A 72,089-nucleotide genomic window follows, 5' to 3' on the forward strand; every position below is an offset into this window, starting at 1 on the left:
CCTTACCTCTTTCAGTGCAGCTAGTTTAATTCTGATGTTGCTAGGATATATAATCTTAGAGAACATAAACCCTACAAAGCCCTTACTGACAAGAGGATTAGAAGAGTCTGTCTACCAGAGGATTATGTATATGAAAGAAGAATAAAATCAAATATAAAATATTTCACTCCTGGCTAAAATTATGTAATTCTGTGGATGCAGAGATTAAATGGTCAGTTGTGCACCCCCAAACAATGATGCTCTGCTCCAGCTGTTCTCTCAAGACACACATCTGCAGAAATGCAGTGGTGATTTAGAGAATACCACAAACTTCTCTGTCATCTGATTAAATGTAGACAAATCCAAAGTAAACATAAGTACTCACTGCTTGACTTAGGTAACCTCATTTCCCATTTATTCAGTGTCAAGATTCCCTTGTTTTTAGAGAATGAGTCATTCCACTCTAACATGGGGTGGAAATTGTGCCATTGGAGAACCAGGTCAGAGAGGTCTAACTCCCTTTGCTGGAGACTCCACCCGCCCTTCCCAATCTGGCAAGGGTGGGGCAATGCAGTAGCTGTGCTTGCTTATGAGTCCCTACCTAACTGCATCAGCAGAGCAAATACACAGACACTCTGCCATACATATACACGTGTAGAGACATATGCTTATGTACACATATATAAACGCCCAAACCCCACTGTGTATATGTGTCTGTATATGTGTTTATGTGTATAAACTGCTCCTAGGCTGTTTTATTAATCAGATTCGGGTATCTCAAATTTTATGATAATTTCTCTAATATGCCATTAGAGAAAACTTGCCTATATCCATCAGGCCTTTTGCCTCTTTCTCAGTGCCATCTAACTGCTCAAACATTTAATTGTTGCATTTCAGCAGCCAGTCTTGGACTTGACATCTATGTATGGACCAATGTGACTCAAGTAACCAGGATCCAGCAGGAGTTCAAGTCTGTGCTGATTTTTCACTGGGGTAGAGGTAATTTTCTTCACAGTGGCTGGTATGAGGCTGCATTTTGGATTTGTGTGGAACACAGGGTTGATAATACAGAGATGTTTTTGTTATTGCTGAGCAGGGATTACACAGAGCCAAGGCCTTTTCTGCTTTTTGTACTGCTACGCTGGCAAGGAGGCTCAGGGTGCATGGGAGGAGACACAGCCAGGACAGGTGACCCAAACTGACCAAAGGGAAATTCCAGACTATATAGTATCATGCTCAGTATATAAAATGGGGGAAGAAGGAGGAAGAGGAGGACATTTGGAGTGATGGTGCTTGTCTTCCCAAGTACCCATTACACATGATGGGGTCTTGCTCTCCTGGAGATGGCTGAACACCTGCCTGCCCATGGGGAGCAATGGAACTAATTCTTTGCTTTGTTTTACTTTTGTATGCAGCTTTTGCTTTCCCCATTAAGTGGTCTTTATCTCAACCGATGAGTCCTCCAGCTTTTACCCTTCTGATCCCACTGATGAGGGAGTGAGCGAGTGGCTGTGTGGGGCTTAGCTGCTGGCTGGGGTTAAACCACAACCAGGTCACTGCTCAGTGGAGTGTGAATGCATGTGTACAGATATGTTCATACCAAAATGAATATGATTAAATTAATGGATTGCCACACTGGTTGGTCAAAACTATCTTATTTAATTCATGAAAGAGTCAAATAAATTGCTTGTAAACCTAACAGAAATACTGTGCATATCCCAGTCATGTGTTTAGCTTGGTCTTAACTCCAAGTTTCCTTCACAGCAAAACTCTCCCCTCTATGGCACCCCTAACATTTGGGGGAAAGTCAGAAAGTGATGTAAACCTTAGTGAAAGAGACCTGAAAATATGCTACAGATATTTGTGCCCAATGCTACACATGCTTGTGTCTAAAGCACCACTCACTGGTACTCAGCAAACCTTAGACAAGAGGGATCAAATAACTGGAAACACATCAGATTTGGTGACTGATCTATACTAATCTGTAGTTGTTTCTCTACTGTGCACTTTAGTGTCTGTAACTGTCTCTGCCCCAAAACAATGTGCTGTTTGATCTTGACCTTTTACCTAGACTTTGACATCCATCTTTTCCACTCACTGTCTTGACTGATATTCACCTCTTTATGTGACCTATGTGCCCTATCATTTGCTACCACACTGATGGCCACATGCTTGGGCATGGATTCCGTTCCATAATACCATGCATTCATTCTCTATGAATGTTCAGGATATTTCAGTATCTGAGATCTCAGATGGCATTTTCTTTTTAGCCTGTGCACAAAAAAACTCCCCAACCCCCCCCCCCAAACCAACAACAACAACAAAACAAAACCAAAACAAAACAGAACAAAACAAAACAAAACAAAACAAAAAAAAACCAAAAAAACCCCAAAAAACCAAAACACAAGCCAACCAAACAAAATCAACAACAAAAAACCCAAACCAAATTATAGACAACGAATTCCACTTCTTGTTTTCTTCTGAGCTTTGGTCTTATTTCTTAATTCAAGTTCTCAAGCTCGTTAATGTTGCACCTCTGGGAACTTACTGGTCATGCAACTCTCCACCTCCCTGCTCTTGCACTGCACACTTACAGCACAAGTCTCATTAATATTTGCAGCATTAAATACTGCGAGAACCTCACATAGTTTGGATTCTTTCCTTCACCATTTCCACAGAGCAAGCCCCCTCTCTTTAACAGGTCCCCAGTTCAGCTCTTCCTGAGGACCAGGTATTCTTCAGGACATCAGAGGGAGACACTGGGCTTGTGACAAGTTACAGCAAAGCCCAGTATGTTTTTGGGAAACTTGAACTCTAGTTGAGCTGGCCAAGCCAGAAAAACTTGGTGTGCTTCCTCACACCTAGTCCAAGCACACTCTTTATGTGCATCAGGCTTAGAAGCAAGCACTCACATGCAAAGGAGGGCTCGTATCAAGGTATCTACAAATCCTAGTTATCCCTGGCAGGCAATGCCAGGATGCTTACTAGAAAGACCATATCTTTCCCATCGCCATGTGACAGGCTACCAGGACACCAATAGGAGCAGCTAAGACAGAGAATTCCCAGAGCATCTGCACATCCTGGTCCATGTTAAGTGTTTGCCAAAGCTCAAGCTTTCTCCATCAGACCAAGCTGAAAATCTGTGCCTGGGTGCTACCAAGGTCCTTCTTGAGAATGAGAATAGTCTGAACTGAGTCTGTCCCCAGGGAAGATGGTTTTCCAAGATTTGCTGGAGAGTAATTTCCTATCAGAGTAACTGGAGTTTTGAGTCAGGACTGAACAGAAGACAGCTTATGAAATCCTGAGACAAAATGTTCTCTTTCAGATAGGCCAGGTGGAGATAAGATGTCTTTCAACACCTGAGAGGCCTCACTGTGTTTAGGACAAGTGAAAAACTGTCTGATGTTACTGCACAAACTGGCTTGAGGGTTGCTTGTTGTCATTCACGTAGCCCTGCTCAGCAAATCAGACTCATTTCAGTCTCATTAACAGATGTCCTTGAGGTGTTTGAGGCTGGTGCCTCAAGACAAAGAAAGAGGTCTGCAGATCAAAGTGCACCTTTGATCATCCAGGACATTATTTTTATGAGCTGGGCTAAACCACTGCAAATTCCATGGATTCAAATATAATGAATAGGTCAGAGAGCAATAGGTGGCATAACTTGACACTCAATTTCTAAATTCAGAGGTGGCTTTCTCAACTTGGTGGCTGCTGGGCAGTGTGATTTATGGCTTTGCCTGCAGGAGGTAACTCTACTGCTAATAGGAAGAGAGCTATTTGTTAAACAGAAGAGCTGGGTGTCTCTGTCCCTCAGTTTTTCTTCCCACATTGTGGCTTTTGCTGCCAGCATTATGTTTCAAATCATTACTTCAAAGCTTTATAGGAAGCTTTGTCTCTGTTTGAGGACCTATGAATCCAATACTGGGACAAGAACAATGTTTTGTGTTGGAGAGCAATGGGCTTTGCCCTGTATATAAAGTCCCTGACACACATAAGATAAGGTCCTCTGCAAGGGAGTTTGTGTGGATTGCTGGAGCTGGGAAAAGGCCATCAGGGAGGTTGCATAAAGGCAACTTTTCTTTGTCTTTCCAAAGCTGTTTTACATTTCAGACAATATAAGACGTGCACCATTTTATTTGAGTAACCTCACTGAATGAGCAGAACAGAAGGCACATGGGGGAGTAACATACTACTGATAGAACCGATCTGAATGCTGGGGTGGAACATACATTTTTCCAAACTCCTTTCCTTTTGCCCTAAAATGATACTGGTTTTTGTAAGAGGAAATGATTACAAAGTTCAGCTGTATAAGATGTGAAATACCTGCTAACACCCTCCAATGCTTCTAGCAGTTAGAGATATCTCTCATTAGACAGACATCTAGGCACACACCCTATGACCTGTTTGTGACATAATACTGTTGCTGAGCTGACTTAGTCTTTGTCAAGTGCTTTTTCTTGTGGATCTTGCCCATCTCTCATGGGGTCAGGAGCCCAAAGAGCTCAGCTGGCAACAAGTATGACCAGTGCTGGGTAGAAAAACTATCCTTTGTGTTCAGACAAATATATTAGCAAGATGTCACTGAACTGTAGTGGAGTATATTACTGCAAAAGCTTCAAAATATTTCATCGGTGCACTCCAAGATCATTGAGTCACGAGATCTGTCAGCACACAGAGATATAAAAGTTTTGTTCTGACTACTCACTGGGTTCTGTAAGTACCCATATTCAGTGTTCTGACTATGTATATTTTTAAATCACCCTGACAGATGCAAAGACTGGAGGCCCAGCTTTCAGCTATGTCTCAGCAACTGTAGATCAGTAAAAAGTATCTGAATAGTTGCCAAGACAGTTGTGTTTGCAGCGTGACTGCTGCTGGGAGTGACAGGGCTATAGAGGTATGATCTGCCACAGTTCTTCCACTTCGAGGCAAGTTGATAAGTTTGGCAGAAATCCAACAATGGCAAACATGGCTTGGAAAGGGTGGGAACCACTGACCCAGTTTTATGTTTGTCCAGATCATTACCCACAGGAAAAATTCACACTGAGAACAAGTTCTCTCTCTCTTTTTTTTTTTTTTTTTTAAGATTGCATTACTCTGGAAAACAATTTTAAAAAAAGAAAGTTGAGTGGAATGGGATTTCTTTTCCTGACAGTCTCATTGTTTTCCCTCTTCCTGCACTGCTAAATCACGTTGTGAGTCTTATCATGCTTTGGCTTTGTCGGGCTGGTCACATGTCAACATCAAGACAAAGTCATACTGAAAACTGCACAGCCCTCGCCTCTAGACAGACCTGTGCTTGCAGCAATGCCAACAACCCACAGACTCCACTAAAATATCTGCAGTAGTTACTTCTTGCCCCAGCAGTCCCAAGTATATTTCCTAAGTCAGGAATATCTTGCAAATATTCTCCTATGAAACACAGGTTTGTCTTTCAAGTAGCAAAGTAGAAGTAATTAGTGTTGCAAAACTTCCTTTGTGTCCCCAAATAAAGAAAAAAAAGAAGGATGTTTTAGTTATTACCACCAAGCCAATAAACGTGCTTCAGGGGTCATTAACTTCAAATCTGTTCTCTCGGAAAAAAGGTTAAGTGCAGCACTGTACCTTATCCTGAATCCCCTGCCAAGCTTTGTTTAGAAATAGCATTTTACTGACAACTTTTTTTTTCTCCCCTGTGAGAAAAACATGCTCACCCAGGGCAGAAGCTGACTGCATGCAGCACCTGGCTGCATAACAAGTGCCACCCTAGACTGCTTAAGCACATTAAAAGAGCCTCACTTCTCTTTTTATTTAAGGGTCTGGTCCAGCAGTGATAAGGGAGTTTAATCGCTGCAACCCAGGGAGCAGCACAGCACTGGAGGTGAGCAAACACTCCTGCCAGCCACTCTGAGGTCCCACATCAGCATCCGGTGGCTTTGGGTCACCCACATCCTGCCAAAGTGGTTCAACCAACTCCTGCTGCAACCTCTTTTCACGCTTTTGATGAGAAACTGCCATGAAAGGAAGCAGAGAGCAGGAATGAGGAGATTTCAGGGTCACCAGTCAGGACAGGGGAAGGGAGCCAAGGTGGGGCAAGACACTTGGGTGTCCATTTGGGGCATGGCTCACTAGCAGGGTGGATGAGTGCAGGTCTTTCATGGCACAGGTGGTCACCTCTGTCACCTCTTGTAAGCAAGCCATGACTACTATGGGATATTTTATGGGGTGATTTTCCTTTTAATTGTGGATGTGTCTTTCAAGTATTCATTTCAAATACCTCCAGTAGCCAATCAATTTACTGGGCTCGAGGGCACCATTTACTTTATTGTTATTGACAATAACATATTTTAAGATATTTTTATGTATCCTGCATGACTTGAAATCAGATTATACAATTCTCTTCAGAAAGACTGAAATTACTTTAGTTTGAAGCCTTACATAATTCAATTTTTAACAGGTTCACTTGTGAAAAATATTCAGCATTTTCCCTGCATCTGAAGTAGGAACAGCATCATGAGTTCTAAGGGATTTAAGACCATGAAAGAAGGAGGATTTAGACTATTTCTTAATAAAAGTCTCCTGAAACATGTTTAAGCTGCTGTGCTGAGAATCTCAGTATATAAGAAGTCTTAGGAAAAGATGTCATATCAAGCTTTCTATGAGATTGAAGTCACTGAGGAAAACTTAAAGTGCCCTGAAAGTCACTGGTTTTTTTCAGAGAAATCATTTTAGTCAGATGGAGACTAAAATGTGAACTAAAAATGTAAAACTCAAATGTGAAGTCGAGAATTTGGGTATGTGCCAAAAACCTTTTTTTTTGTTCAGTAAGAAGTGTTTTAGATAAAAACTGCACTTATTTCTGAGAAACAACAAATTCTGTTTTGTGACTTACCTGTCATGAATGCATGATGTAGTTAATTTTAGCACATGCATCATTAGGTCATTCAATTTTCATGTTATTATATTAAAAAAAATATTGTGACACATTGTGAAAGAAATGTTAAACTTTTGATAATATCCCTTTGTCAACTGCATCTAAGTGATCATTTAAGAATTTTAAAGTGCAAGTGAAAAATCATTATCTAACATGAAAATGATAAAGAAGGAATTTTGGTTATTTTTTTCCTTTTTTAAGAGCTAGAAAAGATATTTTAAATTCCTTTTAATGCAGGTCTATGAAATAACCATCATTAGAAGATATACCTAGATATTTTCATGTGGCTAAAGTTAGCAAAAGTGAGACCTCTCCTGCAATTATAAAATTGAGAAAATATCTGGAAGTGTTACTAAAATGCTTTTAGAATCAAATTGCTTTGTTTTAGATGAGAGGTTTGATCAGCTAGAAGAAAATATCTTCTTTTTTTCTGCTAAAGAGGCAACTTCCAAAGTTAACATCTTGCATTATCCAAAGCTATTGATGACACTGTGAGAGTTCAAATCACTTGAACTTAGTTAACTTTTTACACTTTCAGATATTCTTTGTGTAGTTTTAGCACCATCTTGAAAAGAATAAAAAACTATGATTAGTAACTCCCCTTTCATATCTGTGCAATAATGAACTACCATGGAAAACCATTTGACATTTTTTAGTTGAAAGCATAGATTAAAAAAATAAGATGTATTCAACCACATCTCCAACATTTTCTCAGTTGGAAAACAAACAAGAACTTGAAGACAACACAGAAAACTTTCAACTTACCAAAATGTATCATATCAGCTCCTGGCTAATCTTGGGAGCAAAACTGTTTAAGTTACAGTCAAGACAGAATGATCTGCATGTTTAACTATGGGTAATACTGCTGTGGCAGCAGCAGCAGCAGCAGGCACCTCTCTGTTAGCAACAAACCAAATAATTCAAAAATTTAATCCATTAATAATTCCTCTTGTGATCAGCTCTTCTTGCTCTTAGTCTTCCTTCTGGTAAAAAACACTTTATCTTCCCTATACACTATGCATATAGGAGCAATACCATGTACTGTGCCTAATTTAGCTCAATATTTATCCCCTAATAACTGTGTAGGATAAATTACCTTTAGATAATATAAGGAAACGTATGGAAGGTAATCTTAGATGTTCTTTCAAGTAAGCTAAAGCTTCAGTTGGACTCAATGATCTTAGAGGTTTTTTCCCAACCTTAATGATTCTATGATTGATTCTATCATTCCTTGAAATGCATTTAAACCTGACATTTTGACATTTGTACGTTGCTTAAAATTGCTCCTCTATGAAGACTGGAAAGAAACAGGACCCTTTGATTTTACAAACAATTCTTTAACATGAACATAAGTTAGAGCTACAACAAGAGAGTTTGGGGAAATGAAGAAGCATCCAGCAGAGATAACTCTAGGTAATTCATTCAGAAGTCCTCCTGGAAGAAGGAGTCTGCTAAGTTCTTTGTTCCCTTCTCCCAGGAGGTTACCTATCCAGGCCATGCTTTTGCTTCTTCAAATGATAGAACAGTGGGCATACCCACTTCAATTTTTTGTAGGGTTTTCCAATCTCAGTTCACCTGTAAAATCCTTACCCAAGGTTTGACCTGAACCCAGAGGGAAGCACTTGCTTTTCCGTGCTGAGGTTATCAGGGGGCTCTGTTCTTCCAATGACTGCTTTAGTATCACAGAGCCCCTGGTGCAGCACACTCAATCTCTCAGTGCTGAAGCTGGATAATTATTTTCAGGAGCCCTGCTGAGACCCCAGTCTTGACATCTCCAGGCCATGTTATAGAAAAGTATCTTGACACCATGGCTTAAAGCCCAACCCTGCACACTGTGCTCACAAGAGAAGCATATGAATGGAATTTGTTTTGGTCTCTTGCTAAATGAATGCTCACCAGGGATGTCTACAGCTACTCAGCTTCCCTCAGAGGTGCCAGGATGTCCTCTGATGGCTACAAGCACAGTGTGGGCTCCACCCAGATGTGCACCTCCAGCCAGATGTGTGCAGTCTGGAAAGGGGGCTTGGCAAACCCCAAGAGTGGAGATGTGAGACACTCGGAAATCACAAGTCATACAGTGGAAAGGGGCAGGAGGACTGGGCCCATTCTGTGAGCAAACCAGGCACTTGCCTGGGACAGACAGATTAGAGGAAAATGTTCTCAGTGCTGCAATGCAACTTGGCTATCTACCACATGGATTCCCACACAAAAAGGGACATTTTTGGTTCATCAGTTATGTGGACTTGTATGCAAGGGCTTGCTGTCCAAGCAGTGTGCTGCCTTCCCAGGACCATAGGATTAGCCCCATGAAGGGGCAAGGCCAGCCCTGTCTTTGGGCTAGACCCGTTGTGTGCAGACGCAAAGCAGCAGTGGGAAGAAAATGCTGGATTATACATAGCCAGCACTTAGGAAAGAAACCAACAACCTGTTATATAAGAAAGGAAAAGAAAATGGCAAAAAGAACAGGAAGCAATTTCTTATTGCAGGGACTCTTTCCTTCGAGTGGCAGTCCTGTCTTGAAGGCTGTGAGGAAGAGGACTCTGGATGTGCTTTCGGCCGCCCTGCATGGCTCTGCAGACCAGGTGATCTCACCAGGTCATTTTTATGATGATCTGTGGTCTGTCCTCAAGGTACATTTATGCAGTCGTGTTTCCTTCAGCAGAGTTATGACTACATAAACTGAGGGCTGAAATCAGCCCATCTGAAGTGAGTCAAAGCAGAAGAAACTCATTTCCCCTTTGGGCATGATGGTAAATAGGTCTGTCAACCTGATGTTTATGGTGGTGCTGTACAAGAAAAGCATTCCTCCACCTCATGTCTAATGACTGCCCATATGTTTATAAATACCCTTTTGCTTGGGCAGGTTAAATGCTCAGACCTAATAAAAGTCCACATTTCACTGATACTGTACCCACTTCCCCCTCATCTCATTTCATTTATAATAATGATATTTCTTGTTGTAATTCTGTTATGTCAGGATGTGGTCTTCCTTGTAATTTTTCTCAGTTTTCCTCATATGACGTGATCTATACATTACCAGCATGTTATGAAAATCAAAGGAGATGTAAATCCTTCTAATGCTGGCATGCCTACTTTAGTATTATAAGCTACCAGGAAAATACCTGAGCAAAAATGAGAATTAAAATGCACAGAAAATTCAGTTTCTGTTGGAGTCTTAAATCAGTCTAGATGCAGCTGACACCTTTCAAAGCCTTTTCTGTGGTTGTGGGTATTGATGTGAACTAGAACACTTATTGTCTTGCTTATTTGTGACTGTGCATTAATGCTGGTATAATCAGTGATATGCATAACCCTGGCACAAAACATACACAAGTTGAAAGATAAACAGCTTTTGTAAATTATAAACACCTCAAACGGAAATAATTTTATTATCAGCCATGATACTCAATTCTGTATTTCAGTCCAGCGAAAGGGCTGGAGAAGTTTCAATGCAAGCTATTTGAATAGACAGTGATTACATTACTCTAAATACAGAAATACTGAATTTTGTGCACTGAATGACTGGAGCTCTAGAAGCTGCTACTATTGTAAAACACAGTGACAAAATGTACAGAGCACTTAGGGGTTGCCTGGGGGAAACCTCATGATTACAGATAAATTCTATCAATGTGTCTGCCAGAAAGGCTGCTCTGCACTAAGGAACTCAATTAACATGATTTGTATCTAAGATTTATTTTTGTCAAGCCACCTATTACACATGTTTTATGTGTGTTGCTTCCCCTCAGCCAGGGAGTGCAAATATATTACACTTCCGACATCATCCCCATCGTGTTTCTCCACTCGCTAAAATTATTTGGATTGATTTAAGTAGAACTGGTATGATTTACAATTTCCTTTTGCTTTTCATTTTTAATAGCCCTCATAATTTGCAGTCTGTTGTTATGGTTTGTACCACTGTGTGCATGACAACATGCTTTGGTCTTTTCTTAGCTGGGCAGCCTTAGATGCCTCCATCACAGAGGTGAGGGTGGGACCCTGGTTTTGGAAGATGTCTGCAAAGAGTAGGGTTGTGCTGCAGCACCACCTTTAGTCAGAAAAACCCCACAGATGTGCAGGAAGAGGTATTATGGTAACACCCACAGAAAGCACAGGTTATCAAAACCCAGCAGCAATGACATTGAACACGACTGAGACTGTTTCTTCTGAATGACATGATGTTGCCTGGACTGGTTCTTGTTTCATATTCCCAGACCTGTGACTGTGCATCTGGAGCTGCCCTGCTCCAACCTTTCTTGGATCTTAATGCACGGTAATGATCATAGCAGGATCAGTTCACAGGAAATTGACCTCCCTGCTCCTATATAATGTTGCTTTAAGTGTATGTACTGCACACATATATCAGGCTTTTTATTCACAACATCACAATTCAGTTGCTTAATCCCCATGGTTCCTGGTATATTTTTAGCTGGACATTTAGTTATAAACTCCTTGCTCTGTGATTGTTGGAGCTTGGCTTCTGCATGATTGTAGAGGTCAGGGGCTGATGGGAATCCTTTACTATCTCTGCAGACAAGCTGTGGAGCAGGGCTAATCATTTGGATCCTACAGGAAATGGCCTACCTGTGAGACCACAGCAAGCTGATGGGTTACTTCAGTTTGAGTCATGTTCCAACAGTACAGCTTATGCAGCCTTGAAAATCAACATTCCTCTTGTAGACATTGCTCAATACCTCTTCCAACAAAATTCATTACCTTTCTGCCTCTTAACGCCCTCCTTCCATTTTGTTTCTCTGAAGAAAAGCCTTTTTTTTTTGTATCTCAGAAAGATTATCAAAGTACTTCATGTTATTGCCAATTCAAATGCTGTGTAAAGGAAAGCAGAAAACTTCAGCTGATGTTCTACAGTGTGCTCTGGAAAATCAGCAGGAATTTCAACCTTAAATCAAGCAAGTTAGGAAAAGTCAGACTGTTGAATATAACCCAGTGTGATACATCAAGGTGTCATTTAGTACACAAATAAAAGTTTACCATCATGGAAAAACTTTTAGGCGTCATAAAATACAAACAATTCACACTTTAGACTTCATTTGAAGATGCCATTGAAGAGGCATTCACGTCTTTCCTTCATGTCTTGTTGCTTCAGTGAGAGACCCTCATGTAAAAATCTCTGCCTCATTTTTTTAACTTTACTTGTTGGTTTTATTGAGTCAAATTACAGCATTTCTGTTGAGCCTTCCACCCAGTTTTGAACTGAAACCAAGACACCATCCTAAAGACTTCTGCATTTTCTCTCAATCAAGATCCCTAAGCAGCAAATGCTCTGGTTCCTTGATTTTCTTTTGAGATTCTAAAAAGAAAGAAGTCTTCTGTTTTCCTTATTTCTGATTTTTTTTTCAGTTCCTTAAAATTTCTCTTGTCTTTTCTCTGTAGTTTTTATCAGTCTGTTTCAAATGAGCCATGCAGATGAGATGCCAGACTGGTTTACTAGGCCCTCAGCTTTTGGCCCCAGATGGCTCCTAAGTAGCTGACTCTGTCCCTGGCCATGGTGTGTTCCCTTTGTTCTTACTTGGATGTCCTTTCATGTGGCTGGGCCAAAGCAAATCAAATATTACAATAAGGCCTTTCAACAAAAATGCTATTAATATGTATTACAGGAGTGCCTGGAGTAGCCAGCTGAGATGGAGACTACATGTGTTGTCTAGTTAAACATTTTCTCTGTCCTGAAGCAGCAACAATGCCTGGGTAAATTTTGCCACACTCCCCTGGAGTATCTTGCTGCTCCACTGAATTCAGTGGTACCATCCTTGCACCAGAGTATAATTTTTCATGAATGGCAGCAGCAAAAATCTGTTAAAGTTCAGAATTACCCTCTTCCCTGGATGTGTGATATTTCTAGAATTCATTATGAAAGATAAGGTGAAAGAAATATTACAAAGATCAGTAGAGCTGCTTGCAAATCCCTTCTGAGAAACCTATTTTTCCTACAAGGATAGTAAGAGACACTTTGAAACTAGGATTTAGGAATGCCACTTTATTAAACTGGTAGATGAGGACATACTGTATGTCCATTTGTGATTAGTGGACTTCAAAGTGGATTCAACTGATAATGTATAAATTAACTGATTAAAAACTTTATTGGAAGACTATTAAAACCAGAATGAGACCTGGCTGTTCCATTTCAGCATTACCAAACTCCATTATTAATACGATCTGGCAATTATTGTGGTCATATTACTGTACAGGGGCTTTCTGACCTCTTAAAGCAAGATCATGGAGCATCCTGTGCAACCCACTAATGTATAGTTCCATTGTCTCCACATTAAGTCTAAATCAAAATGGGCAGATAATGGTGAGCATAAATGAGTTATCAAGTTTCATTTACTCTCATTTTTAGAATGGGTTCAGGGCTTCAGTAAGTACTGCAGAATTTCAAACTTGTTATTAACCCAGAGCTTTACAAAATGAAAATACAGACGAGTATTACAGATAGACTGAATAATAAATACAGAACAAGTGTTTGCTGTTTTAATACACTGGCAAATTAGGTCTTCCTCTTACAGACTTGCTCAGCTGCAGGTAAGGTTGAAACACCTAGATTTATTAGCCTAAAAAAAAAAATCAGTTGTTTTGTGCTTTGTCTTTCTTTTTAATTCACAAAAAGGCTCAATGTTTATGCAGATTTTTTAAAAACTATTGAAGTAGAATCACCTTCATTCTTTATCAGATGAAATGGGCAGCTGTGCCACTACGTGCTTCAGGGATTCATTCAGAGAAGACACAAGATGGGGATGCCAAAGCCCCTACAACCCAGACAACAATGGCCCTCAGCCACTCCTGATCTTCAGGAGCAGGGCCAGAAGGGTCTTCCCACCCACCAGGTGGGATAACCCTGCTTTTCCCTATGAAGCTGTCCTACTTTGCAGCACAGACTAAAAGATTGCAGTGGACAGTAACTGAGCATAGCTGTAGTCCAAGGATTAAAGGATTCACCCAGAAGGAAAGAAAACCAGTTTAATCTCTTCTTTAAGGGCTGTTTTATGCTGATGAATGCAAAACAGGTAACCTGCCTGTGGAACAAGAACTGGCATGAAAGTACCCCTCTTTATGCAGGCATGAGCTTTGATGGGACTGGGGGGAGTGAGGATTCCTAAAGGGAGGTCCCTTCGGAACTTCTGGGCATTGTGAGGTCTCTCTGCAAGGCTGATGTGTAGTCAGTAATAATCTCAGCACTGATTGCAATAACAACAAGCCTGAGCCCTGGGATTTTCAAGAGTTTTAGGATGAAAGCAGCTGTGTAAAGTCGAACCACTGTGCAATAAGGCATCACTTTAATCCATTAACTCTCCATTATGGGTTAAGTATGTTTCTTAATTACCACGGGTGACTTTGGAGGGTAGCTTAACCGCATGATTCCCACTAATAGGAATGAAAAGTTTATTGTTGCATCCTAGACTTTGCCTAATATCTTAATTTCATCCTCAGAGCTGTGCCTGCAGGCAGCAGTCAGATGAGATCCATTTCAAGAAAAATGTGTTCAGCGTTAGCATTCAGGATTTAGAGTGCATAGCTTGATCCTCTTTATTCCTAATTCCCTGTTCAGGCATTTCCCTTCAATGCTGTGAGAGCATCTTGAGCTCTGAAAAGGCCAGGCTGAAGGATAACATGTGGTGCAATTAGAGCAGAGTTGCTTTTCCTGAAGTTAAGGAATGTGAACAAAAGGCTTCCTGGGCCTGTCCAGTTTTTAAAATCAGTTGTATCAAGCAGGGAACAGGAGGCAAGGAACAGACAGGGCTTTGGCCTTTTTCTCCTCCCTTGGACTGCCTCCAGTGTCACCAGTACACAAGCTACAATCTCAGCTCTCCGACGACTTCTGTTCAGCTGCAGGGAGCTGCTGCATCCCTGCCCCCGCTGGCAGCCCCCTCAAGGGCATTGCAACAGCTGAGAATAAAAGGAATGCAGCAGCTCAGGTCACCTTTCTCTCATCCCTGCTTCAAAATACTCCTCTTCCAGGAAAGAAAGCCATGGTTTGTTCTGTTAGTACCACACCCTTGAGCAAGTCTTCTCAAATTCACAATAACCAAGGTGGTGGGGAAGACTTTAGAGGTGCCAGAGCAAACAGTTGGCACCTCAGTATCCGAGGCTCTTGATTTGGAAAGCCATCTCTGCCAGTGGGAAATGGGTTAGAAAAACTGCTTCTCTCTCCATTTCAGCCCCTTCCTTCCCAGCCACGTGCTGCAGCTCATGCTCCCCTCAGTTGTGCCAAGGCAGCTGCTTTGGGGACTGCTGCAAACAGGATGGCTTCAACCATCTCAGTTTAAAAATAAACCTTTTTCCCTATATTCTTTATCTTAAATTATGTCAATAATCCACTCTGCAGTCCAGCCACAGAAGCTGGTGCATTGCTCAGTGAGAGGACAGAGAGACACAGAGGAACTCTTTCATTGTAGTTCTCCCATCAGGTTCCTATAGCGTGACTTGAATATTCCATTTTATATGGGGCTCCTTGGTCATTAATACTGAGCTGTACATTACTTGGTCAGACAGCAGTAGAAATTTATATCTAGTGAAACACGGACACACCATTGCACCGAATTTAGGAAATAATGCACCATGGATTGTTTCATCTTTAAATATTTATGCTAACCTTATCTTATGGGAAGCAAAGCAATACCTTTCCTGCAGAGACTGCAAAGACAAAGTTACCTCATCCACACTCCCAATTATCTGGAATTAAGTTCAATAAGTAGAATTTGGCATGTAAATCAAGCCTATATTTTGAAAGAGAGTTCTAGCATGTTTGAAGGAGACCCTACAGTTTTTGGATTTCTCAGTGATGAAAACAGGTGTCGCTTAAAGTAATGGAGTAAAACTAAAGAATGAAAAATTTATATTAAATAAAACCAGAAAGAAGTGCTGGATTCTGCACAATCTTGCATAAGAGATAGCCTGCATTTCTTACGTTCTAGAAAGATTAGATTAAATAATCAAACTACAGCATAGAGAATAATTTTTCATAGGAGACACAGAGATAAACTTACCAGTCTTTATCCCTGTCTACTTTCTGTGAATCTGAAAATGATTAATGGATTTATTTCTCACAGAATATGTAAAATAAAGCACCTTTTTTACCAGTCACAACATAACTTATCTTATTAAACACTCCATTCAGCTCAGCTAACCTATTCATATGAATAAGACAACAGACATCAACCACAGGATGGACATTTTCTGATTGGACTGGAAATGTCACTGTAGCCACAGCTTTGGCACTGCCTGTCTGAGCCAAGTCAAATTTATATGCTGGATCTATAGCACAACCTCCACCACATAGTTTTTAGACTGATTTCAACTATTTTGACTCAAGCTGTGGCTTACCTTGAGGAAGTTTAAGGACACTGCCCCGGGGCAGATGCTTGAACTGTATTTCTGCTGGAACTTGTGGCTGCCTTAAGGAGCGTGGGCTATAGCAGCCACGGCCCCATCCAACCCAAGCAAGTGGCTGAGCTGTTGTGTCTAAGCAGTACCTAAGTTCCTACTGACCTGAACCCAATTTTTTTCTGCCTCTTTTCAGCAGGGGGTCCTGAGCTTGGTTGACTTACTCTGTTGAGTTAGACAACAGTATAAAGTTGAACATTAGCAGACAACTCTGGGCAGTGGATTTAAAGAGGAAAGGAACTTGTTAAAATGGATGTTTACACTCTGACAAGTCAGACAACATCCTCAGCCACCACCTGCATTTCTCAATTTATTCAACTTTTTTTTTTTTTTTTAAAGGGAAACACTTACCCAGAGGGACAACAAGACTTAGATTATTACACTGCAGGAAGAAGATGGGTGTTTTCCTACCAGCTATTCCTTTTTTCTGTTAGGTCCATTTCCTCATATGAGCATTCGAGATGTCGTATTGCTTCAGAGATACCTCTACTAACAATAAAAGGGATACTAGAAATACAGATAAGGAATTCTGGTTGTCCCTGCTGGGGCCAGAGACATTATTTTTAAGCCTTGAGCATAAAGAAGGCATCAGATTTGGAAGATGAGTATTGCTTGTTGTTATAACTCTCTGTAAGACAGGGAAATACTATTCTTTCTTTGCAAGTTGGGTGAGGTTTTTTGTCCTAATTACACCATGGTCAACTCAGAAAAGTATTTATCTGTTATTTACCTATGGGTGTTCCTCTTCAGTCCATTTGAATTTTGCTTGAACTTTTTCCCCCTGAAACCCAATATTGATAAGGCTGACATCATGAAGTAGTTTAACATCCTTGTGACCAAAACAGAATTTTCCACATATTTTGGCTAGATAAACAGTCTAACTTCGGAGCGAGCAACATTTCCTGCAAACACCCCACTTTTACATGTAAATGGCATGAGAACAAATGCCAACAAGCTGTGCCAGGTGAGGTGAGGTAAGACAGACAGGTGGCCTCATTTCTTTCCCACCTGCCAGTAGTATCAGCACAATGGCTCATTATTCCTCTGCTTACTTATGGGCTTTTGTATATTTACCCTTCCCCTGTCCGGCAATATCAGTACTGAATCTCTGCTTCTACCTCTTTTCTTAAGTGGACAAAGACTATAAGCTGGCCTTTAAGAAGCACGGGCGTTATGAGACTCCCTTTTTTCTCCAGACCCGCACTCTTGAGAAGTGGCGTGCGGGACGTGAGGGAGCATTGCCAGCCCCGGGGCGCTCCGCAGGCTTCCCTCGGGCGGCTGCGAGGGCCGGGAATGCTGCGGGAATGCTGCGGGAATGCTGCGGGAATGCCGGGCAGGAAGGCTGGCACGGGGGCGCTGCGCGGGCGGAGGCCCCGCGCTGTGGACGGGCTCTGCCGCCCCCTGCCGGGCACTGCCCGCCATGGCCGCCTCACGCCCGCCCGCCCGCGGCCTGTGGCGCGGTCCCCTCGCCACCCGCGCCCCTTCGGGGCCCTGCTAAAGCTTTCAGCGCTCCTCTCCGGCCACCCAGTGTGGGAGACACACTGCAAACCTCAGAGGATGATGGAATCGTTGGTGTTGGAAAAGACTTCCAAGATCATCCAACTGCCAAGGCCACCACTTAAACCATGTCCCTCAGTGCCACATCTTTTAAACACCTCCAGGGGTGGGGACTCAAGCACTTCTCTGGGAAGTGTTCTGCATAGCTTCCTTTCCATGCAGAAGTTTTTCAGAATATCCAATCTAAACCTCCCTGGTGCGACTTCAGGCCTTCTTGGAGAAGAGACTGACGCCCACCTGGCTGCACCCTCCTTTCAGGCACTTGTAGAGTGCCATGAGTTTTCCCCGAGCCTCCTTTTCTCCAGGCTAAACACCCCCAGCTCCCTCAGCCGCTTCTCACAGGACCTGTGCTCCAGACCCTTCCCCAGCTCCGTTCCCTTCTCTGGACACGCTCCAGCCCCTCCATGTCCTCCTTGAAGTGAGGGGCCTGGAACTGAACACAGGGGCTGAGGTGTGGCCTCTCCAGTGCTGAGTACCGGGACGAACCCTGACCCAAATCTTCTCCTTTCTACCACATACAGTAATGCCATGTTATGAATGATGTTCTATTTTTCCAGTTTATCAAACAACAAGATTAAATGTAGCAGCAAATTTTTAATAGTAACAACTATAAATGAATACAATTAAAGTATTGGAGATGAATACAATCGAAGTGCATATATTTGAGAATATACAAAATTTGGCAGTTAGTAATTTAGTATAATTGAGGTTTGTATAAAGCATAAGCAAAACCGACCAGGGAGAGCCCACCCCCTTACCAGGGATACGAGGAGTGGCTCGCCATTCTTCATGTACCAAGGCATCAAGGCTAACAATCCCACTTATATACTGTAGGCTATAGAAGTTCCTAGAAAACTCCTCCTAGTTTCTATTTCTAAAGTCTACATCACTATGTTGTATGGCACATGCTCTACTAATGGGTTAGGGGGTCTCTCATCCTTTTGAGGGTCTTATTTCCGATGAAGGCTCATTGTCTTCCTCAATGACCAAGGTGTGACCTGCAGGTAGCACACGTGCTCTATGTAACTGAGCAGATGTTTTCCATAACAAGACTTTAATTGAGTCCCATGCTTGGAATCATCCCAGTTTGGCCCATTTCAAGGTCGAAACTTTCTATTTCTAAATGCTGCTTGTCAGACCTACGTCTTTCTACTATTCCCTTCCAACATCCTTCTTCGACTCCCAACATCTAGAAGATATCCTTTGCCCTGTCTCACCCACCTCCCTCCTCACTCTGTAACAATTGTTTTCTATTGGTCTAAATACAATTTTGCTAATATAATTGTGTTGGTTTGAAAGTAAAACCAGTGCGAGACTCCAAGTCAGTAATACAATTTAATAGGAGAAAAGAGAAAAAATAAAACACATGCAATAATATAAAAGAAAAACCACCGACAAAGTCAGAAATACAACCTGACACCCTGTCAGTCAGGGTGTTGGTAGCAGTCCGTATAAATGGTGGCTGCAGTCCTCCTGGATGACAGATATGATTCAGTGATTCAGTGCTCCTGTAGAAGGTGCAGTTTTCCTCCGAAGATCCAGCGATGATGTGGAAAACAAAAAAAAAGGTCCGACTTCCCTCTGGGATCCAATGGAAAGGTCTTCCTTTACATCCCAAACCCCAGTTTTTTGTCTAGATAGGAAAGGCTTGGCTCCTGCCCCTGGCTGGGGCATCTCCCAATGGGATGATGTAATCTTATCAGTCACACAATAGGACTTAATGGCCCATTAACAGAATATATCTTCTGGAGGAAGGATGGGTTGTGAAAAGATAACGATGATCATCGCCCTGATCTTATCAGATGGCACATCAGCAGAGGATATCTCCCACAGAGATAAGGATCACCACCCCTCCCACATTTTAACAGATGGTGATAGAATACACATTGTTGCATTGTACCCCAGGACAATAATTACAATTTAATTAGCACGAATCACATTTATCACATGCCATAAACCTCTGAGGGCAGTACTAGCCAGGCTTTTTCAATGGCACAGGTCATTGCATAGCCTCTGATTCTTCTTTAACCAAATGTGGCCTAAACCTAAGGCAGAACTGCATTCTCCAGCATCCCACCCAAAACAAGTTCATCTGAGTACTCAGCAGCCACAGGTAGCTACATAATACCGACACAAGTACCATCAGGATCTTAGTTCCCATAACCACTCCAGGGGAAACGGATATCCAATGTCCATTTTCGGAAAAGCTGAGACCTGTATTTTTTATCTAAACAAAAGTTGTCCTCCTAAAAGGACGAAGGTGTGAAATGTAGTATGACTTGTACTTGTGGGTCCCTTCCAACTCAGAATATTCTGTGAATCTGTGAATCTGTAAAAAATTACTGTGAGGAACCAGAGAGTTGTGTTTGCAGAATGTGTCTGCTGCTGGAATTAAAAGTATTTGCTACTATTTAATGACCTATAAACAAGGATGTCTATGTGAGTACTCCTCCATAGACTTTTCCCTTTTCTCAACCTCAAAACTCCAGTTTTGGGAAGTCTGTGTACAGACATGACATGGGGGCGGATCTCACAGCCATGCACTCTCAACCACACACCCGCCAAAGCAAATGGACACAAGGTGAAATAAAAAGCAGCTCTTCTATGATGGCTTAAATCTGTCTCATTTGAGGCTACCATAGTCACCTCCCTCTTTTCCTCCCCCCTCCCCCCCTCAGAAGCTGACATCTGTTCTCCAGCTGAATTTGAGGAGTCTGATTTCAGTTCCATTTAGAGATGACCCTGGAACAGCTTTCTGGCTGCCAATTATAGTATATATACCTATTATACTATTCTATATATATACATACTATATATATCTGTTATACTATCTATACCTACATATACCTATATATACACCTATATATATAAGCACTATATATGTTATACTATATATACACCTATATATGCACCTATATATACCTCATCCCCTGCCATTCAACAACAGAATGAAGTTTTTCCAAAAAGCCTATTAAATTGGGGAACTACAACAAAAGCAGACGCATTCTATGACATACAGCAATTGTACTTTTAGCATTAATCACCTGTTTTTCTTCCAGGAGCCAGAAAATTTATTTCTTGCTAATTAGATTGCACGGGGAGCTACCCAGAAGCTTTGCAAAAGCAAATGTGATCACCTCCTCAAGCCACAAAAACCTTAAAGAAAATCTCAATGATATTTTGATTATGCTCTTGTGCAAGTTGTTTTTACGTTTGGGTTTGTTGTTTTTTTGTTTGTTTGTTTGTTTTTGTTTGGGGTTTTTATTTGTTTGTTTTTTTGTTTTTGTTTTTTAATAGGGAGTGTCTAATTATCTCTGACTAATCCTATGAATATCAAACATTCTGCAGCTACAACCAGTTTGTTTGCAACTACAAGGTAAATCCTTGCACAACACTCCCTTTATTGGCTTTCTGATTAGATTAGTACTTCTCATAAATAAAATCAGTAACACTGGCACACTTTCTGCTCTCAGGATCCCAGTGCATTTTACTGCACAGATCTATTAGATCACCTAAGTCAATTGACCTGTACAAATTGTGTCTTGTCAAAAACAGAACAGAAAGCCTTTTTTTCTGGGAAAGCAGTAATTTGAAATCCTATTTTAAATAGGTAACTAGTTCAGTTTCATATCCAAAGGTTAATTCCTCCTTTCATTGCTATAAATGCCTAAAATGCCTTAATTATCAGCACCTCAAATCTAGGGCATTCTTTCTCAGCATTAACATGTGTCTCAATGCTGCTAAACAATGCTGAGAATGGAAAGGCAGACTCTACACTCATTTGCCTCCATAGGAAGAGGCCCACGTTGCTGCCAGTGCCTCTGTTACTAATTGTTCCTGGTGATTTGCTTCATTCAGGATCTCATCTGACAGTGTGAACCATTTGATACTGCAGCACGGATTTTGTTCCGGTGGAGCCTGTGGGCCTTTCTGTGTCTGGCCATCAGCTGACAGGGAGGCACCGGCAGGTCTCAAGGTGGCCTGAGGTGCTTGTCACAGAGCCATATGAGCAGGGGTTTTCCACAGGGTATGAGGTAGGAACATGAGGTCACATTTTCACAGGCAAGGCAGCCAGGAAGTTGGTCTCTTTTATCTCAATATACGCCAGCTTCATTCCCTGAAATCTTGGTCTGCTGTGGCTGGCTCACCACTGCAGAAGTACCAAAATAACAGGAAGTCATGGCCGAGAGAGGGGTCACCAAACCACAACACCGGCCTCAGCAGCGCCCCACAGAACATTATTTCATTCAGCACAGCCAGATTCCTAACACAGGGCTTAAATGCCATGAAGGTAGAGTGAAGTGAGTCTTCTGTATGCTCCCACATGTCCTTAGCTTTTGTGAAAAGCAATCAGAATATCAAGGAAAAGAAAGAAAGGAAGAAAGAAAACAAATCATTTAAATAGAGAATAGAAAATTAATAGAAAAAAATAGCCAAAAGAGGATGTAACAAATGCTGTATGCCTGAAGAACAAGAACGAACTCTGCATTTACTTGTGGTATTTAATTAGAGAAACAAAACACTCCACTGATTTCATTGAGAGCAGAATCATACCTTGGCTTGAAGCCTGTGAGGTTTGCAAAGAAGGATATCTATATTTTTCCATTTGAAATAACTCTTCCATACTGAAAATTCACTACCACACATCTGCCAGGCCTTCATCCAGCTTCAAGGACTTAAATGGTCATAACAAAACTCAGTAACTTCTTTCTTTACAGCTAAGTTGTCTTTAGTCTCATTTACGAATATTAAGATCTCAGCATTTAGAGTAGCTCACTGATTTTCTTTGAGGAATCTGTGGACTATTTTAGCCTTGAAAGGTAACTAAGAAAAGCAAAGATATGGACAACAGGCTTCCATTCACCACAGAAATTTACTCCTTTGAAAAAAATGTAGGATGCATGCATATCAGAGCAGTTCAAAAGCACTACAAACATAATCAGGAAAATAACCCCAAAACCCAGAACTGGAACAAGACAGAGAGGGAAAGATGTAACGCAGAGAAAGAGACATCTGTCCTAACAGGTCAGCATTATAAAGAAGACAGAACAGAAGGATATAACCAAACAGGTTCTACCACTGGATTTAACCAAATTCATTGCTAATGTTTGAACCTTCACTGCCAGATTAACAGCCCCCCAGGTAATCAAGGATGTCTGCTGTCTCTTCCCTGTTCAGTCATTAATGCAGCAGAGGTCAGTGCATCACTGAAAGTGAATTTCTTGGCAAGACTATTTTACACTGTGTATGTTCAAAGCAAGGTCTGCCTCCCAATATCCTCTCCTTTGTGTGAACGCCCTGACAGCAAAGCTACACACTCAAATTGTTGGGTTTTGGGGTTTCCAATTAATTCCTGTTTCACATGACATCTATATTCAGAAGGAGACTGAGCAAGTGCAGGTCAGAGCAACCCAAACCCCAATGCTAAAGACACTAAGCAGAAGTGTGTGAGACGTCTCACAAGGAGGAAGGAACTGCACCCACAAAACCTACAGTCTTCTCAGTCAGCCCCTTTCCAAGAGCCTAGTTCTTTGCTTCCCTGAAACTGAAAGTTAGCATTTTTTTCAAATCCCGGGAGGGGGGGGGGGAAAGAAAAAAAAAAAAAAAAACCAAAGCAAGCAAAACTGAATTGTTAAGAATTATTAATCTGACAAAAAAAAGTCATGACTGTTGCTCCTAGGTTTTCAGCTGTTCAGATGGGCAGTGAAATGAAAATAACTCTTTCAAATAGTCCTACCCAGGTGTCAATTACCTGGGAATTTGTTCAAAGGCTTCGGGTACTGACACAAAGCCACATGCTTAATGTATTCAGTAAGTTGGTTGCCTTAGATTCCTGAAAGCTGACAAAAGACTGCAAATGCAACAGTTTGTCTGTTTTCACACAGCTGAAGCTAGTCCTCCCAATGTCCAGAAAAGTTGTCCCTCCCTTCAACCTTGCCTTTTCCAAAATGTGGAGTTCTTAGTAGCTGCTAACAGCTAATTTTATTATTATCACATTTTGTTAAGTTTCATATATAACCACACCTTGCAGAGTGAGATGGTACCCTGTCATCTCCCTCCCTAGTAAATATCTCCCATTATCTATTCATTATGAAGTAATTTTCGAGAATCATGTGAAAACTTTGGCAAACTAGATCGATGACAAAGGCTGGGGCAAGGAGTGACTCCTTATAAACTTCATATAGTTAAAGAGGGCCAAGTGTAAGGTCCAAGTGCCTTGTCAGGGCAAGCCCTAGTACCAGCACAGACTGGGGGATGGATGGATTGAGAGCAGCCCTGAGGAAAAGGACTTGAAGCAGCTGGCAGATGAAAAACTGGACATGACTCGGCAATGTGCACTCACAGCGCAGAAAGCCGTATGTATCCCGGGCTGCAACAAAAGTAACGTGGCCAGCAGGACAAGGGAGGAGATTCAGCCCCTCTTCTCAACTCCGGTGAGACATCACCTGCAGTGCTGCATCCAGCTCTGGGGTCCTCAGAACAAGAAAGATATGGACCTGTTAGACTGGGTCCAGAGGAGGAACACAAAGAAGGTTAAAGGGCTGGAGAGCCTCTCCTATGAAGACAGGCTGAGAGAATTGCGGTCGTTCAGCCTGGAAGAAGAGAAGGTGCAGGGAAGAGCTTAGGACACCTTCCAGCACCTAAAGCAGGTTCCAGGAGAGCTGGTAGAGAGACCTTTTTATAAGGACATGCAGTGATCAGAAAAGGGCGAATGGCTTCAAATTGAAAGAGGGCAGGTTTAGATTAGATATTAAGAAGAAATTCTTTAATATAAGGGTGTTGAGGTGTTGGCAAATTGGCCAGAAAAACCGTGAATGCCTCATCTCTGTGTTCAAGACCAGATTGGATGGGGTTCTGAGCAACCTGATCTGGTGAAAAATGCCCCTGCTCATGTTAAGGGGGTTAGACTGGATGATCTTTAAAGCTTCTGACATCAACCATTCTGTCATTCTGTGATTCTATGAAAAGCTACCAGTAGCTGAAACTCCAACATAATTCCCACACTCTACATGTTAAACCTGAAGACCATCTTCACAAAGCTTTTTTCTCCATGTAGTTTTGTAGGTCTGCTTTTCTCAGTGAACCCATACATGTGTCAAGTTGGTGTAACTGCGGAGAAACCCAGACTGCAAGACACAAATTTTTAATAAGTATCAGCTGTTCCTTTTTGCCCAGCCCACATAAGATGAAACTCATCCCAAGTTTGATTGCTGGGTGATGCTGTGAAATGAAAACATGATTTGGTTTGGCTTTTGGCCACTTGCATAGATATCATTAATGAGTTTGGATTCATTTAAAATCTGTTTTCAGCAGACTCCAAAGCCAGGATAAACTCTGTACTTTGTGCACAGAGTGAAGCTCCATAACAAGTCTGTACTTGAAAACAACTTTAAACTCAAACTCATCTGGCAACTTGGGCACACCCGGTATTTTATTCTTCCAAATTCTGCCACACACCGCCCACTGTGGATTTACAAATTGGTGTCTAATTGACAAATAACTAAGCAGACACCTAGATTCTCTTTTCTGTGTTGTGAAAGATGAAACTGCCTTTCTCATAACCAGTTGCCCTGCATCTTAAAGACACTGTAGATTTTATCTGCACTAAAGGATTTTGCCAGCTGAAATCCTGCTAGCACAGGTTTCTACTGGTGGTTTTGAAAAGCTGCCCAGAAAAGTGCCTCAAAGAAGCCTGGAGAATGGTGGGAGATATTACAGTGATGTCTAACAAGACTCACACCATTTAACACACTGAGTGAAAATACACACTAGGGCGAGCTAGCCTGAAACCTTATTTCTTAAGTTCTTCAATTGAGTTTGTTCTAGGTCAGTAGCTAAACAGTTCTGTAATTTTTAGGGTTTGGAATAGTTCGCATGTGCTAATAAGATTTCATTTTGTTGGAATAAGCTGCAGACACGGTAGGAAACTATTTTCATTAACATTTCAGCAAAATTTTTCAGCTACAAACCTGACCTGAAAACCAGCTGTTTTTAATATCTTGGAGAAGTAATGCAGCCATGCAGTGATATTAGAAACAGCTGATATTCTCATTTATGCAGTAAAAGAAAAAATAATTTGATGTGGTACTATGCACAGTAGTATCTAATATTCTCTCTCGATAATATTAAATTAAAATTTTGACATTCCCTGTCATTCTTTTTCCTTCAACAAAAAACAACTAATTTGTTAACAAAAGTGCCATGATTTCATGGAAATGTTTTTGTTTCAACAGAGGACTCTTGTAAGAGAAAATAATACATTTGGAATATCATTCTGACCTGCTCAAATTAGCAAGAAAATTGTATCTATATTTAAGGGCAGATGACATACATATTTAAGGAAGGAAAGCAGAAGCCTACTGCTGGTAAATATTTATCCAGTCACATTTAGCTTTGAATTTAAAAGAAAGTGTCAGTGATACATAAACGAAGAGTTATGTAGTTTTTACAGGGGGATGTGACAATTTTGAGTTACAGCTCAGCTTTCCAATGGATCTAGTGGGGTTAAACAAGAGTAAACACTAAGGTGACAATTATGAACTATGTCTTGGAAGAAGCAGTTAAGCAACAAGAGCTCAGGCACTGCAATTGTTAACACAAGTGTGGCTGCTGCAAAGGCTGTTTGCTATACCCCACCACATCTTTTCTTTTCCAGAGACATGAGCAAGGTTTGCAACATGCTACTGGTGGCAATGCCCTGCCAAGACTGACTTTAGTATCTGAGCCCTGAGAAGACAGTCACCTCCATGAAGTACTGCAAAATCTCAGCTCCTACTGAGAGCAGTGGGACTAAGAAGCTCCAGAGAAGTGCAGGGCCAGCACTTTCTCCAGCATCCCTTCCAAATCTTGGGCAGTTGAAAAATATCCTGCAGTTCATCCTGCAGGCATGGCTGGAGCTTCATAACAGGTATGCAGCACTTGAGAGATATCCCTAGCAAGATGTACTCATTTATTTGAGTTAATTTGTCCTCAGAGGACATGGTTACACAGGCATTGTTTTGAATGGCAGTAGTGTCCCATGGAGCTTCCATTCCCTTTGCAAATTCTCAGGTCTGTGTTATCCCTTTACTGAGCCAAATCAGGTATGTGTGTGTATGCAGCTGCAAGGTAAACTGATCTGGCTGGAAAACAACCTGTTTTTTCCTGAATCATCCCAAGCTGTCCCCATTGCACTACTTGGCTCACAACCTTACTGTGCAAGCTGCTGTGAGGGTGGTTCAGGGAGGCAATGGGAACAAGAAGCCATGAGCAGAGCAGTGGGAACCAAACCCATTAAGCATTTTAGGCAGCACTACCACCAAATGTGAACCAGGGTCTGCCACTGTATGTGTTGCAAAGAAATGAAGGGAACCACAATAGTGTGCAAACAAGCACTGGCTTGCAAACCCTTGGCATAGACTCGCCCTTTTTCAGGACACTTTAGGCCAAACCCCAAATCTCTCATAGCTGTTGCAGACGTCCTTGGTCCACACAAAGAAAAGTGAGAGGAAATCAGAGCTGTAACTAAACTCAGTGAAGTCAGGTCACCATGCAAGAGATTTCAGGAATGGAAGTTCTCATGATGTATCTTGGTAAGGGAGAAACAGCATAAATTGTGTACCTCACATGTGGCTTGCAATTAACTTCATCTGTGCATGACAAGCCAGGCCAGCCTGACTTCTAGTTTTGCAATTAGTAAAATTTTTAAAGAGTATACATTCTTTGAAGTCTGGAGTTGGGACCCTTATTTAGGTGCCTACAGGGCAGGTTTCTGATCTCTTCTGGCTGTTTCCTCTTAGGAGGAACTGAATCACATCGTAAATGTGTACAAATGCTAGCCTGGCTGAGGGCGACTGGCTCAGAGGCAGGGATGGAGGTGTTGGGTGAAATGCGTGGCTCCTCACCTGGGAGATGCAGCCAATGTGCAGGGCCCCCACCTCAGTGCCATGGGGTAGGTAACAGCTGCTGATATGACAACATGCAACTGAGAAAAGTGTGAATGAACAGAATGCCCAAATACACCTGCAAAGGCATTTGGCCCAAAGCAGGTCACGCTAAAGAGGAAAATAACAATAATGAAGTTTGCTTAGGAGATGGCCATCAGCTGGATTAAATAGTAACCAGGAAACCACCGAGAGACTTCTCAAGTAAAACAAAAAAGAAGTCGGCTTCAAAAGAAGTCTAAAGAAAGCATTAAGCTTCATAATGAGGGAAGAGAAACCTGGCCTGACAACACAAGGCATCATACCATGGGGCATGTGAGTTATGGGTGCCTGTAGCTCTGTGCACCTGAGAGGGGGTTGAAATTCGGGGGAGTTCTTATAGGAGGGTGTTCAAGCATTTGTCAGTGTTTGTTAACCTCCTGATCTATCTGTTGTAATACTGGTACAGATGCCATACGTGTAGCACGCTGATCATCATGTGACTATGTGACATTAATAAATTAGTGACCAATTATTAATGAATCCCTGTGATTAAAACCACATGGGTGGAGCAGTTTTTCCATGTGATGGGAACTAGCAAAGTCTAACCTTGTCCCACTGGCAAAAATACAGATTGGAGTGCAAGTAAGGCTGAAAAATTTTAATGCCATTGTATTCATACAGTTTATCTCTGAGACAATCACTTTGGAATTCTGAAATCCTTGACAATTCTGGATTTTTTTCTACTCTTCCTCCAGCAGCATTTCATAGTGATTCATGGCAGATGGACACATATCCATTATCCTAGATCATATAAAAATGCCTATGTGGTAGGAATTTAGCTCTGTAACAATACTTTTCTACTGCACACCACTCCCTCATATTTGAAAAATATATTTTAGGCCTGCTTGTATGTTCTGATGTACTTCCACATGTAGGAAAGTATCAGTGTAAGATGTGAACTTCACTAAATATGTTTCTTTTGTCTCACATCAAAACCTAATTTTCTCCATCATTACTAAATTTAGTGATGGTCAGAAGACTGTTTTTCCATGCCTAGTTAGAACTACAAAGTTCAAGCATTTTACTGATTTTCTTTTTTTAAACCAGCACATCTCCAAGAAGTTTCAAAGGATTTCAGTGTGTGGATATGCCCGTTTCATCTGTGTTTACAACAGAAAACCTTTCATAAATACAAAGTAATTTAAAACAAGCATTTTTGGTTTAGACTGGGGTTTTTTTACTCATTGACACCAGATCTATGCTACAGCATCACCTAAGAGTATGAATTTCCTCCATATGAAGTGCCAGCCCACAATACCACTTCTGTCATGTTAAAGCATAGGACATAGTGTTTACATCCATGCTATGGTCCCTGGGTTCTGGCAGATGATACCTGATCTACTGTAAAATATACTTGGACAAAATTATCTCTGCAAAATATGCATTACACTTCAGCTGGCATTATGAGTTTGTGTGACTGTGTGTCAAGTAACTGCAGTGTTTTTGATCCTGTACTTTGTGCCGGAGGACCCAGCCTGTCATCATGTGGAACCATGGCCTTGGATGGTTCCATTGTTCAGGTTCCATGAACTGGGCCCCCACCCTCAATAAGATGAAGGGCTTTTTGTGCTCATGAAAGCTGGCCTGTTCTTCACCACTGCATCATCTGTTCTAATAAAAGATATTACTTCTCACAGTAGCCATTGCTTCTCACTTGTAACCACTTGATAGTTCAAAAGTTTCCCACCCTGAAAGAGTAGAATGACATTTCTGTATTTTCTCTATCACCAGAATAGTATGTGAGCAGAAAATGTCCATTATAGAAATGAAATTCTATCACAACAAGGAAACTTCTCCAGGAAAGAGCCATCAACCTGGATTGCTCCCACTGTGTTTGTCTGGGTGGAGAGCTGTGCCTCCTTACACTCCTCATGATTTCCAGGGAACTCTGTGAGCATGATGCTGTTTCAAAAATGAGACTTCTGGCTCTGCCTGCAATACAAACACCATACCTGTTTGTAAATCAGTCTAATTAAACAAATGCACGACTGTCCTGGAGAGAAAGTTGAACTGCTTTTGCAAGATTTGTTTATTTAAAACAATTTAATGTGGCAAATACTGAAAAGCAGAAGTTCATAAAATAACCTTGCACATGGATTGGTTCATGTTACAGTTGAAAGGACGTGGGATGTCTAAATAGCAGAACTCCTGTTTAAAATTGGAAGGCAGAAGTAAGTGAATGAGTAGTCATCTGTTTCAAATATGCTAAACTGCAAACATCTGCATTTCCATCAACAGTATTAAGGGTGATGAAATGTACCCACTCTAAGTATGTTGCCATCATTTGTGAACACAGAATGCTTGGAGGAAAAAAAGAACATTTTTCTTGAACTGATACACATTTTGTGTGCTTTTCTATGTAGATAATAACTAAGAAGCTTGATGACAGAGGCAAGAGCAAAGTATCTCCAAGCAACTGAAAATATTATGCAGTCTGATATAATTTGTCTTGGTTCTGCTGCTCAATCACTCAGCACTCTTTTTTCCCAGGGTGTTTTCATACATTCTATTTTCACAACAAACAGCAGAAATCGATCTAAGCAGCAGCCCTGTAGGCTAAGGAAGTGGCAAGAGAAGATACTACAGCATGCTCTTCAGCATTACAGTATGAAAGCTTTTGAGGGTCTGTCTCTGACAGATGCACCCTCTAACATTTCTCAGGGTAAGACATCCTGTGAAAATACCCAGTTCTTCTTCTACAGCCTGGCAACTGCGCCTTACCAGAAAAGATGAAGCATGATTTCCTCATAGTGCAGCTCTCTCTCCACTGCAGTGGTTAACACAGCTCAGACGTCAGAAGTCAAACTTGCGGTTCTGTGAATGAAACATCTATCACTTGTTGAGTGCTAAGCGTTTGAACTGAAAAGAGCCATGGCCATGCTTTTACTCTGTTTAAATGAAAAAGAGACCTTAATGTAAATTTGGTGCATCAACTTCATATTTTCATTTGATTCACATGGTTTTCCTAGCAAAGACTGGAGGAAAAGAAGCTGTGCCTATCAGGTATGCCTATTTCAGTTACTTTCAGTGACTAATTTTGCTTGATCTTTCACCTTCCCTCTTTGCAACTGTGGTTCTCAGCATTTTATTTGAGGTGCTTTTCTGAATTATTTAATGCAAGTGAAATTGCTTGCTCCAGAAGTTTTGTGAGGAGAACCAATTCTTACCTCATAGTAAACCACTCAGCATCTGTGATGAGCAAAATGCAAGAGGAAAACCATCTCTTTATAGGTGGCTGGTCTAGAGATACAGCTGTAGCTCCTTGATCCATTTTATTTTATGAAAAAAACTGCTTTAACAAGAAATCAGCCCCATATTTACCCTCATCTATGTTTTTTCTCATACACATGCTTTCTCATCTATATCAGTCCTGTGGAGCTGTGCTGTGCATTGCATTGTCAAATAATTAAATTTATAATAAGCTGTAATTTCTGGTAGTTTTCTTCCTTGTAATGTATAGTCTGAATTACAGTGGCACTGGCAGCTGAAGGAGCAATGCACTGCAGACTAGATGTAGGAACACAGCTATGACAAGATACCTGGCACCAAGCCACTGCTTGCTTAAGCCACTTTTGCTATCCTAGAAAATATCTGATGTCTCCACCCAGATGGGATATGGAGAAGCATGATCCACCTCAACAATATCTGTTCTCTCTGTCACACATTTATGCCAAAAAACCTCCATCATCATTGGTAAGCATTGTGTGAGCTTGACTCTCCACCTCAAGTAAACTTAGCACAGTAGAGAGATAGCTCTTAAATGTCTCTATTTCCTTTATCTTTATCCTCTCTGTGATTCACTCTTCTCCCTTTTTCTCCATGATCTACCCTTCCACACAGGCTTCTCTTCAGAAATTGCTATGCAAATTGTGTTCCTACTTTAGTGAGGGTTTTTTTAAGTTGCACTCGTGTGCAATAATTGCATCCTCAGCTAAATGAGGAGTTAAAAACAGAAGTTACTGAAATATGAATGTACATTTGGTATCTTTCAGACTTTAAATACCCTGTATAATCCTTGCCTCAGCAGTTGTACTGCTGCAGAGTTTACTATTAAAAACATACAAAAGTTATGTTTTTTCAACTGTTTCTGATGTCCAGTTCATAGCTGTAAGAATTACCCTTTTCCCAAGATGCCAAGTTTTCCCATATGCCTTGAAATGAACAATACTGGAAAGCCTTTACAGACTGATTTTAATGGAAAACTGCAAGTTTTTTCTCTTTCTTCTTTCCTCAACCTTCAGAACCCAGCTCGATTTCTCCTGAAAGCAGCTGCACTCTATCTTTTCTCTACTCTATTTTAAATGTTTAAAAGGATGCATAGAAGGATATTTGACTCTGTCATCTACTGAAAATCATTTAGCTCATTACAGGGTTTTTTAAAAGGCTTAAACTCATCTAAAATATGAATATGTGTCAATTATGGCATTTGCTCAGTACCAGTAATGTAGAGTCAGAATTTCTGAACAGGAATGACTGAAGTGCCTTTGGTCTCCTTGACCTTCTGACTTGGATGGCCAAACCACTCATCATCATCTATTAAACTACTAGGATTAAATTACTTTGCCACATAGCCTTTGGCTGCATTAGAATTTACTACATATTTGTAACTAAGTATCTACCAGAAAAAAAAAAAAGGAAAAAAAGCAGGATGTGCATTGCTCTGATGGAAATGTGTCACAGCACTGTAAGGTCCACCAACACGCCAAGGTTCTGGTACCTCACTCAGGAGTAGCCAGAGGCCCAGGTGGGTGGGAAGCTGAGGACACTGTCTCAAGCTGTCATCCTCTGCCAGGGGACCAACACCCTCAGACATATTTTGTATTTTGAGTGGATGCCTGTAAATCAGCATGTTTGGAATTCTTCAAAATGTCAGCTGACCACTAATTTCCTGGATGTACATTTGGCTCAGAATAGTTCTCCTGTCCCTGTAATTATTTTGGTTTTACATGCAATTACTTGTACACTTCCTCCTTTTATATTGCTTACATGTTTAACTTTAAAGCTATTTCTGGTAGCTCTTTTCCAGAGAATTAGGAATACTGAGTCTTCAAAATGTAGAGTTGGTTCATTCTGCAGCATTAGTCTTAAAAATAAAAACAAATAAACAAACAAAAACAACAACAAAAAAGAAAGCCTTTGGGACTTTTCTGTAGAAGTCTTCCAAATAATTGCCAACTTTGAGCTATTTTAGGTGTAATTAAAAATCCTCCTCTTCCTAATTTCTTTCAGGTAGTTTGATGCAAGCATTACAGTCAGGACTCTCTTGGGTGCCTGTCAGGAGCAATGCCTTTAAAATAAAATAAACTATATTAGAGACACCAGGTAAACGTGCTTTAGTTCTCCCTAGTATCCTTTTGTACCTCAAAGATCTCAGTGGTAAATACTCTGAAGTTTACAGAACACGTACTTTCATGCACAAGATATGGAAAGCAGGAAGATTCCTCTACAGAAGCCCATTGATGGGCTTTAATCTGCTGTCTCTGCTTCCAATCTCTGGGTTTTGATATTCTGCTGAAAGGTTTGGGATACATTTTGGCTGATGCTTTTTGTTTCGGCATATACACCAGACAATTGACTGGGGTTGCCTCTTCCTAAGCCAGTGTGGGTGATACTGGTATTAGGGTGAGATGCCAGTTTGGTGACCCTGGCTTTATTGAGTTTCTATCTAGTCAACTTTAAAAAGTCTGACATTTTTTTCTGCTTTTTCCTTGTGATTTTGCATTTGACCAGTTTTCTAATATTTCTGCTGGTGACATTTGCAAAAAGTGCTTATAGTCATATCTTGAGCAAGGGGTCTGATACAATACAAGAGTTCCTGGCAACACACACACATACACACATGTACAAGGAGTGCAGCAAGGAAGGGGAAAAAAGCACTAAGTGGATGTGAAAATGCTACCACGTTTTTTTTGGTGCTGTGTTGTTTCAGACATATTTAATGTTTTTCATTTGTACAATTCCTTTCCTGTAAAAATTTTGGAAAACTTTATGGGAATAAAACACAAATTCCCTAGCACATCTTTTGTCAGGCTTTAGTAAAAACTACAAATAAATCTATAACCTTTCCATCTTACTACCTGCCCTTCCTGACATGAATAAGTTGCAAAAGTAGAATTTATTTTTACAAATAATAATGTGAAATTACCATTCTATATCTGGGACTTTGAAACTCACACTATAGGATAACATAGATTCATAGAATAGTTTATGCTAGAAGGGGCATTTAAAGGATATCTAGTCAAACCCCACTGGGATAAGCAGGGACATCTTTGATGAGATCAGGGTTGCTTAGAGCCCCATCCAGACTAAATTCAGGCAACTGTATAGCATGGCCAGCAGCTCCTCATAAGTTTCCACAGCCTTTTTCCACTGTCCTATTTACTGGCTAAGGCGTCATTTGTGCTTAAAAAGGAGACAATTACTCCAGAACATCTGAAAGCCACATTTTCAGCTGAAGCTTTGTTTTGCATTCTATTTACTGCTTCCACTTATTTCTGCATGGTACCATCTGGACTCTATCTCCTTCCGACTTCCTCGTGATTTGCAATTTCCTAAGTTCCTGCACATATTTTTTGCATTTATGGACAATCAGCAATTTTTTAGTTTCACAAATACAGCTCAGCTCATTCCTTCACTCTATTTTTAGCTCAGTACTGGCTATTAGGAACTTCAGCTTGCTAGTTTTAAGCCTGCAGCTGACTCGTTGATAGCCTGGCACATGGCTCAATTCTTTCCCAAAAGTTCAGTGAGAATGGACCTGCCATTTTAATCAGCCAGTTGATAGCAAGTCCTCGGACACAGCTGATTCTTGAATTGTGTCTGTACATGTTGCCTGGAAGCCTCAGTGTATCCCACCCCAGCTCACACCGACTGAGAGAAGATCCTCCATTCACTCCCAATTGACTCCTCTTGGGATTGTTTGGCTGTAGGACACACTCTTCCATTGAGAAGGGACCTACGGTGATCACCGAGTCCAACTTCCTGAGTAATTGAGGGCTGACCAAATTAAAGCATGTTGATAAGCTCGTTGTCCAAACGCTTCTCAAACACACAGCCAGGGAACATTGACCACCTCCAGGAATGCCGCTCCTCTCGGCAAATAAAGGGTTCTCAGTGTTCAGTGTAAACTTAAGGAGCAGCTTTGAACCATTCCCACGCGTCCTGTCGCTAGGCATCAGCCAGAAGAGCTCAACTCCTCTCTCTCCGCTGCCCCTCCTCAGGAAGCTGCAAAGAGTAAGAAGATCTCCGGCCCTCAGCCTCCTTTTCTCCAAACCAGCGCAGAACCCAACGCTACTCCTCGGCAGCATTCTGTGGCGTAGGTTTTGCTCGGCGTTGTTTGGTTTGAGCCCCGCCTCGGCAGGGAGGGTAGGCGGGCCAGAGAGAGAGAGAGAGGGAGGGACGAGGAGCGGGCAGGAGGCGGCATCAGCATCATCGGCGTGGCGGGCGGGAGGCGCTGGAGCCGCGGCCGCAGGTGGGAGCGGGGAGCCGGGAGCCGGGGCTTGGCGGGGGCGGCGGGAGGTGCCGGGGGGTCCCGGGGTGTCCCTCCGGATTCAGCGCTTGCCGAGCTGCGATGGCAGCAGAGCCCTGCCGTGAGCAGGGCTGCGCGGCGTCCCGGGGACATCGCCGGCGTTTGTCATCGCCGCTGCCCGGCGCCTGGCGTGGGGAGAGCAGCCTCTGCTGCAGAGCCGGAGCACGGGGGCTTCGCTGCTGCCCACTCCGCTCCCTCTCCTCCTCCTTTTGCAGCAAGCTGTGGAGTACCACAGATCAATAATCTTCTTATTATGCTTGTGGATGGCGTTCCTGTTGTGTTGCTTAAAAAACAAACAGGCGAACAAACAACAAGCGCCTGAGTTAGGCGCTTTTAAAAGCACATTTCCATTGTTGCTGAGCTCTGCTTTTCGCTAAGCTTCTATAAGCATGCCAAGTCGGGAACGGAAAACAGTTCAGAGTATTAACTGTAGAGTCTGCAAAACAGATGGAGAAGTGCGGATAACGTGGTGGTGACTGTAACTCTCTATTGCTTCCAGGTACTTAACAACACCAAAAAATGAAAGCTTTCCCATCATGTCTTTCCATGCAGTAGCGCTCGCCAGCTTCAGCAGAACAGAAATCTTCAAGCACCCCTGCTCTGAGAAGGTGAGGCAAGGGAGACCTCTGAATGGTGGCTCAGTGTGCTCGTTAGCTTGGGGGGTCTTGGTTCAAAAAACAGCTTTTAGTTATCAGTGGATGTAGTAAATTATTTTTAAATGCTGGTGGAGTTAACTTGGAGTTATCTCTAATATTGGAGGTGGAGAAGGAAAAGGCAGACTTATTTTATAGTAGGAAGATGTCAAATTGTCAGGGTTTTGTTGTTGGGTTTTTTTGTTTGTTCCTTTGTATTTTGTATACTTTCCATGTGCTATGTGCTTCTCTGATAAGAACCGAGAGATGGGAGCATTGTTTAAAAAAAGAGATAAAGGTCTTAAAACTCAGCACCCTTAATAGCTGTGCTTACTGATAAAGTATTTGTATTTGTCCTGCTGGGCAGTTGGGATACTTGCATTCTAAGAGGTAGAATCTGTTAATTGCTGGGAATTTGTTAATTCTATTGAAAACACGTTTTTAAAATTTGATAAAATATTTTTTAAATAGTTCCTGCTTTATACACTGATACTGACCATATGATATTTTTGTGTATAAAGCCTGTCTATATGCTAGTTTCTCTAAAGAAGAGCAGAGGAAAAAAAAATAGAGAGCACTAGCAGATACTGAAGAGTATTTTTCTAAGCACTGGCATAATCAAATGCTAAATATTTTATATTAAATATCCTATTTTTGGCTTGAAATGTTTTTCTTCAGTTGAAAGGGAAATTCTCTGTGGGTTTTAATTTCTTCTGCTTTCCGTGAGTCTGAAGATTATCTGGACAAGAGCTGTACTCTGAGTCACCTCGCTTTTCCATGTAGGAAGTGTAGAGGTCAACAACCCAGGGTGGCTGAGGACAGCACACCTTTAACTCCCTTCTCTTTTTATGAGATCACAGAGTTCAGGGGAGGATGAGAGGAGCCCTAGCCATGCTTCGATGTGCATTCTCACTGATGTGGGGGGAAGGCACAACACCTTGGTTAAGTGCCTTTTAGCGATATGCATGTTGGAGCAGGGCATCTCTTTCATTTCCCTGGTTTCTGTGATGTGCTCTGCAGGTCCATGATGTACTTGAGGCAGCAGGGAGGTGGGGGGACTAATTTTAGATCCTCACAAGGAATTTATGAGCTTAGGGAGGATACCTGTTGCTTTGCTGTCCTGAGTGTGTCATAGTCTCTTGATGGAATTAGCCCCTGAGTATCTGCACTAAATTGCTTCCCTGGTTCAGTTTACACTGGTTTGACAGTATGGTAAATCCAGCTTTGAGGGTAGAAATGCTGAATTGGAAGCATCATGACTGCAAAAAGTGAAGTGCTGATCTGCTGCTCAGGCAGTTCAAATGCCCTCAAAATTTTGGTCAGCTTATATTGGCAGGCTCCTATGCCAGGTTGAGTATTATCTATCTGTGTCACTTCTTGCATTAAGCTGGGTCAGTCATGTTGCTGATATGAACCACATGTACTGTGTTCTATCAAATTAGGTGACATGACCACACTTGTTCCCAGTTGTTAGAGCTGAGAGATCAAGCAACCCGTGGATCAGATATGTGGGGAGTTGAATCCTCATAGATTTAGCTTATAACTTGTGTACGTCTAAATAGACCAATGCTTCCAGATACCGAATGGTGTTTCCTTGAATTCTTTTCCACTCCATTGCTGTTGTTTTGGTAGATACACAGGCATACTATTCAGCATTTTGTCTCATTTGTGCCTTATGCACATGTTTAATCTTCCTGCTGTGGAGAGTTTCTTTTGGTCTCCTGCCTTCTGGAGTGAAATGAGAGCTGCAGAGCTGAGATGCCAGTACTCTCCAGACAGTGCATGCTTCTGGAGAGATTTCCAGGCAGCCGGAAATGCAGGCAGTGGTTAGGTGACTGTTGGCAGGCCTCAGAACAGTGTTCTTCCTGCTGGGATGACTGTGAGACTGAGGGTATCATTAGCAGAGTGCTGTTATCTTATAACCAAATTGTCTGCCTCTCTGTTCTTGTAGTTAAACCACAAAAGCCTAAAGGTGGCGTTCACTGACTCAGCGTGTTCTTCAAATCCCTCAGTGAGGATTAGCTGCCTTGCTCCGACACCTCAAATCTCTGTTCTCTCAGGTAATGCCAGTTTGTTCCAAATTGCCTCCCTCTGAGGAGTTTCTCTGGTGCTTGTAATGCTAGCAAAAGCTATTGGTGTTTGTGTGTACTAAACAAGTCTAGTTTGTTTAAAGAGGATTCCTTGCTTATTAGCTTTGAGGGTGGTACAACATCAAAATACATTACACAATTTGCAAGTATGGGTGGTTTTTGCCTTTTAATGGTAGTTTGCCCTTTTTAGTTAATGCTGACATGTGCATGTGAGGGTGGATCAGACTGCCCAGAAAATTTGTGGATGCCCCATCCCTTCAAGTGTTCAAGGCTGGGTTGGATGGGACTCTGAGCAACCTGGTCTACTGGAAGGTGTCCCCACCTACAGCTGGGAGGTTGGAGCTAGATGATCTTTCATGCCCCTTTCAGCCCATTAAATTTTATGATTTTTTTTTATGATAACACTAAATGTTTTGCACAGAGAAGATAATGTTTGCTGCCCAAATTGAGGTATTCCTGTGCATTTGAAATGTCAGTAGTTACCAGAATATCTTTCTTTCCCTAAAAAGTTTGAACTATATTTGTTTGAAACTCAGCTCGTTTTAATTTTCCCATTCCTGTCCTTACATTGCCGTGGCTGGCTACATTGGCAAGATGTTTCTTTGCAAGTGCAGCCAGTAAAATGTGCAGTTTTGCTGCTATTTCTGGAGGAGCTTTGTCGTGGCAGATGACTTATCCCTATTACTGACATACTCTGGCTGATTCTGACTGGGCTTTACTAGGATAACTTTGCTAGTAGCTCTTGCATTTTCAGTTGTATGTGATGTTCTCGTTTTATTTAAACTTTTTCTTGATGAGCATTAGTCTTTATATGGACTTGCTGTTCCGAAATACATTGATTTTTTTTATTTTTTTTTTTGTTTGTTTTGGTTTTGATCCCTTCATTAGTAAACTTTCTTATGTCATTTGCGTGCATGCAGGCTTCCAGGTGAGGGACTCGTGGAGAAGTTTACTATTTTCCAAGGAGAGCAACCTCTGAGCAAAGTCTAGAGTCTGCAAGACTTGCTGCTTTTTTCACCAGCAGTGTTTAACAATCCTTGTGGTCCTAACTAGGAGTTCTTTGTCCTGGAAATGATTCTTCTTGATTGTATCTATTCTTAGAATTTTACAATCGACTTATCTTCTCCAAAGGAGATAGTTGTTAACTTCATTGTGTTGATGTGGTTGATGGTTTCTTCTTGAACATAGACTGTGTCTAATCTCTAATCTCTCAATTACTTGAATTACTTGGACTATGGCAGTTCTGTGAGGCTTTTTTTTTTTTTTGCCTTTTTTTTTTTTTTTGGTTTGTTTTTTTTGTTTTTTTTTTTTTTGGTTTTTTATTTGTTTTGTTCAGGGTATAGGACTTCAGTTTATTCTTCAAAAGCTACTGGTCGTAGTGCATACTTCTGTGTCCTGCTAATGTTTTCCTTTTTCTGTCGAACTACAATTTTGCAGTAGATCACATAGGACCTTGGCAGTGCTTTTCATTCTTTCAGAGGCATTATAATGATCTTGCTGTAACAGAGCTAAGTTTGTTATGGTTTTGGCTAAGTGTTGCCACTCCATGAATAATGGACTGAAGTTTACTTTAGCCATTTCCACTCTGACTGAACTGAAACACACAAGCATGTTGACCTTGTATTACTGAGTGTATTTGTTACTCTTTGCTCTACTGATCTTCCATGTGACTTACTATAATGTAATCTTCTCTCCTATTGGCAGTAGGATCAGTACCTGTATCAGTAATAGCTTTGTCATCCTGTTTTGTAGAACGGTGATGTTTTTGAGCACACTGACAATCAGTCACCAGTAAAGTCTTAGCTGATTGTGTTTGGATAGCAGCAGAATACTTTACTGTTGGTTTATTACCTAGCCTTTATCAATGACATAATTGCTTCCTGAGTGCAGAAAGCAGGAGCTTTCTTGCAGGAAAAGGCAGCAGCGAGTGGTGAATGAATTCAGTTGTTTCCTGTCTTCTCACCTGTGCAAAAAATACTATGCATTTTATTAATGTTGTTTATTGACATTTTCTTAGTATTGTTTCCTAATCTCTTGTTTTCTTCTATTTTCTGAACAGATGAATCTTCAAGGCCAGCAGTGATTGGACATGCTGGAAGTTTTGGATCATACCCAGGCAGTGCTGAGGCTATCAAAGACATTCTCGTGTCTGTTTTAAATGCATCTGGTTTGAAGCCCTCTTTGGTGTTGGAGCAGAGCACAATGCAGGGAGCTGAGCATCTGGACAGTGATGTGGAACAGTGGGAAGAAAGCAGTGCTGGAGACAGCCATGATGACAGCGACAGTGATTCTGTACATCACAGTGCTGCCTGGACACAAACAGACATTCGGTTTACAAGGCCCCGGGCATGTTGGAACAACACAGACTGTGATTCCCCCAAACCTTCGCTGGATACTTTCCCTTGTCCCCATTACACTGGTGGAGATGCTGCTGCTTCCTCCCTGAATGGTTTCACTCTTTCAAGCGTGTCCCCTCTGAAGCGTGACTGCTTTACCCAGGTGACGTTAACAGGAGGCACCGTCACATCTGCTGTTGTGCATTCTGGAAAAGAATCTTCTACCTGCCCTGAAAGAGACTTGGCTTTCACAAGGTTGCTTTCAGATTCAGCTGTTGGTAAAGCAGATCTAGTGAAATATCCTTATGCCATGGAGCCTACCCCTCCCAGCAACAGTGACAGTGATTCTCCCAGTGGCCTTTCCCAGTCAGAGCCGGTCAATCCAACAGGTAACTTTACAGCTGCATTTTTGTTGTAAGATCTCTGTAAAAAATGAAATTGAGGTGGGTCTTATTTATGGTGATTGCAAATAAGACAGATGCTGTCATTCAAAATAGGAGAGAGGGGAGAAAGCTTAAAAACCAAGGAGAACCAGAGAAGTGGACTTGGTAAAATGGGAGATGCTCAGGCTTTTGCAGTAGGCATCTCTCAGGATGCAGAAATGCTTCCGTAATATACAGCTGTTGGTAAAATGTTAAAGTTGCTGAGCTGTGAGAAATGAGCTTTATCTTGTCTTCACTGTTACCCTTTTGCCAATAGCAGATAACATGGATCTGGGCACTGGGTAGTGATTCATTGGTGTATGTGGGGTTATGTTATGTTTCGCAGGAGCTGGAGGAGAGGGAGTCCTTGGATTCTGGAGTTTTGGAGGCAGGGCATTATCATCCCATTCATTATGACTAAATTGGCTTGTTCTGGAGTGGGACTGTTTTTCCCTTTTCCAAGTGCACCTGAGGTCTTGCAGACACAAACCCCCATCCGATGTAGAACAGGTTCTTTATACCTTCACCAGTTTCCAGCCATATGGATAATCCTGTGTGTTGTCTGTGAAGAGGACCGGCTAAGGGCTGCTAGCAGAGGGTGCCCTTTGAGCAGGCTGCTTTCTGTCCTTGCAGTGTCAGGGGGCTCTGGGCAACATAGGCCTGTAGGTGAAGTGCTGTTCAGTGGGAAAATGCAGCATGTGTCCTTGAGATGGCTGGGGGAGCAGCCTTGGGGCTGTGTGTGCCCCCATGAGATGTGCCAGCCTTCCTGGGCTGCATGCTGGGGTCGCTGCCCTTTGGCTGAGGCAGCAGAGCAGTCCCCTCCTGTTTAACACCTAATATTGACAGGGGCAGCCTTTGATACAGCAAGATGTAACATTTTGGTTTTGTTTATAAAGGGTGTTGGTGGCATCTAAGGACTTAATTTAGGGCCACAAAGATGTTCAGATGGATGGAGCACCTCTCCGTGAAGACAGACAGAACTGGGGTTGTTCAGCTTGGAGAAGGCTCCAGGGAGACTTTGTAGCAACCTTCCAGTACTTAGAGGGGTCTTATTAAAAAATAGGAAGGGTGATCAGATACTAGGAAGAAATCTTTTACTATGAGGGTGCTGAGGTGCTGGCACAGGTTGCTCAGGGAAGTTGTGGATGCCCCATCCCTTTAAGTGTTCAAGGCCAGGTTAGATGGGGTCCTGACCAACCTGGTCTAGTGAGTGATCTTTGAGCAACCTGGTGTAGTGGAAAGTATCCCTGCTCATGGCAAGGCGTTTGGAACAAGGTGATATTTAAGGTCTATTCCAATCCAAACCCCTGTATGATTCTATGATGATAGAGTATAAGCTTCAGAAAAATGTTACAGCTGAGGTCTGATTTTTTTTACTGGAATAAAGGCAAAGAGCAGAGAGTGTTCATCCTGCCTTTGTATTATAAAAGAATAATACAAAGTCTAGGGTTTTTTAATTTATTTTGATTTGGGTTGTTTTCTTCTCCCTTTGCTCAGTAGTAGGCCTAGTGGTGACACTCCACTGGCCTCCACTTCCAGTTTCTGATCATTTCTAGCCATTAACCCAGAACTCCTCCAAAGTCTAAGTTGGTAGCAAGGTCTCAAACAGGGAGGTGCCATTGCAGGACTGCGTGCCCTTAATTACACCTCTGTCATCTGGGGCAGGCTGCTGTCATCAGTCGGTATTGTGACGATTATGGCCGTTTCCTTCTGCTGCGTGTTGCGTTGGCTCCGTGCCTTTAAGAAGTGCCCAGCAGGGAGAAGGAAACCGCACCCAGCAGTTGGGGCTGGCCGAGGCCAGTCACACGTGTCTGGGGAGCTGGGGCTGGAAAACACAGCCCAGGCTCTTGGGGTCAGTGGGGACTGTGAGGCACATGCAGAACAAATACATCGCGTGTGACTTGACCTTCTGGCATGAGTCGGATGTGTCACAAGCTTGTGTCGGGGTAGTAGAGCTGCTGGCTCTCCAGAAAACAAAGGGAGCAAGGAATGTGGCAGCTAGGTGACTGAAGAAGAGCATCCTTGATTTTACTAAAAAATACTCATAGGAGGCAGGATCCTGTTAGATACTTCGCAATATAGTATGTTCTGCCTGTCTTAGACTAGGGCTTTTTCTGTACAAAATGAAAACTTCCTCATTTCTTCATTCCTTGTTGCTTTTAACCATTAACTCGCTACTGGACAGCTTGAGTAATGAGGTCTCATTCTCTCTTGCACTGTCCAGTACTATGAGAATGTGAAAAGTGAATAGCAACATGAAAAAGAAGAAATATAATACCTAATTTGAGGGCAGGAATTACACAGTAGGACTTCCTGACTTGCTATTCTTTGGATTGCTATTTCAGAAATGGTGGTTTCTCACAGGAGAATTGCTGAGGGATGCACAAGATGCATAATATAATATAACTTAAATCAGAATACATTTCTTTTTTAGTGAAATTTCATTTTTGTTTAGTGGGATTTTCTGCTGGTCCCCTGAAATTCCCACCAGGCCTTGTTCATATGTTTGAGGCCACCAGAGAATGGCCCTTATTCAACCTTTCAAGAAAAGGCTCTGTCACTGTTAATGAAGAGTTTGTGACTGAGTTAGTGTTTTCTGGGGGCTTTGTTGTGGCCGGTGTGTCACTGAGTTCACAGGCTTGTTCTTGCTTTTAACCTCTATCTACATCAAGGTCACTTCCTTTTCTGGCTCTTAGGGTTCTTTCCCCAGCCCCAGCAGCCTCCAGGCAACAATGTTCAGGAGCAAAAAGGCAACTAGATCGCTTTTCTGCATCAGACTCAGAGCTGACTTATTCCCTGTGTTTTTTTTACATTCTCTTTACTTAAAGATGCAAGGGGGATGCAAGAGGTAAGCAAAGGAGAGAGCTCCCATTAGATTTCAGAATTATATTTAAGATGAATTACATCTTATGTTTTAAAGAAAAAGGAATAATTTTCCCATTTCCTTATTTCTGCTTGTTATTTTTAGTTTAGAGAGTAATATTTGTTATCTTAACTGACGAGAATGTAGTCTATTATCAAGCTATAGAGCTTATCTAGTAAGATGAATCATCGGTATGAAATAACTTAATTAGGCCATTAAGTATGTTTTGAAAAGTCATACTGTCAGCCTTTCTGTTTTTCCTTCACGGTGTACACAATGGGGGTATTAATAATTCCGTACAAAAACTCTCCATCTGTGTCACTACGCTAGAGCACAGTATTGACTTTACAGCATGATGTCATTGATACTTAGGGCAGTGCAACATGGTTTCTCTAAGCATGGCAATATAAATAATCCAAACTAGGCCTGAGAGTCAGTGTCCCTTAGTTGGAGAAAAGTTTTGCATAAGTTATGATCATATTTTGTGGGAGCTCTTTAGCCTGAGACTTTTAAACTAATTTAGGAGGGACATTTTTTTAAAAAATAAAAAGCCATTGATTAAGCTGTGCTATTTGCAGAGGCTTTTAATGCTGTCTGTAGTAGCTGTTTTCCACCACATATGGTCTATTTTATCCTTGTAAACATCATCAGAGGGAAACAGAAACTGTGAGTTCAAGGTCCCAGAAGAGGTAGTAAACACTGGTAAAAACTTGATGTGTGTTCTGCTGTACAGTGAAAAGTTCTCATTGGTGAAAAAGAGATAAAATTTATTTCACTTACTCATCAGTGGCTACCAGGAGAACAAACCTGGGAAGCAAGGAATACTGTGGCTAATGCCACAGTTTGACCTACTACCCTTCTGTATGGGTTGCATTTGGAAGCAGGAGGGAGATTTCCTCGGGGTGAGGAAACATAATGGCAAAATGTTTTCCAAACACAATGCCAGCAGTGATATGGGGAATCTTTTAAGGCTGGTGCATCTACGTGCATGCCTAGCCAGCAGTGAGATTTGTGTTTCTTCCAGCAACTGTGCATGAGCAGAGTGCAGTGTTAGCTGCCCGTGTCGCCAACTGCAGAGCATCGCTGCAAATCCAGCCTCAGGTTCTGTTTGTGGCTGTCCCAGCAGCTCAGGCTGTAGCTTGGAGAGAACTGGTGTGGGAGTGCAGTGCTGCTGTCACAGCACAGCATTTAAAAGGTGTATCTCTGGTAGTTGATGTTGATGCTTCAGGTTGCCAGAATAGTTCAAACGCCAGCGTGTTTCTCACGTTTTTCTCCTCCTTAGCTTCTACCACGGCCTCCCGCCCCAGTGGTGCTCAGTTTTGGGAAAAAAAGTTTGCTTTGCTTTCTAGAAGTCCCTGTATGCATCGTAGGAGCTGCAGAGACAGAAGTAACTAATAGCAGTTCTTTTTATACCCACAGGTTCTACTTCTTTCAATATAAGTGCTATATCCTTGAATCGTTCATTGCAGGATGTCTGCATGCTTCCAGAGGATGTGGAAAAGGTGAGGACAACAAATGCTATCATCATGATGTTTTTACGTTTTATTGTGACAAAATCAAATGATGAGAGGTGTTTCTCAATAAAAGAACTTCCTGATAGATGTACTAATCTTAAAAATACTCTGTTTTCCTCTTCTTGCCCTCTATGGGTGAACCTACAAACATGAAATGCTTATTTAAATATTTATCTTCTGCTCGTGACCCATTAATTAAATATTTTAATTATTTTTAAATAATAGAAATATATACAGGAACAATGTATGTTTCTGCTTTTCATTCCATCATTTCCCCACATGTTCCTTGAAAGCAAACTTTAACATTAGTAACTTTAAAGTTATGTTAGAATATGTTACTAGAAGCTGTTGCAGCTGTATGCATATGTATGAGATTTACCTCCTGCTTTTACTATAAAAAGATGGGGAGAGGATGTTTTTTTTTGTGTGTGCTTATGATAAACATGTGAGATTTGCTGTCAAAGAATTACAGTATGAATAGCAAGCACAATAACTCTAAGAGCTGCAGTAATTCAAGCAGTTTCTCATGGTTTCTAATACGGGTCCCAAACAGTCTTAGGTGTGTTGCCAGGACTGCTGGTCCACTCATGCCTATAAACAGAGCTAAAGACGAGGAGCTAAAGCTGTCACACATAACTCTGTGTGCTAAATGTTAATCTTTTCTAACAGTAGAAAAAGAGGGGTAATGGATTGCAATGAGTAGGATAAAAGAGCCTTAAAAATGTGCCTAGAAAAAGAGATTTTTTTTTTGCTAGATTGTGTGCATGTGGTCCCATGTCCTGGGCCAAGGAGGTAATCATCATCTTTGTGCACAACACTGGTTTTACTGGAGTAGCAAGTTCTCTCTTTGGTTTGAAGCTCTCAACATCCATAAGATACATTTCAAACAAAAAAAACCACTCAATAAATCACACCAAAACTCAACTAACTTGAACTAGCTTTTCATGTTGCTTTTTATGAAAGGTGTTCCAGAAAGGAGACGATGTTTCTCCATCTGTAATGTGGGACCTAAAACAAGAGTAATTTGTTTTCAGACACGAGGAGACCAGTGAGTAGGTTTCTGAATTAGAAACCACAGTCTGAATGTTGAGTGAGGCAAGATCTTATCAGCTGCTACTAGTACTGTGCAGAGATTGGGGGCTGATGTGATTACAAGTTAAAAAATAGCAAGGCTGCCTTTAAAAAATACCCAACCAAACAAAAACCCACAAAACTTCAAATACTTTTAACTTGTGAAGTAATCTCTTTGAACTTTAGGACTGAAAGTTAAGGTACATGTGTTGTCAGCAGGTCCTGGACTTGTAGCTGTGGGCCAGGAAGGAAATGGGTCAGATAATCTTGAAGGGGCTTTCCACTGCTATTAGTGGGAGAGGACAGAAATGAGAAGGTTGGTGTGTCACAGCTGAGTTGGGACTGCTTTGCAGGGTGAGGCAGCTATCAGTAGGCAGAGCTGAAAGCTGATAGTCATGCTGAGTACAGGAGTCCGTGTGTTCTGTTTCATGTTTTTGCAATGCAGCTCTCTCAGATACACTCATAATTGCTTTTATCAGCAGGGCATGCTGATAGGCTGCCCTCCGCCACCAACTTGAGACTTTCTGTATCTTCAAAGTAGGAGATATCTCCCAAAAGTAAAAAGGCTTCTAAGTTATTTCTTTGCTAACGGAAAGATAGCAAACTCCTGGACTCCTAAAGTTCACTTTTAAGTTGTCTCTGGGGAAACTGTGCACCAAGCAAGTAATATTAATTAGTGTTGGGAAAAAGATAAGTCTCTCCAAACACCCACAGGGACTTTGGTGTTTTCTAATGCTGAGATTAATCTTGTCTGTGCATATTTGTCTGTGAGCAATAAGAAAGCTGTGCTGTTTGCTGTGCTCCTTAAGATTTAACTATTCCTAAACACTGATGTCTTTCCCATGTGGTTCCCATACAAGTTGAGGGGATGTCATGAATACTGATGTCGAGTGGTACAAATTTCTGAACATAAGCCACTTTTATAAAGCTTTAATTATCCTGCACTCAAGAATCTCTAGCCTTGGATACTGCCATGGCTGTTTAGATGTAAGTTTAGGTTTGCACATGGCAGGCGAGAGGAAAGAGTATCCTGGGTATCTCTGGGTTTCCACCAGGCGCCTGAGTACAGCTTTTGCATATTGTTCCTGAATTGCCCTTGAGGTGTTTTTTTTGAGTTTAAATAAAAGGTCAGACAGATTTACATTTTTATTTATAGAGTTGAAAAAATATGGGGGGAAAATTATACATTTCACTTCATCTTAACTAAATATCAAATATGCTGTGTACTAATAAGCATTCCAATCTTGTGTCCAGGAAAACGCACACTTTTTTGTCGCAGATATGATTATAGCATCACTAGAAAAAATGAAATGTACTATCCTAAGCCAGCAACAAGCAGAGTCCTGGGGTGTGGAGGAAACAAGTGGATCAGATGGCAGCTATCACACTGATTCAGAGTTATCTTCTTACCCTGGAGTGAAGAAGTCTGATTCTTCTGTTACCTCGTCAGACAGTGGTTATGAAGGCAAGTTACTTAATCTAGAATGTAACCTTGTCTGAAAGCCATTGCTGTTTGTTTCTGTGCAAGAAAATACTAAACAAATTGAGCTATTGCTTGGAACCAAATCCTCTGTTACCTTTTTGAGTCTCTGGAGAGCTGGGTCCATTTACGATCATTGTGCCACAAGTGTTTTTCCTGTGAGTCACATACTTCCTTTTGGATGTTCATACCTATGTTTTATAAATTATAATTATTTTTTACCTTAAAATGAAAATGTAGGATTTAAATGCCACAAGCCAAGCATGACTCTCCAAAGAGCATGCCTGTAGCTGGCTGTTTTTCTCTCTCTGATTAAATTTTTTTTTTTTTTTTTTTTTTTTTTTTTTTTTTAGTATTTGCAGCTCTTTCCTTCTGTGTTTGCTTCTGCAGTATGCAGATGAGGCCATGCAATTGGCTTGAGTGAGATTCCCCAGAGTATTCATTCACATATAGTTTAAGGCAAGATAATAAATACTGGCATTATTATGCTTGAGTCAGCACTTGCATTTTTAAGTAGATTTTAGTGTCTTGAGTAGTACAGATCTGAGTGATCAAGCATAAGTCTAAAGTCTAAATGACATAACTTCTGTGGAAAAATGTATGGTGTTCTTGGACATGAGAAGGGGAGACACTACTGGCAATATGAAAGATTTGAGTTCATCACTATGAGATTCTGGCTAAGAAACTGAGGGAAATACTGTATAACAGACTCCTAAGAACTGACCTGTTCTCTGTGCATATAAAAACAATAAAAATTGCTTTATAAATGCAGACTGTGTGCTGAAGTTTTGGTAAAAGCTGAAAAATGTAAACATAATTGCAGCTACTTTTAAATGCTGGAAAAGTTTAACTGATCTTGTCCTTGTCTTGGACAGGCTGTGCCTTGCTGCCTGTCAGCTCCCCAGTGCATCTACCATCACATCATGAGGTTACCAGATTTCGTTGCCACAGTGACTCAGAGGATGAATATGTAATTATTGGTAAGACTTTGAAATTGTAAATGCAGAAACAGATATATTGTTCAATTGAATCTATTCCATTGTCTGAGAATTCTCTTGATTTAGAACATGTTATTGTAGGAGAAATAACATGAGAAAATGCAAACAATTATGTATGTGTAGCTCCTTATTAGAACACATGCAGAAATACCAGATTGCTGCTGCAGGATTTCCTTGCTAGGAAAGAATATCTTTGCTGGTTTGAGAGTGTGGTGAACTGACCCTGGCTGGACACCAAGGGACCACCAGACTGCTCTGGCACTTCCTTTCTCCACTGGAAAGGGAGAGAAAACATAACAAAAGGCTTGTGGGTTGGATAAGGACAGGGAGATATCACTCACCAAAAACTGTCACAGACAAAACAGTCAGCATGGGGAAACTAATTTATTGCCAATCGAATCATAGTAGAGTGATGAGAAATTAAATCAAATTTTAAAACACCTTCTCCCCCCCACCGCTGCCAATCCTTTTTCCTGGGCTAAACTTCCAATTTCTCTACCTCTTGGGCCTTCCCACAAATCCTGTCAGAAGGCTGCAGCAGCATGGGCTTCTTCCCTCTAGGTCACAGCCTCCTTCAGGCATCTTCCTTCGCCAGACTGGGCTCTTCCACAGGCTACAGGGGAATCTCTGCTCCCCCATTAATCCTCATGGGCTGCAGGGGCACAGCTGCCTCACCATGGGCTGCACCAGAGGCTGCAGGGGAATCCCAGCTCTGGCACCTCGAGCACCTCCTGCCCCTCCTTCCCCACTGACCTTGGTGTCTGCAGGGCTGTTCTTCATACATATTCTCATACCTCTCTCCAGCTGCAGCTGTGCAGGGGTTTTTTTCTCCCGTTTTGGCTCAGTTATCCCACAGGCACTACTGCCATGGTTACAGGCTCAGCCTTGGCCCGTGGTGTGTCCATTCTGGAGCTGTCTGGCATTGGCACTCTCAGACGTGGGAAAAGCTTCTGGCAGATTCTCACAGAAGCCACCACCATAGCCCCTCCTGCTACCAAAATCTTGTCATGCAAACCCTACAGAGAGGCTGAAATTGTGTCTCAGGATTAAACCAAAGGAAGTGCATGAAGAAAGTGTGAAACTGGCACAACCTCAGTCACATATAGCTGTATTTTTTGAGAGAATGTAGGACATGATAAGTTCATAAGAAAAAAGATTGACTCAGTTTTAGGCAGCCTCTGCCTCAAGACTAAAGCAGAAGGTCTCTGTTCTCTTGCAGTCATATGAGCTTTGCTTCTCTTTAGGACATCTTCAGTTTCATTTGGTTTGCTTCTTTTTTTTCAAGTACAGAAATAGAAACCTTTAGAAGTGGCCTGTGCAAATTTTAACTTTTATTTTATCTTTTCCTGATAACAATTGGATTTTTGTTGTTCTCTTTGGTTTTAGAGATTTATTTTTTCCTCTCATCTTTTGCTGATCTACAAATGAAGAATAAGCTCCCAAAAGACTGGACTCCTAGTAGCACGAGTCACTTTTAGATATATAAATGGGGAAACATTGTCTTGAGAGCAATAAGTGTGGTCAAAACTAATGCTACCAATGTGAACGCTTGTTGGCATAAACATATTGTGTCTATGTAAACATAATGGTGTCCTTTAATTGCATTCATCTCACCTGTTACTAACATGCTTATAGCATTAACAGATATGTGTGTGATTGGTGTCTCCCAACATCTGTCAGTGTCCAGAAAAACTAATGTGGCCTCTCTTGGCTCTGTATGTTATTATGTATGTTTAGTGACTTTTGTCTGGACCTTGACCAGCAGGCACTTCGTCTCTCCTTACCATTTCAGCTCTTGAAGGCAGGCTGGTGGTGATGATAGGATGCAAAGGTATTAGGGAATATTCTTCATCACATCAGAGATATGCAGATGAGATAAGACTCCTTATTCCTGTTTTACAGCTAGGGTTGAAGTTATTTCCCACATCCAGGAAGGGTGTTGGAAAGATGAATATATTTGAAACTGACACTGTGGTAGCACAGAAAATAATTTTAAAATAGGGCTGAGTAACAGATGCTTTGTTTCTTAAATGGCTTGATAAAATTTTCTCCTTTGCTACAGAACTTGAAGACCTTGAAAATCTGTCTGTCGCCCCTGATAAAAGGTGTGTATCCTTACTATAATAGCCCAGTGGCTCTGCCTTTTTTGCTGGAGCAGCTTTCTGGTGGTTCTTCTGGCTGGGGCAGGAAAAGCTGTGGGAGTGGTAAATTGGGCCCTCTCAAGCAAGGGGGAAGGAATGCTGCTTGACAGCAAATGTCTCTGGTGCTTGGCTTTAGCAGCCTTTCTCTGGTACCCTAGTCTTGCTGGAGGGTGGTGTCTGCCTCTTCGAGGGCCTGGGTGTATCAAAGAAAGAGGGTAGGAGTAAAGGAATGGGAGAACGCTGCCTTTTCTGCGTCCCTGAAAAGTTGAGATGCTGATGGCATGCTGCTGTTTTTCACTGACAGTATTCCTTACCTTTCAGATCATCTTTTGAACCAGGCAGCAATTCTGCTGAAGCAACAGCCCAGGAGTTGTGCAGAGCTTTCAGAAAACACTGGTTGCACACAGACTCTGCAGTTCAGCTGTCTGGTTGCCTGAGCTCATCTAGGCAGAGAGTGAGTCTGATCTGAAAACAATGAGCTCTTTATTCAGTTCCCCAAATAATCATGGTCTCACTGCAGCTGCTTCACTGCTAGGAAAAGGAGGAAGCTACATTAAAAAAAAAGAAAAAACCAACAAAAACTACAGATGAGTGCTTACAGTTTATTAGTTCACTTTATCTAAATTTTTAGAAAATATCTACTCTCTCCAGCAATTTTCAGCATAGTTAAAACATGTAGTTGTGAACAATCAGGATGTGCTTTCTTCTGGGACTGATACGAGGGAGTATGAGGGGAGACTATATGCAGGTGAAAACTGGACTTTAGCATACCAGGGTATAATGGGAGGTAAACATCTCCCATGGCATTAACGTATGTCCAGCTGATGGGCTGGTTATCTTCATGAGCTTGTCTTTCCCAATAGTCTGTGCTGAAAGAAGAGATTCCAAGAGAACTTGAGTCCAGTGTAAATCTGGCTGAAGAAATAAAGATCTTATCCAAGTTGAGAGGATCTTCTGGCTGGTCCCCACCAAGATCACAGATTATATTTAATATTCATCCTTCAGTCAAGTAAGTTTCGAGGGATCTGGGCACTGTCATTTAGTATAGCATGGGGAATGCTCATGGAAGGAACTTGGGTCATTAACAGATCTAGTGCATGTGCAGATGATCTGTGAACAGGTCTAGAGCTGTGCATGGCACAGCCTTCTGCAGTGTTTGTAAATAGCCTCACTAGAAAACAGATGGCATCTTTTTTCCCTCTCTTGGCACGTCCTGATTTACCATGTGATAATACATGTACTCCTTGGTGTTATGGTGGTAGTGTACTTAGCTCCTGAAAATTTCATTTGTGACACTACCTGGAGCATCCTCTTGTCTTTCCCCACTGTCCTACTAATATTTTAAAGCATAGCTGGTTTTCAGAAAGTGGGGGGAGGCACCAGGTCATGTGTGAGTTAATGGCTGTCTCACCGTGCATCAAATGCTGTCAAGTGCAGACAGTAAGCAAACTGGCTGTTCCCTGTGTGGCTGCAGGTACAGTTGCTTTTTCAGTTGCAAATGTGGATTTCTCCTCTCCAAACCCTGTGATACTGATGCCACCTTAAGAAACGGAAAATAATGTGGTTCTTTCAACATGGTTGAATAATGTGGTTCTTCATGTGGAGGAGCAGGAGTCAGCTCCTGAGGTGGACATTCTCTCTGATGCTGGTGTAGCTCTTTTGCACTTTGGAAGAATGTTAATTAAACTGTCTTTTATGATGCTCAATTTGCCTCTGTATACAGGAGAGATGCAATAGTGGCTGCTCAGAACTTTACGTGTGTTGGTTGTGGAACCCCGATAGAAAGCAGTAAGTATTACCAAAACTGGCAAAAAACCCCTGATAAGTGCAGAGTTAATCAGCACTGTAATCAGACTATAATCCTCACCCACAGAGATTTACCACAATTTTAAAATTATCTGAGCTAGAAGGAAAATCTTGTTGAATGTGCCTGCAATAGTCAGACAGTGGGATCTTTCCAGTGTCTGGAATTTTTCATACAGTACAAAAGACAATACTGGATTCTCACACACAATAAAAATTCATAACAGTCAACCACGAAACAGAAAAACACTATATTAAAAAAAAAAAATCAAACTTTCAGACTTTAAAGTGCTGGTTTTGCATAGTCCAGTTGCTTATTTTAATAATTCTTTCCCTGTGCCAATTTAGACATTCCAAAAAGTCTCTTTTTAGAGACTGTATGCAAGCTTATGGAATCTGTGGGTTTGTTCTTTTGGGGTGTCTTTTTAAAACTTTTTGATTCTTTAGATCTTGATCACAAAATCTTTCTTGTTTTTTGGTTGGTTTGTTTGTTTTTTTTGGTTTAATTCCTGATACTTTGGGAGAACTGTTTGAAAGCTCAATGATTTACAGAACTGACAAACAGACCTTACCTAAGCAATCTTTGAAGTGGTGCTTGAGTCTTGTTCTGGGTCAGCTCACAAGAGCAACATTTGTGGTGTCCTGTAAAGTATCAACAATCTGTGGTGGCATATTAAGTTGAGCAAATAGGAGGTGTTGTAATAGCTGGGAAAAGCCCCACAAACCTCTTGATGTGAAAAGATATTGTACAAACACGACTCCAAAATTGGTGGAAGTATTTTTGTTGTGTATTTTACCTATAGTGTTTCTTTTGTGATTAAAGCAACAAGAGTTTTTCCAAGATTTTATGTTGATAATCAGCTGAACAAATACGGAAATGAGGAAAGCTTTCCGTTCTAATGCCAAGTATAAACCTTCTGCGTGTGTTCACCACAATAATAAAACCCCCTACTTAATAAAAAAAAATCCTTTCCCTTCATTCCACTAGACCTGAGTTATTTAGACAGACTAGGCATACAGACAAGAGTTATGTCCCATAAGTTTTTAAAATTTTAAACAGGATTTAATTGCTGTCTGCCTGCAGAATATATCAGGAGACTCCGCTACTGTGACTACCTGGGGAAGTACTTCTGTGACTGCTGCCACAGCTATGCCCAGTCTTCCATTCCTGCCCGAATACTTTCCAAGTGGGATTTCAAAAAATACTATGTGTGCAACTTCTCCAAACACCTACTGGACAGCATATGGCAGCACCCCATTTTCAATGTGTCATCTATTAACAAAGCCCTCTACACGAAAAGTAAAGAAATGGATAGGGTCAGGGTAAGTGTGGCTTTTTTTATTAGGAATTTCTGGGTCTGAGACTTTCAGGAAGAAGTCCTTAGGGCAGGATGTCCTGTGTGTGTATGTGATGAGGAGGGTTGTTTCTTTCTGACTTATCCCATCACCACTGCTGGGACTTTCCCTCTTTTCCCTCAGGTGAAGGGAGCAAAGGGAGGCGTTTCCAACCTATGCCAGAGGTCTCCTTATCCCTGTTGTCTCTGGGAGGTGTTTCCTTAGTGGTTTCCAGTTTTAGTGCATGTAAGGGAGTTGGTCTCCTGCAGTAAATATTTACAGCTTCCTGGCTTTTGGCTGTTGGAAAGTTGTGTAGTTTTTGAATGACTCCTTAATTTTGTGGGCCATTAGGGGAAACACCCTTGGCTTATGTAAGAGCTGTACCACCTATGGCTTCAGGAAGAGTGTTCTGTAGGCATGCATTCCCTTCCTGGCTGAGGAGACACTGACCTGTTCTTACACAGGTATGGGTCTAGCATGCATCAAGACCTGCAGCCATTTTTGGCATTAGGATTTGCTTCACTTGTCAGGGAATAAAAATAGCCTTTGCCTGCCTTTGGCTTTCCTCCATTAGAAAATCCATTTGTTTAATACTGTGCTAAGTGTAAAGTTCCTTTTTTTAGATATGGTTTGCTTTACTTGAAAGGGTTGCTGACTCAAATAGTGGTGTTCCTCACTTAGGAATATATAAAAGCAATGCTTTTGATTTAAAAATGGCTTTTTCTCCTCTATCTTTTAGGAAGTGCAAGAACAGCTTTTTCACTTAAAAAAGCTTTTGAAAACGTGCAGGTTTGCTGAAAGGTATGGACTGTTGATTATGCATGAAAAAATAGCTTAGTAAAATGTACATGATGTGCTTATAGAGCCTTTTTCTCTAGAGACATTTGGGTGCAGTTTTAAATAAGTTGATATGAGCATTAGAGAGGTCTAATATCAAAACTGCCTTCTATTGCACTGCAAATGTTGACTGAAGTACAAGTTTTATGTGGTAGCTGTTTCTTGTAATATAGTTTAGTTTTAAATGTTGAATGATTTCAGTTAGGTGTGGTTTTTTTCCTGTTCTGTTTCTCCTAGGTTCTCGCTTATTGTTAAAAGGCCAGAGATACTTATCTCTCTGAGAATATTTGTCTTAAAAAATATATTGGCTTTTTAAATTAAGAAGTGTGTTCCTTGAGTGTTTAAAGATTTCTTCCAGAAATCTGTCTTAATGCTCAATTCAGTTTGTTTTAAAAAATATTCAAAAGAAAGTAATAGTAAGCAGAAGTGATAAAGACCAAAACATGATCTTGCTTGTTGCTAGAAATGAAAGATTTTGGTATTTGCCTTCCCAAACTGTGGGCATAACTAATACAGAGACATGTGAATAATAAGACCATCACTGCAGAATTGCTGATCTTTTTAAGAACAGGCATAAGCAAAAGAAAAGTAGGTTCCATTTTCTCTTTTACATAGACCTCTTCTTTATGCATCAGTTACATGTTGTTTACCAAAATCAAACAGAAATATGTTTTTGTCTCTCTTTTATTCAACTCCCTGTGATTCCATTACTGAAATGAGTATAATGATCATCACTGTACCTTCTATCTGCATCAGTGATATTTTGAAAGCAATAGCTCTATTTCCAATGTTAAACTGCTCAGCACAAGAATAGTTTCACCCAGTAGTGACCTGTGCAGGATAAAACCCCTCAAACTCCTCTTTGAAAGCAAATAAATAAGCCTGGCTTATTTTATTAGATACTATATGGGATTTTACCTACTGTTCCTGAGGTAGGAGAGAGCCCTTTACACATTATATAAGGGTTGCTAGGGTAATTATGTATGGAAACTCCAAAGCCTGAGGAATGCATGTTTAAAGCAGATAGTTCATTCTAAATTCCAAACCTTCCAATTTTTATTGGTGATCTCAAATTGGGAGAGGGGGTTGATAGCAGGAACTTACCTTCTATATTCCCCATGTGACTAGAGAAGTGAAAGAGGCTTATTCTGGAAATACACTTGAAAAACAACTTTATGTAACTTTGATTGGGTTTTATTTCTCTTTGCAGTGTACTGAAAGAATTTGAGCAGGTCCCCAGCCATCTGACAGAGGAGCTGCATCTTTTCTCACTGGATGATCTGGTGAAGATCAAACGAGGGCAGTTACTGCCCCTTCTTAAAGATATTCTGAAGAGCTCCACCTCTCATGTAGATGGCTGTGAGGTAAGGAAAAACAGGGCTTTTAGTGTCCTTGCAGCTGCTACTGTAAAGAAATATCCCTGCTGCCATTCCCAAATAACCTTTTTCTTAGATTTAAATTCAACCCTTTTCCTGTTGTTGTAGCTCTGTCAAGCAAAGGGGTTTATCTGTGAATTCTGTCAGAGTGCAGACCTGCTCTTTCCATATCAGACTGCCAAATGTAAAAGGTGCCCAGGTATGTTCCAGACCGTATGTTTTTCTTTCTTCCTGGGGAAATTTTGTTGTATAAAACCGTTTAGACTTATTTTACACATTGAGAAGTAGCTTCACTGAATGCATGCATATCTGAAAACCTTCATGTGCCTTTGGAAACCATGGACAACATGTATCTTTGAAAACCAGCCTGTGGCAGCTGTTTCCTATTGGTGAATTCGGAGAGCAAAACCAGAGATTTGCCTGGCTGCGGTTATGCTAGCAGGGGGAGGCTATTCTTTGGGTCTAGGCGAGAGAGCTGTTTTATCATCTCTTGCCAGCATTCAGTGTAAATTATTACAGTAGTGGTTGTTGTCCTGGCCTTGCACTGCTTCTGTTCATTTTTGTGCTGATATGTACATGGTAGAACATCATTCAAGGAACACAGCTATTGATTCATTTTTTTTTTAATGCTATTTTTTTTCTCTGAATGCTACTCTGTATGTATAAATAGAGTGCAGAACATGCTTTCACAAAGCATGCTTCAAGTCTGGAGGCTGCCCCAAATGTCTGCGGATCTCAGCTCGGAGGACTCTTTCAGAAACTCCATCACTGGTGCCTCAGTGAAACTGGGTTCTTCTGACTGCTGATTTCAGAAGATGCTCAGAGCCAAATCTTCAGGTGCATGGCTAAGCGTTAAATAATGTTGTTTTAGACATTACTGTTTTTAATGCATGTCTCCTTTATGGGGGGTAAAATAAAAAAAAAATAGAAAAACAAGAAACAAACGTCAACTTTATTATCCTCATTGAAAACTCACCCTAAAGGAGTTTCATCTTAACTGGTGACAGACTGGATGTTAGTTTTTTGGATTGCCTTTTGTTGCTATGTTTTGTCCTTGCATGTAAGATTTTTAATACTATATTTTTTAATGTAAAAATTATTCATCTCTGTAATTCTGCAGATAATGTATAGATAATAAGTGAGTGTTGGAAGTCTTTGCCTGTGTTCGATTTTGGAAATGGGGGAAAAAGTGGTGAAGTACAAAATCGTTCTCTGAAAAGCTCTATAATAAATAGAAAAGACTTTTCTGCAAGTTTTAGGCAGATGCTAATCTGAAATTGCTATGGCAAATGCTTATTTGGAACCAGTGAATTTTAAGTTTCTTTTAAACAATCTATGCAACAGGGTGTGGTGAGTTAACTTGGCCTGCTGCTAGGTGCCCTTCACACTTCACCCAGCTGCTCTCTCACCCCATTCCTCAAGAAGATAGAGGGAGAAAATAAGATGGAAGAGCTCACAGGTTGAGCTACAGACAGGGAGATCATTTGCTAGCTACTGTCATGGGTAAAAAAAATCCCTTGAATTGGAGAAAATGAAATGTATTATAAACTAGAAATTCAGTAGGACGGTGAAAAGCAAAGACTAAACTGATCATTTTCCCTTACCTCACCCACTCATTTTCCAGGCTGAACTTTGCATCTTCATTCCCAATTTTTCCACCTTATAGCCTGCCCCAAGTGGTGCAAGACAGATGGGGAATTGGGGTTGCTGTCAATCCATAACTGCTCCTTTCTTCTATTCCTCCTCACACTTTCTCCTTTCTCTAGTGTGGATCTTTCCCATGGGCTGCAATCTTTCAGGATAAACCTGCTCCTGTACAGGCTGTCCAGGAAGATGTAGTTCCTTCAGGAAATATTCATGTGCTCCAGTGAGGTCCTTTCCATGGACTGCAGGGGAATCTGTGCTCTGATGCCTAAGGCACCTCTTCCTTCTCTTTTTTCACTGACCTTGGTGTTTTTGCTGCTGATTCTCATGCTCTTTCTTAAATACATTTTCTCAGCAGTCTCACCACCCCAGCTGAGGGGCTCAGCCCTGCTCTGCAGTGCATCCATCAGAGCTGGATGGAAGCAGCTGTATCTGGCATGGGGCAGTCCTGGCCTCTTCACACACAGGTCACCATTCAGTCACCCAGTGCCACCATCTTGCCACCTCCACCAGCTGCTCCACTCTAGAAGTTTCTTTCCAGAGGACTTAGAAATGTGAGGAGAGACAGTGAGTGATTAGGAGAGATACTTCTGTTTAAATCCACCCTCACACTTGCAGACAGTGTCTGTGCCTGAAGGTGAAGTGCTGGAAATTGAAAGCAGCTTTCTTTCCTGCCTGGTTGATTACTTCTAATGAAGCCCTTGCCTTCAGAAAGGTAAAGCAGCTGCTCAAACCTGTAAAACCATTTTTATGTTAGTACTACGAAGTACCAATGAACAGAGAAATCCCAGGACCTGAAAGTACAAATCAGCATTCTGATCTCTCCAACTTCACGCTGTTGGTATTTTGGACTTTTTGTTCTCATTTTGTGCTTTTTTTTCTTACTCTTCTCACCTGCTTGCTCCACTTTTAGCAAGGAAAGAATCTGCTACCTGAGACTGTATGAGTTCACTTGCACATTAATGTTTATGGTACTACTAAGATCACTAACACTTCCACTAATCAGTTTTTTCTGATTGTGATTTTGTGATCAGAAACAGCTTACCTACTTACTGCTCAGAAGCAAGATTAATGTCTCTTACACAAGATCACCAATGCAGGGTAAGATGTGGTGAGAAAGTGCCTGCTTTTTCAGCTGACTGTATTTAATATTATGCAAGAGTAAATTCTCATTTAAGCTGGGTGCCCAATAACTGAATCACATGAAAGGCGTTGCTTGCAGGGATTTTGTGCTTATGAAGGAGTAGACATGAATGATCCTTCTGTGGGATAACCTGCAGGGCAGCTGACTATGTCTTTTTCACTATTCATTAATTAAGAAGAGCTGATCTGGTTTCTGGCTGTGCTTTTCATGAATGTTCAAGTCTTACTAAGCAGTAGCAGTGCACAGGAAGGGGAGTGTAGGACAACAAGTTTTGTGCATCAAGTGTTGATCCTTCTCATCCGCTCAGTTCAGTCCCGGTCTCCAAAGAGCTGCTACAGCTTATCCTCACTAATTATTGCTATGGACCACAACTCAGGTTGCTGCAAGAGCAGATCCTCGATGAGTTGTAAAGCTGAAGGCCTGAGAGTATCAACATGCTTATAGACCAAGTAAAACTGGTTAAAATGTTCTGCTGCTGAAGCTAAAGTAGGAAGGACTGAGTTGTGATATGCCGGCGGGTTGGTCCCATGTTGGACCGAGTTGTGTTTGAGGGGATACTGCATTTGACTCTTGAGTCTGGAGAATGCACATTCTTGTGTGCTGGTGTCAGCACAGGAACACCCTGAGACTATTCACCCTGAACATCTTTTCTGGTGAGGAGTAAGGTACAGGTGACTAGACCTATGGACATATTAGTAATTTCCATAGGCACAAGGTTTCAAAGGAGTACAATACCAGCATCCCACACTTGCAGTTAGCAATTTTGCCTGTTTCTCCAATAGTTGTTTATACTGATATGTTGTATTTTCCTTCTTAGTTTCAGTTGTGAGTTTTCTGGAGATGGAAGTGCTTTGCTAAGGCTTTGTGCAGTGCACTGAAGCCTGAATTTTTCATGATGCATCATACAGCTATTACTGTAAATAACAATAATACTAATTATCAGATGTAGTTTGGCCTCACAAATATAGGTCTTATTGCGACTGTAAGCAAGTATGTCAAGTACTGAAGTAGTTTTATGGGTCCATATAATTCCAGGAATGTCTGTCACACCCATCAATGGCCAGGATCCAATAAAAAGTGCTGAATTCAGTATTAAGGAGGAACTGAGTAAGAAAAAATGCAGTCTTCTGAATGCCTTACTTCAATGGTTCTTTCCAGTGAAAATTTTTCATTGCCTGGAGGTCTTTTCCTCAGGCTGAGAATTGCCCTAGTCAGAGCATCTTGATTCCAGTTTCCTGCCAGCATCTGCCTGTGATTAAGAAATGGTGAAGTCAGCTTGAATGATGGACAGATTCTTGCTCAAGAGGGCCCAGGCAACAGGGCAAAATGCTTGTGGAGCACGTTTCAATGTCAGCTTTTAGCTGACAACCTAATTTTATTCAAGTGCCTGTCTTGTCCCAGCACTGTGTTGTTGATGCTGTGGCCAGTGCAATGTCTGGATGCTCGTGAAGCTGTTTGGACAGTTGCAATTGTCCTAGACTGTCCCTGTGTCACTTATCTGAAATTATCTGACTCACTTTTACTACCCCAAGCAGTAGCAGCAGTTCCTCTTGGATTCCTTTCTCTGCTATTTTAGTCAAGGCATTTCCAGTTGTCCATAGAAGCAAAATGAAATGGAGATAAATCCCTGATGTTACCAGCCCCTCTTCTCCTAGGCCTGCTTGCTTTATTCACTTTTTAAACCATTTTGCCTCCAGAAGAATGTCTTTATGATAAAACAAATACTGTAATAAAATACTTTCACTATTCCATAAGCTAAGGATGATACTGAGGAAGATGTTTGGGGAGGAAAAAAAAGAGATAGAAGCAAATCTATTGAGGTGCTGTCAGCTTGAAGAGATGAGAAAGTGCTGCCAGGTCCTTCGGAAGACCTGCCTGTTGCCTTAGGAGACAACAGCAAGAAGCATCTCCTATAAGAAAGGGATCAGAGTGCCTTGCGTAAATCAGCCCTAATGTGGTGTTGTGGTCACTTCAAAGCAAGTTAGTGACTGCTGGTGTGCATCAAGGAGCATGATGTGGGAAGGAGAATTTATGTGCCTCACCTGGGAGCCATTTTACTGTGCTCTCATCTTTGTCCAAGAGTTACTGGGAATTAAGCTCCCCCTCCCTGAGTTCTCAGAAGGTGAAACTAAAAGCTGGAATGGTTTTACTGGAATAGGATATGTTTTTAGGCCTCCTACACATTTCATGGATGACTCAAAAGAATCTGAGTATTAATTTATGTCTTAGCACAGAGGCTATATCCATGCTTCTATAAGAGAGGAATTCCTGAAAGCTAATTTGGACTGTAGTAACATCTAGCTGCAATTGCAATATTCTTTCACAGGAAAATACTTTGGCACAGCACTTTCCTGGGTTAGCATAGCATTAACAGGGCCAGCGTGTTGTACTGTGTCACACTATAAAAATATTTGTGGTCTATGACTGAAACAGAGCCACAGGGTCGCTTAGAAGTATAACAAAAAATTGAGAAGTCACTGAAGTAGAAAAATATGATGGGATGAGATCATGTGTAATTAGAGAAAAGTGTGGATAGCAAAATGCAATCCAGCTGAGGCTTAAACAGCCCTGAGGAAGGTGATGGTTCAGATGGAAGCACATTCCAGATGTAGACCAGCAGACTGAGCAGAGGAGCATCTCTAATCCTGAGAGACACAATGGTGATGGGGAAAGACTTTCTCAGAAAGGATGAAAAGCACAGAGAAGGCTGAAGAGACCTTGTGTCTTCCCGAGAGCAAAGAAAATTTGGATTATGTTTCAACAATGTATTCGTCAACATGTTAGCAGCACCACTCATCAACTGTCCCTCTCATAAGTCAGCTCAATAAAGAGCTCTGGTTGCCCTAGCCTCTCCTCAAAGTGCCTTCAGAGACCCTCAGCTCACTCTCCTTGTTGGAAAGCTCTGTGTCCATGTAAGGCTCCTTCCGTAGGTCCCAGCAGTTAGGCACAGAGCCAGTGCCAGAGCTGGACAGGCTGGATTCCCCCAACCCAAATGTCCAGGATTTCTGCATCTGCCAGTCTCATGGGAAAGCAGAAATAGCTACCAGCATATCCCACACACTTCCTATTTCAAAATTGGATGCTGGCTACTTAGCACATGTGCTTCCCCTTTCACACAGCAAATGTGCACAACTGCTGCTCCAGCAGGTGCTGGCTGCTGATGGCCAAGATGTTTCCCTGCATCAATCTTCCAGTTACTCCAGCCAGGAGATGGGGAAATCCACAGACAGCCCATTTACTGGATCCTGACTGGGCCTTTCATGCTGGGTCCAGGGCCTGTCTCCATAGCAGTCTTGTCTCAGCACTGTGCCGAATGCTCACCAAAGGAACACTACGAAATTATTCCCATGTTTTCCCAGCAATTTTCCTTACATTTACATCTTTCCAGACCTCCTTTCCACAAGGAAAGTCTGGGCCATTCTACTCTACCCTTTCATCTCCAGGTTTCTGTGGACCTCATTCACTCCTACCTTCCAGGGGTTCCTAGCTCCCACAGCCACACCTTTTCTCCCTAGTATTTTCTCCTCCTTTTTCTGGCATCTGCCACCAGTGGTTGTCTGGAGCCTTCAGCAATATTTCCTTCTTACCTTGCCTGCCAAGAAGGTGCACCTTGGTCCCTTCAGTTTATTGCCTCCAGCCACTGTGTCCTCTGGGCACTCATCTCAGGCCCCAAGTTCTCTCCTGCTCTCTGTCCTTGTTCCACCTCCAGAGGAGCAACTTGAAGAACTCAGATTTTCTAGCACATCTCACATGAATTAGCCTTTGACTATTACTAAAAACCTTCACTTTCTTCAGGACTGAATTCCACACCACTCTCTCCTGGGTACTTTTTTACCACTCATCTTTTCTTCCAACTTGACCTGCCAGTGAAGCCTGAAACACATACCAACAACTAAACCATGACTGTTTCCCAATGACCCTTGCTCACCTACATAGCTTCCCAGACCAAGGAATTCAGAATTCAAGTTTAGAGGAAATAACCTCTTTCTGATGCTGTAAGACAGAACTCGCACTTTTTTTCCCACTTCATGTTGATGACAGAGCACGAGCATATGCTTTTGTTTGAGTGAAAAAAAAACCTCATTGTAAATCCTCAGACTTTATAATCCAGGAGGTTGCAAGTGCTCTAGATTTACAAATGCCATTTACCATGCATCATGAAAAAATGACACTTCTTTGATCTTCAAAGTTGGGCTCTGATCACATGTACCACAGTATCAAGCTGTCCTTAGGGTACTGTTTGCCAAATCAACACATACATAGGTGTTGTTAGTCTTTTATATGCACTGAATCTTACCAGGAAAACAAATACTGACACCATGCCAGTTCCTAAGGGCAGATTTCTCAAACAGGACCTACCATCCACATTTGACAGCAGATGCCATAAAACCTACCTGCTGGTCCTGTCACTTTGCTGTGCTATAGCTCATTTCATGCACTGCTCACACAGGAGCAGAGGGCAGCTGGTATTTACTGTTTGCTGCTAACTTGTCCTGTCTGACCAAAGATGTGTGCAAAACCTCGTGCAAAGAAAAGATCGCTTATGGCTACACAGGACTTCTCTTCAGAGTTCTGCCTGTGTCAGGGGAAGGAAGAAGATGGAAGTTGCTGACACTGAATCATTTCTGTTTCTACCCCACTGAAGTAAGAGATGACCTCAGAATTTCCTTATTTCTACCCTCCTTCCTCTCTGTTAAGCAGGCATCAGAATGAAACAAGGAGAGGGAGTGGATCAACCCCCTGTATTTGTACTGTGACACGCAGTGCTGCGACATCTGACACCTGTGAGTCACAGAGTGAGAAAGAGGTCCCAGCCTCATGCAGAAAGTCAGGGCTGAGCATCCCACTTGAGCAAGAGGCGCTGGCATGCCACATCACCCACTGTGTGGTAGTTCATGCACTGGAAATAGTGGAATTTATACATCATCTGGAGCTTCTAGTTATGTGTGAAGGCTATAAGTTACTTGTAGAAACCCCAGGTGACCAGTCTGGTATTTAATGTGCCTGTAGGTAGATATGTCCTCGTGCCTGGTTCTGGGCTTCTCAGCCACAGAAAACTCTACACTGAAAAATAAGACATCACGTAAATTTTACAGCCTGTGCAGTGCCCTAGGACTGTGCCCTAAGCCAAGATGAGTGCCAAGAAAGGAATGAAGATGTATGTGTTTCATATGTTGATCAGAAAGACATGCCTTGATCTCCAAACAGATTCGGCATGGTTCACAGGCAGGAAGAATGAGGGAAGCACTGATTGTATCTGTTCATCTCCCTTCCCACCAGTGGCAATCAATGAAGCAGAAACCTCGGCTTTCCTCTCATCATGAGAGCTGGAAGATTCTTCCTCAGCTGGACTCCAAAGCACACTCTGGATGGTACAGGAGGTGGGGCTGTTGCAGGTGACAGAAACAGGCAAGCATGCTGAGCTCAGTGAGAAAACAAAACAGGGAGCAGATAAGAGTGAAAAGCAAACATGCAGAACAGCAGGAGCAAGTCTGTTGAGAGTTTTGTAAATATGATGTGGCAACAGCCCGGTGCTGTTAAGCACAGATGGTTGCAGTTTTTTCTGTTATAAGCTCCACTTCATTCCCCCAACACAGACATCTTTCCTGTGCTTGCATAACACACAACTGGGCTGCAGCAAATGGTTATTTCCTGGGAAGAGGACACACTCCAGAATGGACCAGGAAACCACACTGCATGCTCCAGCTGGACCAGTGACCAGCCCTGTGTATTGGCCTAGAAATCTATCTGTATTTTACAGGTACCAAATGCCACGAGTGTAGCCACACAACCAAGGAATGCAGTACACAGTCCTCAATCATTGGCTTTTCCTCTGAAAGCTGTGGGAGAGGACATGCTGCAGTTATTAACTGTGGCCCAAATTCCCCCCATGGGCGGTGAAAAATCAGTGCATGAGTGTATGTCACTCACCTTACCCTCAGCATGCAAAGGCAGGAGCTCTCAGAGTGCCTTGCTTTACCATCCTTATTACCTGCACACTTACGGATCCTTTCAGCTGACCAGAGCTGTGAATTGAGAAAGGGTTTGCAATAAAAAGCTTCCTTCCTCTCGCCCTGCCTGCCTGTACGGGTATGTCTGCACACATCTGTTTTACATGCGTGCACACACAGATGCACACCCAGAGACACATGTTTAAAGGAGCAGGGCCCGGTGCAATACAATTAAGAAATGCCAATTTTAGCTTTGACTGAATTACATCTGATCTCAAATCAGGCCACATCTGAGAAGCAAGAATGCTGTGTATGTATCACCCAGTAGTAAGTAATTTCTGCACTATCTAAACACAATGTGAAAGTCAGATTTATGTTTTTAGTGATCTGATAAAACAAGAAAAGAAAAAAATATTTAACCTCACCAAAACTTGGTCCTCTGCCTTCAGAGTACACAATTTCCAAATCCTGAGTTAGTGGGAAGATCAAGCTGAGTCCCCAGCGCAAATGTGCTGTAATTTTAATCTTTTCCAATCTTCTATTTGAGGAGCTGTGTGAGCATGAACTCTGTATGTAGGCCATCACATGCAAAATATGATGCCTATGGTCCAACATGTGGGTCATGCCTTAAGTTACACTGCAATAAATACTCCTAGTAAAATGCTCAAGTGTAGTTTCAGGGATGGATCTCGTCTAACACTAGCTTTACATTTAAAGGTGTAAAGGGGGGAGTTGGGGAGTGGCCTGGATGAAGAGGAAAGCAAATGAGGTTTGAAGGCTTTCACAGAGGAGATAAGAGAAGTATTACTACTGAGCTGAAGAGTTGTGTATTCACAAAGCAGCAGCTTTGATCATGATTTTCATTTCACTCCACCACAGAAGCTTCTGAAGGTGACTTGCTCCGCATGCAAGGTAAGAGAGACTGTAGGCGAGTCTCATAGCTTAAATCTCTCTGAATCTGTGATCCTATGTCACTATCTCGTCACACCATGCTATATAACGTAGTATAAAATTAAAAAATTTTAAATACCGAGTGCAGTCTCAAAGAGCATCGGAGCCTGGCGGGACAGGTGCCACTAGAGGGGGCTGGTTGTTCACAGCTGCGGGCTGGGACACGGCACCGGCACCCACAAACAGACGGGGCTCCGCAAACGCGCCTCGGGGTGGCTGGAGCCGCACAAACTGCAAATCCTGCCCAGAGCCAGGGCAGAACCCAGCCTGTGCTGTACTGCTCTGTTCGTGCTGCTCTCTGCTCCTAAGGTGGGTCTGTAGAGCCACACCGAGCTGGAGATGAGCGGAGGCTCATCCCAAGGAAAAGCGATGCCCACAGCCCCCAGCAGCTCTAGCGGCTGCAGAGCACAACCGCACCATGTGCTCACATCCAGCTTGGCACCTTCTCATTTCTCCAAGCTTGCCCACTTCTCTTCCTATATTCCCGTAACTCCTTGCATTATTCCCGTTTTGTGAAAGACACACTGAATGCCAGCTCTCTCTGCTGCTGCCACGTTAGCAATGCAGAGTACATCCCTCTGCCCCGGGAGCCTGGCACAGAGGCTGGGAGTCTGGGCCAGAAATCCTGAATGCATTTGGAGCTCTTTCAGTCTGGAGACACTTCCTATTAATTAATCCTGGAAAGCTTTACAGCCATTCCTAAAATAAAGGAAGAGAACGTTTAAAGTTATCCCTAGAGCAGCTCAGTGTTAGCAGACATTTTTTTCCTTTGGAAGACACAGGGCTACTGTTCCTTAAAGGCATATCTGCTCAGGCAGGATCTGACACATGGTGGTTCCTCCCTGCACCTGGCACAGCCCAAACTCTCACTTAGAAGCTACAGAGTGAAACAGTGCTGCTCTTGAGATATCTTACTACTACTGCTACTACTCCTACTCCTACTACTAATACTACTACAGTAGCATGGCAGACAGTGTCACTGCAGCTCACAGCTCTTTCTCTGCCAGCCATCTCCAAGCCCAGAGCACAGAAGGTCACACGTCTGTGTTTATCTGTGCCTGCATGCCCCTTTTGCAGAAGCACCTGCTGCTCTCTGTGCTCTGTACTGTACTCTGTTCATTTTCCTCACCATGAGCAGCCAGCAATAGGTAAGACAAAGCCAAAGGTCACTTTTAATTTTACTGAGCATCTTCCTAGTTTCTGGATTAATTTGTATTTCTGCCATGGGTTCCTCAGCATGCACAAATCTTCTGGAATGACATCAATCCCAAACAGCTTTAAAGGAAAAGAAAATTCTCTCTTCTTTCTGTACCATGGAGCTCTTCCTTTCCTGTTCCTCTCAAAATCATGGAGTGGTTATTCAGACTACCTGTTCCATGGTAGGCATTGAAACTGCTGTGGCATTTCAATACTAAGCATTGTCCTCTGTATGTTTTAACATATTTAACATGTTCTCCTCTGTATGTTAATTCTCCTTCGAAGCTTTAACACTTAGCCAATGGCAATCTTCTTGCAAGTGACACATTTCCCTGTTTTCTGTGTTTGAATAGTCCTTATTATCATTTGCAAAAACTCCTTCAGATTTTCTCTCTTCTCTATAATGCCCATGAGTTCTATAAAAATGCTGAATTCCCTCTTGCAGTTTTCTTTCTGCTACAACATTTTCTGCTTCTGCATTTGAGTGTCTCTAATTTCACTCCCAGTCCCCACTGCTGTCTATCCATATTTCTGGCAGCGTGTAGCTGAGATTTGTACTGAGATTAATGACTCCAGTGAAAATCCCAGCAGAAACAAGCAGTTGTGTTTTTGTTATGATTAGTACAGCAAGGAGAGAGTCACGAAGTTAATTCCATCCTTCAGCTCCACAGAAACAAGATTTTGGGTGTGTTAACAGAGTGAAGCCTCACTGCATCCTTGGCTTGGCCCTTGTCCACAGGCACCTAAATTCTCCTTGCAGCTCCTCAAGGCACTTGAAGACTCACTGCTGAACACAGGTGAGTTACTGTTCTGTGAGAATCACACAAGGACAACACTGAGTTCACTCGAGACTGAGGGAGAGGAGGGGAGAAAGGAAACTGTGTCTGCACAGCTGAGCAGAGGTTGGAGCACTCACCTGGAAGTGAAAAGCATTCCTTCTTCAGCTGAGACTGAGGGGGTTTCACTCCTTGTAACCATAGCAGAGCAGAGCTCGCCAGCCACAGGGCAGTAAGAATAAAGTGATATGTGGTGGAAAGCAGAAGGGGTGATGGGGAGAGAAACAGAGGCTACTATGGCTACATAGCCATCGTCAGGCATGCAAGATTCGTGGGGCCAGAGAGACAGGTCAGCAGAAGGCACCTGTCTTTTTGGCCCAATTCTTATACAACCAGGATGCTGTGGGGCTCTGCCCTCGATGTTAGCGATGCAATTTATCCAGAAACTATTTTGGGACAAATATTGTGTTCCCTGGGACAGAGGATTACATCTGTACATAGAAGTTCTTGGATACAAAGAAGATCTGTGCCATCAGTTTTTCATCTCTCCCTTAGTATTTCCCTCTTCTGTCTCAGAGTCCCACCTGCCTTTATAGTGCTCTGTATCCAGCATCTTTGAAAAGCCATTTCCGGACTTTCCAGCCTCAAGTCAAACAGTATCGACTTTTAAGACAACTTACATTGTTGACAATCAAGACACACAACAAAACCAAGGCACTTCCAGCTGAAGGTTATGAAAACACCAGGTTTGGACAAGTCCCACAGGGACTTCCCATACTGGGAAGTCCCTTTCTCCTGTTTAGTCCAGGTTGTAGCTGCAGGTGCTCCACAGTTAAGAAAGACTCAGGCACTGGATTCAGTGCATCAGGGCCCAAAGCCTATTACAGACATATGGTATAAATCCTTCAATATAGAAAATGTTTGCCTTGGAATAGGCAAAAATACAATGTTTGTTACAGAGATCAGAACCAACCCCTTCAACTGTAGCTGTGAAAAATTGCTGGACTTTGTAATTTAACCTAAGATATGAAAATCTGTCACAATAATAATCTGTCTTGTTAAGCGAATTGTAATAAAATCAGAGGGGTTTGATTTTTTAAAACTAAAAAAGTATTCGAGTTTCACTATGTTTGTATGTTGTATCACCGGTACAAATACCACGTGGAAACAACAGGAAAAAACAACTCAGCCTTTCCTGAGTAGTACAGTGGTTAAGGGGTAGCAAATCAGAAGCTGGAGCTCTGATCCCTGTTCTGTTGCAGGCTATCTTCATCATCAAGGCACTTATGCAATGTTATTTTTCTTGTTTGAGGTCAGACATTTCAGATTTGGGGACTGCAACTCATGAAAAATACAGGTTTTCTTCCTATAGTAAACAAAATGTATTTACAAGAAATGTCAAGATTTATTTGCAAGACCTTCTGTAGCTTGCAAAAATGTTGCCATTTTGACAAATAGGTCCTATATGTAATTTCTGGTCCAGGAATAAAGGTTTTTTTTTCTTTTTTTAAGCAATGACAAGCCTTATGATGTAAAATGACATAGTGCTAGGAGAGAGAAAAAAATCTCTCCAAGTATCACTGGAGGAAACACAGGGTCAGCATATAATTTCATTAATTTTACATGGGGCTGAGTCTGCCTTTCATTTTGATTCAACTATATATACATTGATACAAAAAAGACCTTTCAGAGCAGAAAGCACTGATACCATCACTGCTCCAGCTGCATCCCAGGTTGTAACAGAATAACATAACATGAGATCTTGTATTTCTTAACTATTTTATCTCATTCACAGTTCCTCTGCTGCAATCCAGATAACTTTTCACAAGGCACAGGAGACATGACTCAGTCTGAGACATGAGGTTTCTGTAGCATGATGATAAGCAAGCATGGAAACAAAAGGGAAGTCTTCCAAATCTAAGTATGTTCCCATAGTGATGAGCCAAAGTCCTTTGCCATACCAAGGTCCACTGCAGCAATCACAGACAGTAAAACCATGCTGGAAAAGAAGCTGTGTCAAAAACTTTGCGTCGTCCTTCTAAAATTGTGTGCGCACACCCACAGCAGCTCAACCACCTCACTCAAAATGCAGATTAAAGAACTTATCTGCCCTCAGAATGGCTGTGGTTCATCACTAGAGAAGATGCTTAAACGTTCCAGCTCCACTTCAGCATAGGCCACACCACTGCAGAGAAGTAATTACTCTGGCCTTAATGCACAGTCTGCATGGCTCCCATGGGGAAGGAGGCAGGCACGTCAAAAATAGAAAGATGTGCCGTACAGGGGAGTGAGATGGAGAGAGAGCAGAGAAAATGATTCTGCAATTCCCAGAAATGGAGCTGACATAATTTTGTCTCAGCTGTGAGCTTCAGGTCCATCCCCCTTGGCTTGACACACGGCCACAATATGAAGCTGCAATGCACATTTGCCTGGAGGACAGGTGGCAGTGTAAAATCCTAGGAACCTCAGACACAAGGAAATATTTGCATACTTGATAAATCTCCCTTAAAAGTGATTTCACATGCTTTAGTTACACTTGATTTCTGGATTTGAGCAAACCATGACATACCCCATTTTATATAATGGCCGCCTCTGATCAGCATTAATTTCCTGTGAAAGAATGGATCACTTACGAACTTCCAGTCTCCTAACACTTTACTGACTGGGGGTCCTCTCCTTTGGGTTCTTTCTGGAGAAGCAAACGGCAGCCACGAGTGAGCTTCTCGGGCTAATTCTGAATATTATTGTTTCAGAACAAGGGGTGTATGAAGTTATTTTTTGTTCAGAGGAATTTTAGTGGAAGATTCAAAATCTCAGGTGGCAAAGCAGAGAGCTGGTTCTCGTCAGTGTTCAAACATTTGATTTTTAAGGAACTTGAGAGATCACTAGGCATTTATGGGCTCTTCACACCATATCCAACCTTGACCACATTATTGTTGTCCTAATTCCTATTTGGTGAATTAATAAACCAAGCTGGTTTGTACATAAAAATGCTAGGTGTTTCTCATAGTGCACCTAACATTCTAGACAAAATTGTACATACAGTACTTTTCTAATGATAGTTTAAATACCTGGGTTGTCTGAAAAATCATGTGGATTTTTGTGGAAAATGGAATGTGAGCATCTGAATGTATTAGACATGTATATACAGATAAAATCAACATTAAGGTCAGCAAAGAACAACTCTTGTATGAACTTTTTTTTTTTCCTATTGGGTAGGTCCTCATTTTAATTTTTATCTGACCAAGACTTCACACTGCCTAAAACCAACCATACATGGTTTAGAAATACATCTTCTCTTTCCTTATCATACAAATCAAGAGTATGTGAACACGTAAGGTCAATTGAGGGAATGATCATATTTTGCAGAGGAATATTTGATTTACAGCTATCATCAAGATTCTTGCAAATAGTGGCTGGTCTACACTCCCCACAGCTGTTTCTGCTATGCAGTTATCATCTACTGGTTTTGTTTCAATTAGACTTTCCTGTAGAACAGGATTAAGAAGAGGGAGAGGGGGCAGTGGGGCAGTGAATCCTTCTAATGTATTTGGTGGCACAATTACTATCCCAGCATGGTCCAGAGCATTGTGATGTACAGATCTGTTTTTATTTTCTGTTGTTTATGTACCTGAGGTTCTTGATGTCATTAAGAATAAAGTTAACATCATCATAGGCAACATCTAGATACTAGAGATCTTACAATAAAAACAACCTACAAAGAAATAAAATAGAATGATGAATTAGAAATTAAAATTAGAAATGACAGAGAATAATGGAGTCAGAAAAATATAGGCTGAAGGGGACTTCTGGAAGTCATCTAGTTCTGCTCTGCAGCTCACAAAAGGAATAGTGAAAGTTTTCAAAAGAGAGGTCTGACTGCTAGAAGTACCTTAATTTATGTCACTTACCTGACATTTTATGGTCTTATATAATTGGCTGTATACGCATGATGAGTCAGAAAAGCAGAAAGGGTGAGGATCAGGTTTCTTAAAAGTTTGGGAAAATACTGGATTATTTGTTTAGTCCTGTGCTCCTGAGGGAGATATCTGAAGGTCTAAACTGGTGCTTCTCTGAGCAGAGTTTGGCCAGAACTCCCTTCCAGCCTGCATCTACAGCCCTGTTGTCCAAAGACAGTCTTTGCCCAGGCAAAAGCTTTATATCTAAGTCTATAACTAAACTGTAAAATT

General features: G+C 41.7%; 1 protein-coding gene across 2 annotated transcripts; it reads left to right on the forward strand.

The window, feature by feature from the left end:
• Nucleotides 1-34,995: 34,995 nt before the first annotated feature.
• RUBCNL (rubicon like autophagy enhancer) lies at nucleotides 34,996-57,488 on the forward strand. Of its 2 annotated transcripts, none has more exons than XM_088159684.1 (16): nucleotides 34,996-35,125; nucleotides 35,838-35,946; nucleotides 37,922-38,030; nucleotides 40,120-40,785; nucleotides 45,101-45,183; nucleotides 47,521-47,731; nucleotides 48,622-48,726; nucleotides 50,807-50,849; nucleotides 51,207-51,339; nucleotides 51,749-51,894; nucleotides 52,609-52,673; nucleotides 53,773-54,011; nucleotides 54,763-54,824; nucleotides 56,071-56,224; nucleotides 56,345-56,435; nucleotides 56,907-57,488. In XM_088159684.1, the coding sequence occupies exons 2-16, from the start codon at nucleotides 35,875-35,877 to the stop codon at nucleotides 57,017-57,019; spliced, it is 2,292 nt and encodes a 763-aa protein (XP_088015810.1). In that variant the 5' UTR covers nucleotides 34,996-35,125; nucleotides 35,838-35,874; the 3' UTR covers nucleotides 57,020-57,488. The 2 variants fall into 2 exon arrangements, with proteins under 2 accessions (XP_088015810.1, XP_014724293.2); XM_014868807.2 differs by having other exon boundaries at nucleotides 35,029-35,281.
• Nucleotides 57,489-72,089: the final 14,601 nt, after the last annotated feature.

The sequence above is a fragment of the Sturnus vulgaris genome, chromosome 2 (genome assembly GCF_052056855.1).
Source record: "Sturnus vulgaris isolate bStuVul1 chromosome 2, bStuVul1.hap1, whole genome shotgun sequence".
Classification (NCBI taxonomy): domain Eukaryota; kingdom Metazoa; phylum Chordata; class Aves; order Passeriformes; family Sturnidae; genus Sturnus; species Sturnus vulgaris.

Excerpts from the sequence above, each read along its gene's own strand:
- RUBCNL (XM_088159684.1), top strand. The coding sequence starts at position 35,875 with ATGTCTTTCCATGCAGTAGCGCTCGCCAGCTTCAGCAGAACAGAAATC. Across the intron at positions 45,184-47,520 it reads TTCCAGAGGATGTGGAAAAG|GAAAACGCACACTTTTTTGT; the intron begins GTGAGGACAACA and ends TCTTGTGTCCAG. Across the intron at positions 54,012-54,762 it reads AAGAAATGGATAGGGTCAGG|GAAGTGCAAGAACAGCTTTT; the intron begins GTAAGTGTGGCT and ends TCTATCTTTTAG.